General features: G+C 49.2%; 2 protein-coding genes and 1 long non-coding RNA gene across 6 annotated transcripts; 1 reads left to right on the top strand and 2 right to left on the bottom strand.

Moving 5' to 3' along the window:
* Positions 1–14,060: 14,060 nt before the first annotated feature.
* Positions 14,061–31,770, bottom strand: RAE1 (ribonucleic acid export 1). The gene is made up of 12 exons (XM_079129444.1): positions 31,593–31,770; positions 28,701–28,797; positions 28,083–28,187; positions 26,020–26,112; positions 23,565–23,651; positions 22,535–22,621; positions 22,364–22,435; positions 21,384–21,491; positions 17,738–17,844; positions 17,580–17,655; positions 16,845–17,039; positions 14,061–14,486 (listed from the first exon to the last, which is right to left on the bottom strand). The coding sequence occupies exons 1-12, from the start codon at positions 31,754–31,756 to the stop codon at positions 14,400–14,402; spliced, it is 1,278 nt and encodes a 425-aa protein (XP_078985570.1). The 5' UTR covers positions 31,757–31,770; the 3' UTR covers positions 14,061–14,399.
* A 114-nt stretch (positions 31,771–31,884) lies between these two features.
* On the top strand, positions 31,885–33,545 carry LOC306655149. Its single transcript, XR_013762213.1, has 2 exons — positions 31,885–32,639; positions 32,861–33,545. It is a non-coding gene; the product is annotated as an uncharacterized lncRNA (long non-coding RNA).
* Positions 33,546–35,865: 2,320 nt separating this feature from the next.
* On the bottom strand, positions 35,866–50,441 carry SPO11 (SPO11 initiator of meiotic double strand breaks). 4 transcript variants are annotated; one of them, XM_079126984.1, is made up of 13 exons: positions 50,306–50,441; positions 48,401–48,514; positions 47,074–47,162; positions 46,597–46,663; positions 46,259–46,367; positions 45,717–45,803; positions 44,841–44,877; positions 44,438–44,547; positions 41,175–41,274; positions 40,852–40,889; positions 40,033–40,109; positions 37,647–37,758; positions 35,866–37,148 (listed from the first exon to the last, which is right to left on the bottom strand). In XM_079126984.1, the coding sequence occupies exons 1-13, from the start codon at positions 50,431–50,433 to the stop codon at positions 37,029–37,031; spliced, it is 1,188 nt and encodes a 395-aa protein (XP_078983110.1). In that variant the 5' UTR covers positions 50,434–50,441; the 3' UTR covers positions 35,866–37,028. The 4 variants fall into 4 exon arrangements, with proteins under 4 accessions (XP_078983110.1, XP_078983111.1, XP_078983112.1 ...); XM_079126985.1 differs by lacking the exon at positions 45,717–45,803; XM_079126986.1 differs by lacking the exon at positions 48,401–48,514.
* Positions 50,442–70,324: the final 19,883 nt, after the last annotated feature.

The following is a 70,324-nucleotide window of genomic DNA, read 5'->3' as shown; positions in this document are numbered from 1 at the left end:
AATTCAGGAGGGAATAACTGGGGACCAGCCTGGAGCCCCTCCAGGTTCTTTGAAAACTGATTAAAGTATAATCTTGACTTGTCTCCTAGAGGCCCAGGAAGACAGTGGCTGCCCTGCTGTGTGCTCCTGGGCCCGCCGGGTCCCTTTACCAGGCTCCATTTCTTCCCTTGGTCTGACCAATGCCCCCGCAAGTCCCAGCACAGCCACCCCTCCCCCGCGCAGCAGCTGCAGCCTGGAGGGAGGAGCTTGGGTAGGGAGGAGCCTGCAGCCTGAAAGAACAGCTGCCCCAGGACAGCTCCTCCCTCCTCCACTCTGGGCCCCTTTGGGTTCCTGCATCCCCAGCCTCTCCACCTGTCGGGTGGCCCCACCTCCAGTCGCCAACACTCAGCCGTTCCCCCTAACGTGTGCTTGTTAGTGGACAGAGCTGTAGGCCCCAAGGATGCAGAAAGCGGGAAGCAGACACTCCCGTGTTTTAAAGGGGCCAAGAGCCAGTGACTGATCGCTGAGTGAATGGATGAATGGAAGGACCTTGTGCAGTGTTTGTATTCAGGTAAGTCTCCCCAGGCAGGTCCTGAGTAGGGTGCAAAAACCAGGGCAGCAGGGGAGAAGGCGAGGAGTGAGTGGTGGCCTTCACAGCCAGGGGCAGCATCTGGAATTGATGGTCACGAGAGTGAGTCTGTGCCTTGACATATTAGAAACAGTGAGGGAACAGAGAATGCAAAGGCTCAGAGGTGAGAGATGCAGCCACTGCCATTTACTGAGTGCTCTTGTGCCGGGCACCTTTGTGTGGCCGATCCCTCACGTGACACTAGTGATGACAATGAGTCAGCTGCCTTTGAGTGCCGGTTTAGGGGCAGGTGACTTAACCTTTGTCATAAGTAGGCACTGTGAGCCAGTGTTGAGAGAGTGGACCTGGGCTCAGTTCCTTCAGCAAGGCTGCTGAGGTCGGTGTGTGGCAGGCCCAACAGCATTGGGAAGAGGACTGGATCTCCCTACTTGGGGGGCTGAGCAGGTGGAACCTCGGACGGGTTAAGTGAGCTGCCCTCACAGCTGGGTGGGACAGCACGGTTAGGGCAGAACTCCAGAGTGGCACGTGACTCTGTGGACCTCAGCATCTCCTGGGTGGGTGAGGTGCTGGCGGCTCTAGCCAGCTGACCTGATCCTGCAGCCATTAGCTGTGATTTCCACGGACGGGCACAGAGGACCTGGGAGAGATCCTTTCTTGACAAGCTGAGGACACACAGGCTCTGGATTCCACTAGTCCTGGTCCCTCAGAGTCCACAGGGCCTGCCCCAAGAGCATGGTGGCAAAGGCTGTTTGTCAGAAAGCCACCCTGATATGGCTCTTGACAGCGCAGCCACGAACAGGCTGACCAAGGGTAGACAGAGAGGGATGGGGCAGGGCGGAGCAGGGCCTGGCACCGTCAACAACCTCTGTGACAGGAGACAATTATAGCGCCTGTCACATGGTCAGCAGAGGACCTGGCTCTGCAGGGAGAGCCCTGGCACAGGCCAGGCCTGCTGCCCGTCTCACCCTGCTGCTGTGCGGCCTCCACGGCCGCTAACTTGGGAGCTCCTGTGTCCCTGTCTTGTCAGGGCTCCCCTGGCTTCTCAGTCTGAGGGAAATAGTGTCCCTGGAGCCCAGAAAAGTCTGGGAAGTGAGACGGAGAGAGGGGACTGGGCTGCTGGGCAAGGAGGAGGCAGGCCTGAGGGCCAACGTGGCACCTCGCTCCTCACCCGCCCGCACTCAGGAGGTGGGAGACTAGAGCTGCTTTCCAGCCACCCTTGCAGAAAGGGGTGACCATGTCATGCCACCCTGCCGTGGCCAGTGAGACCCGGGGGAGTCTGAATGGGCCTCGGAAGAGGCTCCCACTCTCCTGCTGAGAGAGAGGCAGTCAGCCTGTCGTTCTTCCTGCCGGAGCGGAGTGTGGATGGCCATCTGAAACTGACCAGCGTCCTGTGATGCCGCAGCAAAGTCCAGGAGACTCGGAGATGCTGGTCCTGAAAACACCAAAGCCAGAGGACATTTGGCGATGGCTGGAGAAGTTTTGGTGGCCATGGCTTGGAGAGGGAGTGCCCCTGCCGCCTGGGGTGGAGGTCGGGAAGCGGCTGAGCACCGCCAATCAGAGGAGCCCCCTCCCCACCCGCCCACAAAAATTATTTGGCTTCAAATTACAGTAATTCTGAGACTGAGAACCCTGTGCTGACCCAGCACCTACAACCAGACTCGTATGTGTTTGGACACTGTTAGGGACAAGGACAGTGTGCCCAGGCGGTGGAGCTGCAGCTTGGTGGCCGCTCCTGAAGGGCCAGCAGGGCCTGGACACAGGTCTCCTCTCCCGCCTCCCTGTCAGGCTCAGGGCGGCGTGCTGGGCTGGACGTCAGCCTGGACCCTGGCCTTAGCCCTACTCAGTCGTGACTGTGAGCTGGCTTTCTCTACAGCTTCAGCCCTCTTCACGCAGGGACATCACTGCCTTCTGGGCCAGGTCTGGGAGGTGGAAGGGGAGTCTGCAGGTGTGCTGAGCCCGGCTGGAACCTTCCGGGTGAGGCCTGCAGCGGTGGCTGCCTGGCTTCAGCTCTTGAGTAGTCTCTCCTCCCCTGAGGACAGATCCTTGGGCCATGGCGGATGGAAGAAGCAAGGCAAGTTCCCTCTTCACCTCAAAGCTGGAGCCAGGTTGCTGGGTGGGCGTGTGCAGGCCACCCGACCCACACGCAGTCCAGAAGAGTCTTGCAATGAAACACCAACCCAACAAAGATGGGTGCCCAGGAGCATGGAGGCTGCAAACCACAGCTGGCCTGGGTGGGGCCGAGGCCCAGCTCTTCAGACGGCTGATGACCTGGCAATGAGGCTGAGCCCTCCCTGTCCTCCGCAGGGCAGACCTGTGGCCTTGGCCCATGGTGGGCACTCACCACGCTGCAGGCAATGACCTCTCTGGGCCCCAGTTTCCTCTATTCTAAGATGGGCATAGTGATAGTGACCTCTCTGCAGGTCTTTGGGGGCTGCCTGCACCTAGCAGGCGTCCTGCTCACCAGCGTCTTCAGCCCTCCCTTCCCCCGACCCTGGGCTGAGGGGTAGAGGCACCTCTGCCCAGCAGCCCAGTCCAACCCCACCTGGCCGTGTCTCCTCCCAGGGATCCCTTGTGGGCCTGCTGAGACCAGAGGGCCCTTCTCAGAACCATGGCCCCAACACTTAAAAATGTCTAGCTTTACAGAGAAAATGGTCACTATCACTATTTGCCAATGACAGGATTCTATATTTAAAAGATCTGAAAAATTCCACCAGAAAACTTACAGAACTAATGAATCAATTCAGGAAAGTAGCAGGATATAAAATCAACACCTATAAATCAAATGTGTTCTTATACATCAGCAATGAATCCACTAAAAGAGAAATTAGGAAAAACCCCATTCACAATAGCCTCAAGAAAAAACAAAACATGGGAATCAATCTAACAAAAGAGGTGAAAGAGTGAAAACAGAACACTAAAGAGAGAAATTGAAGAAGACCTTAGAAGATGGGAAGACCTCCCATGTTCCTGGATAGCAGAATTAATATTGTCAAAATGGCCATACTACCAACAGTGTTATACAGATTTAATGCAATTCCTATTAAAATCCCAGTGATGTTCTTCATAGAACTAGAAAAACCAATCATGAAATTCATTTGGAAAAATAAGAGACCCATAATAGCCCAAGCAATTCTTAGCAAGAAAAGTGAAGCAGGAGGCAACACAATACCAGACCTCAAACTATACTACAGAGCTATAGTAATAAAAACAGCATGGTATTAGCACTAAAACAAACATGGAGACCAATGGTACAGAATAGAAGACACAGAGACAAATCCACATAAATACAGTTATCTCATACTAGACAAAGGTGCCAAAAACATTCACTGGAGAAAAGATAGCCTATTCAACAAATGATGCTGGGAAAAATGGAAAGCCATATGTAATAAAACGAAATTAAACCTCTATCTCTCACCCTGCACAAAACTCAACTCAAAGTGGATCAAAGACTTGGGCACCAAAACAGAGACCTGTGACTACTAGAAGAAAAAGTAGGTCCAAATCTTCACCATGTCAGACTAGGATCTGACTTCTTTAAGAAGACCCCTGAAACACAAGAAGTAAAATCAAGAATCAATAAATGGGATGGATTCAAACTAAAGAGCTTCTTCTCAGCAAAAGAAACAGTCAATAACATGAAGAGAGAGCCTATAGATTGGGAGAGAATCTTTACCACAGGCATATCAGATAAAGCATAAATCTCTAGGATATATAAAGAACTCAAAAAAAACAACAAAAGCCAAAATAACCCAATCAATAAATGGGCTAAGGAACTGAACACAGACACTTCACAGCAGAAGAAATAAAATCAATCAACAAATATATGAAAAAATGTTCAAAATCTCTAGCAATTGGAGAAATGCAAATCAAAACTACTCTAAGATTTCATCTCACTCCAGTCAGAATGGCAATCATGAAGAATACAGGCACCTGGGCTGTATTCAACTGTGGCTCAGTGGTACAGCGCTTGCTTAGCATGTGTGAGGCTCTGGGTTTGATCCCAAAAACGGATAAACAAAATAAAGGTATTGTGTCCATCTACAACTAAAAATATTTTTAAAAAAGAACACAGGCAACAAATTTTTGCCAGGATGTGGAGAAAAGGTTCACTTATACATTTCCGGTAGGACTACAAATTGAGAATATCATGCTAAGCGAAATAAGCCAACCCCAAAAGCCCAGAGGTTGAATGCTTTCTCTGATATGTGGATGCGAATTCACAAAGACGGGGCAGTAGGGAAGAAGAGAGTTACTTTAGGCAGGGGCAGTGAAGGGAGGGGAGGGGATATGAGGGTAGGAAGGACAGTAGAGTGAAAGAGACATCACTATCTGTGTACATATATGACTGCATGACCGACGTGATTCTAGAACACGTACAATCAGAAAAATGAGAAATTATGCCCCATTTATGTATGATTTATCAAGGTGCATAATATGCATTCTACTGTCATGTATAACTAATTAAAACAAATTTTAAAAAATGTCTGAAAAGCCGGAAAGCAGGCGTGTGATGCAGCAGAGCCCCGTTCCATCTGCATATCAGGCACAAGAGGAGCGGTGCTGGGGTGGCCGCAGAGTGGAAGCCGCAGGGCAGACACTGTGTCAAGGTGTCAGCGACAGCTCTCTGTGGCACGGAACCTCTGTGGCTTGTCGCCTCCGAGGCCCAGGGCTGTTGCCCGTGCGTCCCGTGTCCGGGGTTCTCTCAGGCTCTGGCGGGTGAAGACAGGATCTGCGTTGAGTTCGCAGGCCCCCTGGGTCCAGGTGGGAGCGCCTTTGCATTAGCTGCCGGTGGCGGCTGTAACAAGCGCACCCTCTTCCCCTGCAGGAGGTCGGGAGGACTGGGTCTCAGTGGGTGCTGGCAGGCCTGGGATCCTTTCGGGGGCTCCTGGCAGCGTCCCGATGCCCCCGCAGCTCCTGGCCAGGTGTCCGTCCGTGATGCCGGCCACAGAGAGGGCGTTCCCTGGCGCTGGGCCACTCCAGGACCGCATACTCTGCCTCCTCCTCCACTGTCAGTCCCCAGGGCCCCTGGGTAAGCCAGGACACTCTGGTCTCCATCTCCAGGCCCAGAACACGGTGCCATCTGCCAGGTTCCTTTTGTCCGGTGAGGGGATCTCTGTGGCGGGACTGCTCTTCACCCTCCCTTTTTTCTCACTTGTCCTTTTATGCATTTTGGGGGAGCTCTTCACTCCCTGAGCCTACGGGGTACCCAAGTCACACGGGCTGACGTTTCTATTTACAGGCAGACCAAAGGAGCAGAGACCCACTGTTTCATAGAATTGGACCCACTGGGGTCATTCCTCTGGCCACTCAGTGAACCCCTTGCCAAAGAAGGGCAAAGGGCCTCTCTCCAGAGTGTGCCTGTCTCTGACCATCACTTCCCAGGGGTCCCAGCTCTCCAGGGGTTTCAGCCCACCCCCATTCACCACCAAATGACCACGAGAAAACCCTCCACAGTGACGGTCACCTGTATCACTGCCTTGCCAGTGCCCAGGGGTGGGGTGCTTTCGGGCACCCCAGCACCTGTGGTTCTGTCTGCTCTGCCCAGAAACCTTGGGCCTGCTCTGGTTCCAGCAGGAGATGCTTCCCTGGAGACACTTGCAAGTCAGGGTAAGGGGGAAAGCTCCAGAGCTGCTGGCTCACCCAGGCCCCGGGCTCTTGCAGCCTCCAGGCCCACCCTGGTGGCCCTGGATGCTGGGGCCAAGAGCCCCAGGGAAATAGCAGATCCCAAAGAAACAATTTCAGATGGGACTCAGTGATCCTTCAACCACTCTGCTGGCCAAGACCTGTCCCCAGAGTGGACACCAGAAAGGCAGGGGCCTTTCTAGGAGAGCGCCTCCCTAATCATGGCTGAGCAAAGTGTCCCTGGCATCTACACACCCTGTTGAGTACTGAGGCCAAAATCCACAGTGGGCCACACTTGCTGGTGGGGTGAAGCCTTGCCTCCTCTCCAAGCTGTCCTTTAGGCCACACCCATGCTGCCAAATACTGCTGGCACCCTAAGGCCACAGATCAGCCCTGACTGCAAATAAAGACACCGACTCAAGTGGGAGGCTGAAGCCTGGCCTCCAAGGAGGGCCTCACCTTTGGAACTGTGAATACGTCACCTCATGTGGCAACAGAGCCTTTGCAGAGGTGGTTAAGTGGAGGATCTGGAGATGTACCCCAGATTACCCAGTAGGCCCACTGTTTCCCACGAGGAAGCAAGGGATGTGACCGCAGAGGCAGGAGGCTGGAGCAGCGTGGCCTCCCCCTCAGCATGTCCAGCATCCACAAGGAGTGGCAAGAAGCAGGAAACAGACTCTCCTGCCAGGACCTTGCGTCTTGCCCTGAGACTCTGGGGGACATCTGGCTCCCAGAATACAGGAGAATACGTTGCTGCTCTTCAGGCCACTGAGCATGTGGCAGTTTGTTTCAGCAGCCACAGGAAACGCATCCTGAGCTTCCATCCTCCAGGGCCAGGCATGAGTCCAGGGCAGAGTCTGCAGTGGCACAAGGGAGTGGGAAAAGCTGCCGTCCCTTCATCAGTCCCCGGTCACAAAGCTGATCCATCCCCCAGGATCTCTCCCATGAAGGAAGGACAGTGGGCATGGGGACAGTGGGCATGCAATGACAGGGCTGTGTCAGGCAGAGAGTGACCCCAGAGGCCCTGAGGCTGCTTCTGTGCACTAGGGGTGCACCTGAACGCTTTGGTTTCTGTGCGGTGACATTTCTTCCTGAGAAAATGAAGTGCTACAAAGAACCAGGATCTCTCCAGCTGAAACCAGTTACCAGGAGGTCAGGTGAGTGGTCACCCTGAGAAGATCAGCCCCTACTGGGCTGTGCATAGAGAGAAGGAGCAGGGGTCTCACCTGGAGGCCACATGCTCAGGTCTCAGCGCCTCACAGACTGCAGGTGGCGGGCAGTGGGAGCCCATCCAGCAGGTGCCAGTCATTGCCACGGTGTGGCCATAGCTGACCGAGTCCTGGGTGACAGCTGAGGCAGAGCTTGTCCTCAGGTGTGATGAGGGCCCAGTGGTGGTTCGGAATTGCCTGCTGTAATTGGTCCCTCAGAGACGCAGGGACAGGGGTCTGCTCAGGTGGGGACACCGTGACACACAGCTGCAAGGTAAATAGCCCCCTGGGAGACCAGGCCTCAGTGGAACGCTTTGACAAGCAACGTGGACCGGTGGCATTGGAGCAGTTTGCTTCTTTACGATTCTGGAAGCTGCAGTCCTAGCCCAGAGGGTGGCAGGGCCAGGTCCTCCAGCCTCTTCTGGGCATGTGGATGGCAGCCTTCTCCCGGTGCCTTCGTATGACTGATTCCTCCTGTGTCCTCCTCCAAATTCCCTCTTCTTAGAAGGACTCTGGACCTGTTGGATTAGGGCCCATGCATGACCCATTTAATTTAGTTACCTGTTGAAAGGCTCTTTCTCCAATATAACTGAAATCTGGGGTGCTCTAGGTTAGGACTTCCACCTGCGGATTAGGGGCGGGGCACAGCCCAGCCCATCACCTAGAATGTGGCTCGTTGGCAAGTGTCAGTTGTTTGACAACCATGCTAGGGGCCTTCTACCCTGGTCAAGGTGGCCCTACAGCAGGGGCCCAGGGACCAGTCTACACGAAGTTCCAAGACCTGAGGGGCTGGAGGACACACTCTGCAGGAGGTGCCACACGTCAGGGACACCGTCTCTGCACGTGTCTTCAAGGTCAGCCCTGGAGCCAGAAAGATCCCAGGGGGATGGAGATGACGGAGGTGCCCGAGGCTAGGAGGCCTGTGCTACCTGCGCATTCATCTACTCCGCAAGCTGGTCTGGAGAGCTGTGGCCGGCCCCAGGTGGCCCCGTTCACCAGGGAAGTCGAAGTGAGGACCAGCACGCAGGCCACCGGAGGCCACCGGTCTGCACGTACGGTGGGACTCACAGGCAGGGGGACTGTGGTTCTAACTGGGCAGGAGATGGACGTGCAGAGAGAGTGTGGCACAGCATCCATGGAGGCCGCTGGGGACCGCTTCCCCATGCCAGGAGGGAAATGAGGGGCGAGAGCAAGCGCCCCGCTCCGCGGCTCCGAAGGATGCTCTTCAGGTACCGAGGCAACATTCGCACTCGCGGCCGTGGCGTCCCGGGGCATGGTCGCCTCCCAATGTGGCCAACAGTGCGCTCTAAACACGTACAGCCCTTGTGTGCCAGTCTTCCCCCAATCGCATGCTGTCAGACTATCCACACAGACTCCGAGCACAGGCCCCGGGGACCCCACCTCACAGGAGCTGTAGCCGGGGTCCCTGCCTCCCCCATCTCCACAGGCATGAGGCTGGAGACTGCTGACACAGCCGGCAGGGGTCCCAGGGTGAAGCGCCACTCTCTGGGTGTGAGCCGGGGCCTCACAGGAGACAGGTGGCAGCTTGTGCCCAGTCGGCTGTCCCCGTGCCCCGGAGCCGGGGCTGACGAGGACGTGATGGCACACACACAGACTCAGCTTCCACCCCAAGTCCCTCAGTACTGCAGCCATGACGCCGGAGCGCACACGCCGGCTGGAGCCCGACATCGGCATGTCTGAAGACGCCTGCGGCTTTGAGGACACACTCTGCTTGCGAGAAGTCCCCGTCGGTGATGGTTAAGGAGTCGCACAGGAGCAAGTTCACTGCTCTGCCAAAGTTTCAGAAGTAAAATGTGAACTGTTCTCTTCAGAATTTTGCTTTTAAAAGAATGTGCACTGTGTGCTAACATCTGGGGTGATGAGTGGTGAACCTCCCCTTGCCAGAGGGCCGGTGAGGTGACGTCCTAGGTGACATGCTGTGGGCCACGGCTGTGTACAGCTCCCCAGGAGCCACAGCAGAAACAGGCACTGTGTGGCTCACGTGTGCTTTGTCCCCTGAGGCCGGGTACTGGGAGCACAGCTCCAGCGTGGGATGTTGGGGTGCTGGGTCTTTAGGAGGCTGGTGGGCCAAGGGCACTGGTCTGGGAAGGGACACGTGCCCTTCAGGAGGGTGGCCTCGGGGGCTGCACCCCACACTGCCAAGCAAGTCCCACTTTCTGGGTTCTGGCACTTCCTCTCTGACCACGAACCCTTCCTCCTGCCATGAGATCTTGCCATGGGATGCCACCCCCAGCGTGTGCCACAGCTAGGGTCCTCATGGTGCTGTGTGGACTTCAGTCACCAGAACTGAGCCGGATGAACCTCTTTTCTTTGTAAAGTGCCCAGTCTTAGGGGTTGTTATAGTGACACAAAACAGGTTAAATAAGGGAAATTCTCATTTTATTTTCCAAAACATCATTGTTTCAACATGTAACCAACTGGTATAAAAACTGAGATATTTGCATTCTTTTTTTGTACTAGGACTTGAACCTGCTGTGCATTTTATTACTGATACCTTAGTGCCTACCAGTCCTTCAAAGTCACTAAATCTCGTCTTGAATGAACCTCTGCCCCGAACGACACTATCATTGGGAAGAGATCTGCATTTCCTACTGTTCCTCCCAAACCAGGACGTGGAGAGTGCCAGGGAAGTGAGTGCCCAGAGCCCCCACGGGCACTGGGCTCCAGTGTCCCTGAGGAGACCCATGAGGACCTGAAGTCTGAAACAGAAATCAGAAAACTGACCTCTGACGAACTGTCATCCTCAGCTTTCTAAGGATGCTGCCAAACTGAAAAGCATCGCGAATATTCTCTCAACAGGAAAAACCACCTTTGAACTGCGTCTCAAATATCTTGCCAGCTTGGTGACAACTGCAAGGCGGGCGGGTGAACGCCGCTCTCCCTGCCTAACAGGCCCAGTCCTGAACACGAGCACCAGACGGGCTCCGGTCCCAGCACTAGGCTCACTGGCGCCACCTGCTGGCCTGACCCGAACGGCCTTCCACTGAGGGAACCCTTAAGGACAACCAAGGTGGCACCACTCCACCTGCAGTTACGGTGGCTTCGGCAGATACGGGCCAGCCATGGAGCCACCCTCTGTGCCTCCACGCTGACTGCTGACACCAAGGTTTTGTGACTGCTGCTTTTCACACCTGTCTTACAGGCGAGGCCATTGAGGCTGAGGTTCCAATCACACTGGAGGTTGCACACTGGAGAGCAGGGACTTGAAGCCAGGCGACCAGCTCCAGGAGCATGCTCCAGTCTGGGTCACACAGGGTCCCCAACATCACATCGTCGGTGTCGATCACCCCCAGCCGCCCCCACTTTGGGGGGAATGCAAGGAGACAGTTCTATAACACTTGTAAAAAAGCACTACTGGAGGTCCGCGGACCTCGAGTGCACACTGAACCACCCACGCGGCAGGCAGAGGAAAACCCACCCACAGGCCTCAGAAGAACGTTGCGGGAGCGGCGGCGTCACAGAGCGCCTCTCGCACTGCCTCTAGTGGCGCTCCTCCACAGGTTCTGTGCTCTCTGTGGCTCTATTTTTTGGTTAAATGCCAGTTGCAACAACTATATGCATTTGGAACCCACAGTGGGCTGATTCCACCTGGACAGGGCTAGCTGGATGTCCCAGTGTTTGGGGGCACACATTAGCTCACTGCTGACAGAGCCCCTCCTTCAAAGGAGACTCAAGATTTTGGTTGAATGAGGAAAAAGAATTATTTCCTGAATCACCCCCAGAACTGCAGATGGGCCCCATCGAGGACCCCGAGAGCAGGAGGGCAGCCGATAGCCCTCCAGGGAGGCGCAGCCTGTGGAAACCGTCGGCCGGCCCGCCTTCTCCTAGTTCCACGTCCATTTCTGTTGCTTTCTTTCCGTCGTATCAGTTCTTATGGTCATGCCTAACTCTGGGCAAAGATCTGTTTTCCATGATTTTTTTCCTATAAAATGATGACATTAATTTTACATTTTAAAAAGTGAATTGCCTTAGTTTGTGTTGTGTAACTTACATGGAAATTCATTTCTCAGTTTGAAGGCAAGGTAGAAAATTTCAAGGTGCTGGGTAGCACTTGGCCAGGGCTTTCTTGTGGCTTTATTCCAAGACAGAGGGCCGGAGAGCACACTGCAGATAGGGGACAAGCTTATCTTCCATCAGGAGATGCTCCGGTGACGCCTGCTCCTGGGACACCAGCACTGATTCCCTCGGCAGCCTGAGGGACTAAAATTTTCAACACTTGTTCTTCGAGTAAGTTTACAGAGTGAGTGGACAGGGAGGTGTCGAACAAGTGCACCCGGGAAAGCAGTCACCAGCTGCTCCACACAGGGGTGCCTTGGTGGGGCTCCAGGCCGTGGTGGCATCCCCACTTCCCAGTGGAGGGGACTGGTGCCGTCAGCAGCTGGGCACCCGCGCTGCTCCCCTAGCCTCCTCTGGCCTGGGAAGACCAGTGGGGCTGGGAAGCAGGGGTAAGCAGGCTTTGTTCGCAGGGTCTTCCAAGGCAGGCAACCAGATGCACGTGCCCATAGACACAACCTGTGGGCTGGCAGGCTTCCCAAGGCCACGTCCACACCACTGTCCTGAGGCACCAACAGGCTAGGAAGGGAGTGACCCCCGCCCACGCCTCCAGATCTGTAGCTACACCTTGCCCAGCATCCTCTCATCTGTGGCTCTTGGCACCAGCCCATGCCAACTGGCTGCCAAGGCAGTGGGGTGGCAAACCAGGGGTGGGAGGAAAGCCTGGCAGCGCAGATGGGCAAAGCAAGTGCTGTCCACGTTCACTGAGCCCAGGGTACCTGGGTCAAGGCTCTCTCCACCTTCTTCTATGCTGTGAATTTTCCTAATGAAAATGTTGGAAGAAACATTAAATGAAAGAATGCAAGTCTTCTGCTCGAGGCTCAAGCCTCGAGCCTCAACAGGCGCAGTGTTCTCCACGGGATCCCAGTGGATCACTGAAGGTTCAGTGGTGAAACACCACCTGGCCTTTATTCCAGCAGCCGAGGTCGCCTGGCCCCTTCTGAACCTGAGCATTGAGGATCGATACTTACTGGGCAGCTACCATAAGCAAGGCACAGTACAGGTGCCCACAGGGACATGAAGCCCCTCAAAGGCTCTGGGTACATTTCAGAAGTGTGAGAACACTTTAAGAAGCGTCGTGATTTCAACCCTGGTTCGTCACACCTTATGCTCCAGGGTCTGGGTGGCCAAGACCTAAGTCCTGGCCTGCATACTAGCATTCACAGCCTGGTGGGTGCAGAGCTCCCTTACTCCTGGCAGCCCAAGTCCAACCTTGGGTTTAAGCAAAAGTTTCAAACTTGCCAATTAGAACAACTATCATTTTGATGATGTGCATGGCCCAATCCTGGAAAAGAACACGTAACAGATCCATGACTTGGACTTATTTTCAACCACAGCCAGTCACTGGTTGCTCAAAAGAATGACAAAACTTGTGCCAAGTTAAAGCTGACAAGTCCGTCCCCACCTCAAGTGAAAGCTGCCATGTATGATCCAGCTTGACTCTCTCTCTCTACACAATCTCCAATTCTGCTCCACCTTCCCATTTGTGCAAGACCGTAAAGCCACAGGGCTGATTCATGAAGGGAAGGGGAGATTAGAGGTGAACCATTAATGTGAAAATACAGGTTTCTTTTTCTAGTACACCTGCTTTTTTTTTTTTTTTTTTTGTCCTTTTTGGTACCCGGGGGGGCACTTAGCCACTGAGCCACATCCCACAGCCCTTTTTTATATTTTATTTAGAGTCAGGGTCTCACCTAGTTGCTTAGGGTCTCACTCGGTTGCTAAGGCTGGTTTTGAACCTCCTGCCTCAGCCTCCTGAGCCGCTGGGATGACAGGCGTGCACCACTGCAGCTAGTACACCTGCTTTTAAAATCTCTAAAAAATCATTTTTCAGGCTGAAAAAGAGGGGCCAAGAGTTAACGGGTCTGAATTTATTCATGATCTACAAAGAATTTAAACCATGGAGTACAGGCAAACTCTTTCAGCAGAAAACTTTATTTTCACTGCTGCTTCTGAATAGGCAAGACCCCCCACTCAGCAAGCAAGTTTCCCCACACAGCAGCCCCAGGCAATATGGCATCTGAAGTGCTGACCACATCTGAAGCACTGACCACAGGGTACAAATACAACAGCCTCAAACATCCAACACTCAGTTTCACTTTGGACACTTAACCAGCCAGGATACTTAGATGGAGAGAAGAAGCAACACTTAACACTCAACACGATCACCACTGGGGGCACAAGTTCAGAGTGCCCCATGCAGGGGACCTAGTTCTAACCTGAAGGTCACACAGTGTCACCCACTTGGGCCTTGCAAGGCAGCCCACCAAAGGCCTGTCACTCGGGAAAAGGATAGTTCCCAATTCAGAATGGCCAGGAGACTACCCAGTGGAGCCAGAAAGCACTGGGAACACTTGAGAAGGAAGCAAAAAAAACACATTCCAACCCTGCCTGCCAACACATGGAGGGACCGAGACAGGCCACAGGGCAGAGATGACCACTCAGGAGTCCTTTTCTAAGCTGTGAGATTTTTGGATTTCCCAAGATGTGTGGAATCACGATCTAAAGTCCAGGACTGATGCTGGCAGGATGGTCACTGCTGAGGATCTGGGGCAGTCGGGATGGGGGAGGACAAGAGAGCTAGTGGCAATCTTCAAAATACTTTATTACAAAATACAATGTGGGGTTCACAGTTGGCTTCCAGAATTCTCTAACACATATGCTGCTGAATGAAGCACAGTAAAATACCCAGCACTGCCCACAAGACCCTAACTTCTATGATGATTTTGATCCCCTTATAGTTACAGGAAAGCTCTGCAGCAGGTAGTGGAACGGAGGGGTGAGTCACCATGGACGGCCCGGCTGCCTGCTCAGCGGTGACCTTTTTTCCTCCAGGGGTTGGAATCCATGTCCATGGCCGAGGTGCCCATAGCTGGAGCCCTCAGAGTGGAGAGAAAACAATTCTGGACACCAGAAGACTCAGGTTGCTACTTCTTATTCCTGGGCTTTAGCTCTTCGGCTGCATTACGCAGGAAAATGTAATTTTTCTTTTGGGGATTATAAAACTCATGTCCCTAAAGAGAAAAAACCCAAGGATCTTCTTATTAACAGGCAACAGTTAACATTTGTGGCCCTTTTTACAAGCTGGCTCCTGTGCTAAGTGCTGGAAGTAGACCATTCTGGAACAGAACAAACCAAAGTGGAGAACAAGAAGTCAAATGTTAAACGCTTCCGTCCTCGGAGACAAGGTTAAGGGCCTAGTGCAGGTCTTTCCACAGTGTCCTGCTGGGGGTGGGGGTAGTCCTTTATGCCCCTCACAATGACTGGCAAGACCACCACACTGGGACCCTCAAGTCAAGATCAACCCTGACCTGAGGAAGGGCGCAGCTGGCCTGTGGCCTGGCCGGTGGCCTGGGCATCTCAGATGGGAAAAGCAGGGATCCCAGTGCTGCTGTGCCCGCTAGGGTGGAGGCGGCGTGGGGCTGGGGATGCCAAGCAAGCCCTCTGAACCTCACCCCCAGGTAGGAATGGCAGCTGCCCAGACTATCAGATATCAGAGGTCAGGGACACCAGCAGATCCGAACTTTAGGAAGTGCCAAGAGGGTGGGCAAGGCAGGTGACTACAAAGAAAGCAAGTGAGCACAGGCCTGGGAGAGAAGGTGAGTCCCAAATCACGCACTCTGCCACCTGTGCTACAATGACACACCAACAGGTATGCTTAGAAAGTTCTGGAAGTTTACACAAAACACAAAGTGCAGCTTTCTGAACAGGTTACATTCAAGCAGCAAGCTGATACTAAGAGTGCTTGAGCTAAGAACAATAAGAAACTCCTGAGGTGATGTTTTTACAACTGGACTGTGACCTGCACAATCCCACTGTCAGCGGACATTAACTGCCTGGACCAATTACATTACTACGATTTTTAAGCAGCACTCAAAGCAAATGAGCATTCTCACTTTACTACTTTTTTTAATGCTTGCACCGCACAGAGCCCCAAGTGTGGCTTAGGGAAAGGGGCGGCTCTGATGCAGACGCTGGGCTGGGCATGGGTGATTCAGAGCCTAGCCCAGGGCAGCGGCTAGGGGTCGCCAGGTCCTGACCTCAGCCAGGTGGAGTAGCAAGTCCGCACTCCGGCAAAGCCGCTGCTGTGGTTACAGCCATGGTGGTGGTCCACATCAGGGAACACTACTTGGCATGAAAAAGGAAAGGATCAGAGATGTGACATGTGCCAAGGGAATAGTGCATTTCAAAACCACCCGGCTGGGTGAAGGAAGCTGGGGGAGGAAGAGCATGTGGAGTGTGGCTTTTATTGTTAAGTAATTTTGGAATGCGCACATGGGCTACGGTGACAGGGAGTAGACCCGGGGCTTAGTGTGTGCAGAGGGGGAAGCGTCAGCAACACCGTGGAGACCCCGAGGGAGATGCATGCTCATTATCTTGACAGTTGGTTTCAGAGGCATTCAGAGATCGAAACTGATTACACTGTGCACACACTGTGCACTTTCAATGTGTGCCACGTGCTACATGTCAATCAACCTCAATAAGGATACTTTAAAAAAAAAAAGACAAAAAGGCAAGGCCCCCAAGAGAGGGGGGACACACAGGACAGAACAGGTATGACAGCCACGTGAAGGGGCAGAACCTGTCACTGCTCAGCTCTTCCGAGGAGGCAGAACTAAGGTGACCTCAGGAGCAGCAGAGCCTGGAGGGTAGGAGAGGGGCTGGGAGAATCAGCAGGTGCAGCTGGCCAGGCTGAGATGAGGAAACACTCAAGAGCAGCAGGGAGAGGGGCCACCAGCCACGTGGGAACCAAGGAGCCAGGGGTGCTCCTGGTCAGAGGTGGAGCCCCAGGCATGCAGGAGCTCCTCGAGTCCTGGCCGAGAGGGGGAGAAGCCAGCACAGACAAGCAGCCAGCCAGTGAAGGACCCGAGCAGCAGTGGGAAGAGGGACAGAGCCGAGAGAAGCAGTAAGAGCACTGAGAGAGGAGCGTGTGCATCACAGTGCCGGACGCAGAGAGCAGCTTCTGGACTGCATGAGGGGGGCTGGGACGGCAGGCAGAACCCTGCCAGCTCCTGACTCCTGCCCAAGCCATGACAGCTCCATGCCCTGGCCAAAGCCCCTTCCAGAAATTCAGGGCATCACCCAAGCTCCCCAGACGCCAGCTTCCTGTGTGCCCAGGCCTCTGTGACCAAGCAGAGAACAGCTGGCGCTGGCCCACACTGCCGGAGCACCTCCGGGGCCAGGTCGGATGAAGACTGCACTGAACCACCACAGCCCAAGAGGCAGGCCTACTAGTCACTGACAGTGAGGTGATGATTACCTTCCCAGGAGACACAGTGAGTCTGGAGGAAAAGCACAGTCCCAGCCTAAGCCTGGGTCCAGACCCTGCCTCTGTCGCCTCAGAGTGCCGGGAGCGGGCTGGGGACTCTCACCTTGGACCAGTCGTAGCTGGAAGCGTAGGCAAATATGTTTCCATTGTGATTGAAACAGCAAGCTGATATCGGCTGATCTAACTGCTCTGAAGTCTTTAGCTTTGTTCTGGCGTCTTTGTCCCAGAAGCTGAACCTACCATCAGATCCCACAGTTGCAAGGGTACCGTGAACAGGGTGGAATGCGATTCCATTTACCTGGAAGGGGTGACAAGCAGAGGCAGGTGTGGAGGAGAGGCAGGTCTGTGCCAGCACCTGCTTCCTGCAGGAATTAGGAGGTGAAAGACAAAGTCGCATCTCACTACCCACTCCTGAATCGACTGCCAGCACAGAACGAAACCCCGCCCCGCGAGGCACACAAGGCACAGAAGCTAACGTGTGCACTGCCAGGGGTGCACACGGGGGTGCGCCTCAGGAGAAGGCCTTTTTCTTTTTCAGTGAACAGTGATTTCTGTCCTGGCTACGTGTGAAAACTGTCTACCTGCACTCGTGAAGGTACCATGCGCTCCCAAACCACCTCAAGCCTGCGTTTCAAAACACTGAGAAGGAATTGGATGACATGTTCATAAAAACAGAAAATTGAAACCCAAACTTAAGCCCTTTACCTCCAGAGAACACACACAGGCTCCCTGGTGCTCTCCGGGTGTCTTTTCTGCCCCTCTAATCACCTGGAGAACCAACTCCGGGTCTGATTCTGTGTCTACTTTTCAGGTCAGAGTTACGATTCTACAGACGTACCGCATAGATGTCTTGTGGAGCTGAAGTATTGGTTCCGTTGGATCGATGACATTTAAAGGTGAAGTTATCTTTGGCACTGAAAAACAAAGGCACTTCTAAGTCTTCCCTTTAAAAAACAAATCTTGAGTATGATTTCTAGTTGGCCGAGTTCCACTTACGGATTTGGAGGGTTGATGTAGTGAATAGCAACTCTCCCCTCGATACTCCCCAGGGCAAAGCCAGTTGGCTTGTTCTGTTTGTCTTTAAATATAGCCACACAACGATGCTATGGTTAAAAAAAAAAAAAAGTACATTACCACGATTAAATATGTATGAATCAATGTGAAAGTGGGATTGTCACTCCATTCAGGTCTCAGGGAACCAGGGGCACTGTTCCAATGTGACGAAGGCACTCTTGCTCCCCAGTTAGCATTGCTTTCTAACTGTTTGACAGCCGTATGATTTTTGTGACCAAACTGTATGACTGCAACTGTCCCTTCTCCCTCTGCCACCCTGGAAGGCCCTGTCCACCCCAGCAAAACACACGCTGAGACCAGGGTGCCGACTGATGCAGGCTCTGGCCCTGCTGGGCTGGGAGGTGCTCCCTTCCATCAGCAGCCACCACCAGATAGTCAGTGGCCATTAGGATGTCACCTGCGTTGGTGTGGCTCCTCTTCTCCAGCTGGCAGACAACGTCTGCCAGGCCCACCTTGTGGGGCGACAGTGTGGAGACGGTGGACCAGGCAGCACTTGATATATTAACTGTGAACATGCTACACATAAGGAACACCAGCATTCTGCTCTTTATTTCAATGAACTTGACCATTTTAGGCTATTATCAAAGAATACTAAATGCTGGTGGGGATGTGAAGTGAAATGTTGGTGGGATGTACACTAGTACAGCCACTATGGAGAGGAATTGCTTAAAAAACTAAGAATGTAACTGCCACACACTCCAGCTGTACCACTCCTGGATTTATCCAAAGGAAATGAAGTCAGCACACTAGAGAGACCCCTGGACCACATGAGAACTCAGCACCACTCTTAGCAGCCAAGATAAGAAACCAGCCTCAGTGCCTGACCCCCGAGGAACGGAGAAAACACGGCACAGAACAGTATTCAACCATGAAGAATGAGACCCTGTCGTGCAGGAAGACGGAGGACTGGGGTCAGCACGGTAAATGGAATGAGCCAGACATGCTTTAAGAACCTAAAAGCAGAAGGGGACTATAAGGCCGGGAGGAGGGGAGGAGTGTGCAGGGGGACATGATCAAAGCTCAGCACCTACGCTTGTGGAAACACCCTGGTGAAACTAATAGTTTGAACGATATGTTAATAACTATGGTTTTTAAAAAGCAGATCCCACAGAAGCTGCCAGGAGAGTGGTGGTTCCCAGAGGCCAAGGGAAGGAGGGAATCCTGATCTGTACGCACTACTGTTAGCGTTAGACAGAAGGCAGAGGCTTGGTGACCACAGAGGCCAATGTGCTGCGTCTCAGGAAGCCAGGGGAGGACGTTGAGGACCTCGCAGTAAAGGGGCAACGTCCTCCAGGCTCATCACGCTGCCACAACCGCAGGCTCTCCTTCTCCTCTCAAGGCCGAGGAGCACCCTGGGCACTCACACCTGTGCTTTCTCCAACCACCCACCGGGCTAGTGCCTGACGGCAGTGAGCACGGAGCTCGAGTGCCGCCCTTCCCGTCCTTCTCTAGACGAGCATCCGGGAGGAGGACTGCGGTTCTGCAGTGCTGCTTCTGATGTTGTCAGAGGCTCCCGCTGTCTCCACGCTGGCTTCGTCACCCTGCAGCCTTGCAAGAGTGCACAGGGCTCCACTTCTCCTGATCTTGGTACTTGTCTTGTCACATCCTGGTAGCAGTGGTCCCAAAGGTGTGAGGGGATGTCTCACGGTCTCCCGTTTGCATTTCCCTGGTGAGTAGTAACACTGGCCACCTCCGTATCTTCTTTCGAGCAATGTCCATTTAAGTCTTCAGCCCATGTTTCCACCAGGTCTGTCTTTGCTTTCAAGTTGCAGGAGTCCTCACGTACGCTGGAAGGTCTCTCTTGATCGGACGTGTAGTTTGCAAACGTTTCCTCCCTCTCACAGGCTGCCTTCTCACCGGTTCCTTATGCCGCACAGAAGCCTTGCATTGGACGTCTTCATTCGATCATTTTTGCCTTTGTTCCCTATGCTTCTGGTGTGACACCCAAGAAATCACTGCCAAGCCAGTGTTATAAAATTCTCACCTAAGTGCAAGACCTGGATTGAACTGGTGGCAGAGGGAGGAAGGAGAGATTCCAGAGCAGTTCCAGGTGGAAGCGAAGGAGCATAGTGACAGATGATAGGAGAGGAGGAGGGAGGGGGACTCAAGAGTGACGCTAACTCCACCCCAGACCACCAAGCAAGCGGAGGTGCCATCTAGTGAGACTGGAGCACCAGCATCAGGCACAGGGAAGGAGGAAGGAGTGGTAGGAAGGGGCAGGTCCTGACCCACTGGTGTTTATATGTGCAAATACACACACTTGTATGTGTGCACGTGTGTGCACATGGGCACACACAGCATGGCACTGGGGCAAGAAGGGAGAATTGGCACACACAGCATGGCACTAGGGAGAATTCCAAGGAGAGGAAATATTGGAAAAAGAGCCACAGAAAGGGGTCCTGGGTTTGGAGAGGGGTGCTACTAGGTGGGGACCTCTGGGAGAAACAAAGGAGCTGCCAGTTTGTGGGTGTCCTTGTTGGGAGCACAGAGCAGGGTCTGCTGGGGGTCCACGTCTCTAGACAAGCATGACTGCGGCAGTGATGAACAGGAGATGAGCCCGGGACAGAAGACGGCCGCCCGGGAAGGTGAGTGGGGAATCTCGACATCCAGCAAAGAGCCACAAGGGGGAGGCAGCAGCAGCCAGACCGCAGAAGAGGCTGGCAGCACCGAGCCAAGGGCTGGCAGCTCGGGAGCAGACTCCAGCAGTGGTGACCTCGAGCAACTTGTCAGGCTTCAATGAATTACTGGTGAGGAACCAGTGGCCATCACGTCAGAGTTTCAGTAAGTTTGGAAGGGAACAAACACAGGTCATGACAGACACCTGACCATGAAGGGAAAAAGAATACAGGTGGAGCTGAAGGAGGAGGCGTGATGAACCAGACCTGGGCACCTGTGGGGGAAGAACCAAGAGCTTGGGCTATAGGAGAGTGAAACTGGACTGTGTCAGGTTCCTGCTACTCTGCAGGGCAGGGAGTCCCAACATAAAACTGGCCTCAGACTCCCACTCCACCTGACGGGAGACAGGGAAAAGCACAGGTGCACGCAGACTTGCAAATCCAGCAGGAGGAAGATGAGGAGGGTCCTTTATTCGCTGAAGAGAAGCTGAGACAAAGGCTAAAGGGGCAGTCTGGGTCTGAGGAGGAGAGTGAAGCAGGTCCAGCAGTCCTGTGGCCAGCAGGAAGATGAAGCCGCTGCCCAGCTGGCTGCACCTGCTTTGAAGAGCCTGCAAGTTACTCTGAGGGCATGAATTCAAGGAGGCACAGATGTCTGGTGAGTCAAAAGCTAGAGAACCTGTGACCGCGTGAGAGCTGACGCTGGGGGCGACAAGCTCACGAGGGACCAACCCAGCAGGGGGCGTTTTACTCAGCAGCACTCGGCCCCCGGGGGATGTCTGTGGAGACAGGTGAGGCGGGCTCCCCACAGACGGGCATTTACTCACCAAACTGTCTCCTTCAATCCACCCCCTAAAACAACCTCCAGCCTTTTCAAGCAGGTGCACTGCAGTCTACACAGACGCGCCTGACAGGCAGGTGCTCAACCCAGCTTCCCTGGGTGAGGCGTGGCTCACCTGGTGCTTCAGTGGAGACTCTATCCTCCTGAATTCAGAGGGCTGGTTCTCGAGCTGGTAGACGATCAGGCCCCTCTCTGCGGTCGCCACCACGGCCATTGGGTAGATCTAGGGAACAGGGAAATGGAGACTCTTAACAAGGAGGAGTGGGTTTTTTATTCTAGTCACAAAAATTCAAACTTCTTAAAAGTGAACAATCCAATGGCATCAACGTTTTTTTTAGTTGTCGATGGATCTTTATTCATTTATTTATATGTGGTGCTGAGAATCAAACCCAGTGCCTCACACATGCTATGAAAGCGCTCACCACTGAGCCACAACCCCCGCCCCATCGTTTTTTAAAACCATAAAATTTGAACATTTAGAAAATATTCTGAGGAACTGAGCAGAACTGAAAATCACCCACACCAGCCCTTCAAATGGGCACACCTGACGGTGGCACACCCGACGGTGGCACACCCAGTTTCAGTCTTCTGAGCCTTGTGCAACTAGTCCTTACGAGCACCAGCACAGAGCTCACGTTGTTCTGAGAACATCGCAGTGGCTGCCTGGTGTTCCCTCAAACCAACGCCCCACAGGTCAGTGGGTCTGTTTAACTGTGCCACCATGCAGCCCCACTAGGTCACTTCCAGGGTTTCATGACATCATGTCGGGGAAGACCATGGTTTCCATCTCAGAGACAGGCCTCTGAAGACTGGAATCACCCCACGAAATCACTACGAGCTTTCCTGCCATCACACAATGAATCCACACAAGGAATGGCATGCAGCTAGCTGCATATGTTCAAAAAGTGACCAAAACCCAGTATTCAGGAGTCCTGGACAAATGTAGCCCCAAACCAACCACAGTGACTAGGGTAATTTGAATTACACTCCCATACCTGCGAATAAAGGAGGGATTTTTCGGTCACCCACTAATTGCAGAATGCCAGGAGGTAACAAATGCTATATTGCTATTTTCAAGGAAATGAAACTCCTTACCACATCAGCACAGTAACACCTCTCAGGGAGCTGCAAGACCATCATGGGGTTTGACGACCGGGTATCCCAAAACTAAAAGCCAAAAGGAGCTGTGAGTGTATGTTCAAACTGCAGTCTACCCAGGAAGAGCAGGTCCGCCGTTTCAGCGCGCGCCCTCCCCGCACACCGCACCTTCAGAGTCCTATCCCAGCTCCCTGTCATCACACAGCTGTAGTTCGGAGCCTTGATCCAATGTATGGTTTTAACAGGTGCGTCATGCTTTCAACAAGACAGAAACCAAACAGGTCAATGTGACATAACAAGGTGCTCAATACCTTCACTTCTAGAAAGTCAAAGAAAAGGAACTAATTAAAAACAGGTCATATCACACAAAAATCAAAGGACATTTCAGTGCTTCCCCAGGACCAAATGTAGTCAATCTGACACAAGAGCATATACTCACCTTCCATTTTACAAACTTCAATTTGACTTTTACTCATAACTAAAAGTGACAGTAAGGCCCTCCCTGTGGAGATATGCAGAACTAGCTAACAGAGAACTCCACCAGTTTCACATACAAACTAAGGTGAGATGAGGACAGGCTCCAGTGGGTGACACTGTGATCCCAGTACGTGACACTGTCCTGGAAACACGCGGCTGCCAAGAGGCTCTTGTGGAAGCCCACTAGGCTGGGCTGCAGCTGCAGGCTCACTGCCTTCACTACTCTGGCCCCTGCTCAGCACCCTTTGTGGGAGAACCTGCCTGCTGTCCCCAAGCACACCACAGAAGCTCTGTGGGAATGTGGAAGTGCCCCGCTGGCTTGAGGCGGAACTGCTAGACCCTGAAGACAGTGCCTGGCACAGGGTCGTTCAGTGAACACCCGAGGACGACCAGGCAAGCCACACACAGGTGTGGGGATGCCACACGGCCATGCCAAGGAACACTAGCAGCCCTTGTCTTTATAGGTTCTAACGCCACTGACTCCTGATGGCACCACCCACATGTACCGGGAACACACATGCCAAAGGCTCCACGAAAATACTAGAAACAACAAAAATGGACATAAAACATGTTATTTTTGTGCTAAAGAGCTCTCTAACACACTGAGTTTAACTGACTTGGTACACTCACAGTGTTCTTTTTCTGTAACAGGGAACTATTATATGTTCATCACAACCCTGGGCAGCAGTCTTGTCCCGCTGATTTGCAGAGGGCTTGTTACCTGTGCAATCTGTATTGCCTGGTTACTATTGAGGTCCCACATTTTGGCAGTTTTATCACAGGATGCTGTAAATACTTTGCTCCCATCCTAAAACAAAATGGAGAAAATTTGTCATTCTTAGAAAAATTAAATCTATATAAATTCAGATACTAGGTTGAACATATTTGTTTTACAATTTTTATTTTTCCAATTATTTGGGGACCACCATACTGCAGGTCACCATAAACAAAACACACTTTTGGCTCTATATTTTATTGACTTAAGAGGTTAAATATAAATAGAATATTTAAAAAATTCATCAAATACCACTTAAAGTTATATAGTGAAAACTAAGTCTCATCTCTTTTCCCAGCTTTCTTCCCAAAGGCAACTTTGGGCTACTTTTAAAATCTTTTTGCATTTAAGAAATTTAAGTCTTCAGAAAAGCTGCAATAATAACACAATGCAGGCCAGACATAGCGGTGCACACCTGGAATCCCAGCAACTCAGGAAGCTGGGGAAGGAGGATTGCAAGTTTGAGGCCAGCCTGGGCAACTTAGTGAGACCCTGTCGCAAAATTAAAAAAAAAAAAAAAAAAAAAAAACGACAGGGGAGGGGATGAAGCTCAGTGGTAGAGCACTATTGGGTTCAATCCCCAGTACCAGAAAAATACACAAATGTAAACACCCATAAACATTTCACCCAGATTCACCAACTGTAAACATTTGCCACACTTACTCTCTCTATACACACACACACGTACATATAATCTTTATTACTTTGTTCAGTTCCATGTCTAATGGCAATCCAACGTACGTGTGATAAAACTATATCACTTTACCATAGTTGCTGGTCTATGCTAGCAGTCACTGAGTAAAGGTGTTTAAACACTCACAAGCAGAAACCACGAGCAGGCCTGTCCTGGCACTGCCACATGCATCCGGGGTGAAGGTGTGTGGCTACACCCCAAGTAAACTGCACCTGCAGAAGCAGGCAAGGCCGATTTGGCTCACAGTCAGAGGCCCCTAGCCCCTGGCCTAGACCATTTCACTTCTGGTTTCAGAGCTCAGAGATCTTCCATCCTTCCTCGCAACAATCTCTCCCCCTAGAAGCCACCAATTCTCCATCTGAAAAAGAGGCGAAACCTGCTCCTCTTTCCATCAGTGAATTTACGGGGTGATGCTATAAACCTTGGATGCAGAGCAATCCGACCAGCTGGACAGACAGTAACACTGCACACATGGAGCACCGCTCAGCAACGAGGAGGAAGGAGTGACACTCCACACCTGGCTGAGCCCGACGCAGGACACTGAGGGAGAAGCTAGACTTAAAGTTTATATCCTGTACGATCCATTTATGTGATATTCTTGGAAAGCAAAACTTTCAGGACAGAAAATAGATCAATGGTTTCCAGGGGCTGAGTTGGGAAGGCCCAGACGACAAAAGGGTAGGAGGGTGTCTGGGGCTGATGGATCTGGTCTGCTTCTCAAACACAACTGTGCTCCTCAAAACAAAGCTACACACCGGAAGCTTCAGTTTCACTGTATGCCTAATAAATAAATGTCTAAAAATAACCTGATAAATCTGATCAGAAAAGTCAGGGACAAAGCCTGGAGGCTTGGCTTCCTTAGCATCACATAGAAGCGGTGAGACTGGGTGTCAACACCTCCCTGGCCTGCTGCTGAGGGGCCAGCCCTCCACGGTGGCTCCTTCAGAACACAACTGTCCACCCCACTGCCATGGCACAGGCGCCTCACCCTCCCGTCCCATTTCCTTGCAAATGGTCACTTCATCATTAAACTCTCCTCAATATGAAAAAGGAAGAAAAAATAAATAACAAAAAGAAAAAAAAAAGCTCAGAACAAACTTGTATATATATGTGCATGTGCTTACATTCAGGATCTGAAGAAGAAAGAGAAGTTGAAAAGCCTGAAACAATTCAAATCTTTAATAATATGAAGTATTCTTTTGTTCCCCCTCTAGGTATTTCTGGAATACTAAAATTTCCGACTTTAAAACATAAGCTCATGTATTTAGAGATAGGAAAGACTTCAAGAAATGACATAATTTCTTGCTCCAGATAACATATCAATAAAACAAATGGTTTTAATGAAAGCAAAGCTTTCAGAGTACCTAACTTAAGCTAACATTGCGAGTGACAATTAATTTTTACATTCACACTCAGAAACTTGGAGTTTCTACAACGTGGACATATACACACTATGGGTTGAGCATCCTTAATCCAAGGAACCAAAATGCTCCCAAATTCAGTGTCATTTATTGCTCAAATGGTCAGGGAAGCTAACCGTAGAGTCCAGGTGAATATTCCCAAATCTAGTCCTGAAATCTGAAACACTTCTGGTCCCAAGCATATCAGATGGGGGACACCTGACCTGTGCTTGGGTTCCTGTGTGAACTTTGTGAATCACACAGCACTTTAAGTAGAAGAGAATGTGGAAGATGGACTGGAACATACATCACTCCAGCAGACGTCCAACACGGGTCCAGTATGCATCTGCTGGGCTTTTGGAATGGTCTGCCCACTGTCCTGAACTTCCCAGCAGCGAACCTGTAAGAAAGACCAACTCAAGCAAGTGAGGCAATTCATGGTGCACTACAAGCATGTACCCAGGAACGAAGTGTAGAATTCACACACAAACTCTTCTATCAACCTAATCATCTAATTTTAAGAACAAAGTCATCAAAATGTATATAGAAGGAGCTATTTTTCTATTTCTGAGCTATTAAAACATACAATCCTATTGCTTAACTTAAAACTGCAAGTAATTTCCTCATCACATCTATGAGATATCTGTCTTTTAAAGTAGAAGTAGAGGCACACACCTGTAATCTCAGCTACTTGGAAGGCTGACACAGAAGAGAAGAGGGCTCAAGGCCAGCCCTGGGTAATTTAATGAGACCCTGTCTCAAAATAAAAAGGGCTGGAATGTAGCTCAGCAGTACAGAGGCTGTGGGTTCAACACCCAGTATTGCAAAACTAAGTAAATAATAAGTAAGAATAGACTATTATACATAACTATTTAGAGAATCAAGACTGAAGTAGAAATTTACTTTTCTACTCTGAATGCTTTCATTTTTAATCTCACTTTTCCTGTTTGTAAAAGTAATGCAATTTAGAGATTTCGTAAATATGACAAAATAAAAATAGCTCTAAATCAGGCTTGGGGGGTAGCTCAGGGGTGTAGAGTGCTTACCTAGCACGTATGAGGTCCTGGGTTCAATCCCCAAGCACCACAAAAAAACAAACCAACCTAAAAACACCACCACCCTAACTCTATGATCATGGTTAACAATTAATGTACTTTCAGTCTTCCTTTAATGTCTACAGATTTTCTTGAAAATCCTAGATTACACAGTATTGTTACTTTTGTAACTGCAACTTTTCTCACTAGCCCATGAGTCTATTCATCTTGAAATGTTCTAAAAAAAAATTTTAGCAGTAAGTCAAATAAAATCTTTATAAAAACTACATATAAAAAGTAAACTTGTCTAACTTTGACTTTCCTCCTCCCTAGTCTTTCCCTCTTTCCCCTACTGCCCGTCTCCCTGTTGCAGGTCAGTTTGCTTTTCCAGAAACCCTGAAAATGGTATTCTACCATTTAAATACCTAATTGTCATCACCACTGGTATAAAGTCAATTTCTAAGGAGGTGCCCTCAGGCAGTATCAAGGAGTACAGCCCTGAGCTCCCTGTGTACCCCAGCTGGCACTTGTGGAACTTGGGTCAACTGATCTACTTCTAAGCCTTGGCATCCTGACTTGTAACATGGAGACAATAAGCACACAGCACTTGAGCTGTGTAATGACTAATTCGTTATCATATTTCCTCCTCAAGCCCCAGGACAACCAGTGGGACAGGGGTCACACTTAAGGATTTCTGAGAACACTGCCAATTTACGAGAATGTTCCAATTTGCATACTACCAGCAGTACATGGAAGGCTGAAGCTTATCCTTACTGGCACTATTAGTTTTTTAAGCTTTTTGTTAGTTTGATAGAAAAAGAGAGTCTACTATGTAAATTTGTCTCTTTCTGAGGTAAATGTGGCTGAATGGTTTTTACTCCATTGTGAAGACCCCTTTTGTATCCAGTGCTTAGTACTCTACCAATTTTTATCATTCTCTTTTGTACATTATGATTAGTCTTTCTGTACACAATTGATAATTAGGTCTAGGCAGACTTAGTGCTATTATCTAAAGCTGAACACAGGCTAGAAGCACATTTTCAGGATGCTAAGAAAGGAATTGTGTATATCAACAGGGGTAACATTCCTCAGTGAATGGTACTCGGTTTGGGAATATGTCTTAACACACTGGACTACAGCAGGAAATTTGGAGCGATGCATGATTGTGATGTCTCCACTCAGAAGGGGTCACAGTCTCTGTGTTGGTTTCTTGGAAAAGACCATGTATGTAACCTTAGCTCAGATCCACTCACTTGGATCAGAATGGAGCTAAGGAACGTCAACTGTGCTCACACAGAGACAGGCTTTAGAGAAGATGCACTTAGGGAGCACTCACGTCATTAGCCCACGATCCTGCAATAAGGAAGTTCCCAGGTAAGGTCGGAGGGCTGAAAGACAGACACCCGATGCTATCATCAGGAGAAGATGTCACTTCAATATCCTGGGGAGGGAAATCAATGTTGAAATGTACACATCATCACAGTGTTCTCACTGAACAAACCGTGGCGGACTTTTCTTGCCTCAGGAACTGACTTAGACCTTCCCTTACTTTGATCCAACAAGCCAGGGAAAGTACTAGCCTTCTGGGACTAGAAACAGCACACTAAATGAAAGGCCCAAAGCCACCTTTTCCACATGGTGGCCCAATTCACTCTTGCTCCAAGTGACTGATCACAGCTACTACCCCACCCCACCACCACCAGCACAGAAATGCCGATTTGACAGTCCTCAGCTTGGCCCTGGGAATCTACACTTCTCACAGTCACCTGGGTGATTCTAGAGACCTGGCAAGTTAAGAGGAACCAGACACTAGTCCAGGACACAGGTATTTCTGTGCTCCAGCGTTCTGGGAAATCGGGCTAGACAAAATGTCAGAGCTTTCATTCCAAAGGAGGGTCCCCAGCCGTCTGTTTCTCCTGATGCTGCGGATGTAGAGAACGCCATGAGGCAGTACCTTCATAGGGTTATGATTATCTGTGGTTGTGCTGCCAAACATGCTGGTCCCACCAGTTCCAAAACCCGAAGTTGTTCCAAACAGACTCATTTTGGCTCTAAAAAAATAAAATGGAAGATGTTAGGGACAGGTTCTTTCTTAAGTAATAAAATGCACTGAGGTGCTGTGGTTGTGGCTCAGTGGTAGAGCGCTCGCCTGGCATGTGTGAGGCACAAGGTTCAATTCTCAGCACCACATATAAATAAATAAATAATAAATAAATAAATAAATATCAACATCTAAAAAATATTTTTAAAAAAATGCACTGAGAGGCAATAAAAGATTTTAAGTCAGAGAAAGAAAATACTCGAAGTGGCTCAGTGCCAGACTTCTTTCTTCAGAAGAGATCTAAGTATACAATAAGCAGACTGATTTTTAAAAATATGTTTTCTGCTGGGTGTGGTGGCACTCGCCTAAAATCCCAGCAGCTCAAGAGGCTGAGGCAGGAGGATTGCAAGTTTAAAGACAGCCTCATCAACTTAGCAAGGCTCTAAGAAACTCAGTGAAACGCTGTCTAAATAAACTACAAAAAGGGCTGGGGATGTGGCTCACAGTTAAGTGCTCCTGTACCACCCCCTCTAAAGAAAGCTTTCTATTTTAGAACAGTTTCAGATTTAGAGAAAATCAAAAAGACAGGAGCGTTCCCATATACTTCACATCAGTTTCCCCAATTCCTGATATCTGATAGAGCATGACACATTTGTCAACTAATGAACCAATACTGATACAGTACACCAGGGTGGTTTCCAGTTACCAGCTAGGAAACACATTTGCGCGTTTCAACAGAAAAGACAGAAGAACCCATTTCCAGCTCTCCCCTGGCAGGAGTTCATTTTCTTCCCACAGCGCTGGTCAGTTCAACATCTACATGAAGTCACCTAGAAAAACAAGTCCTAGAAGGGACTCAGCGACTTGTATTTAGTAGTTTTTTAAAAAAAAGTAATCCACTGTGGTCCATCTGAGTTCCCAAAGTTTTGGTGTTAGGTCACAGACATTTATCCAAAAAGAACTGTCACCAAGTTTTTTTCAAGGCATAACTAGCAGGCCCACCAGGGTCTGAACGGGACCTCTGCCACTCACCAGAGCAGGAACCTTAAAGTAACCAGGCCTCATTTTCCTGCTCTGCAAACAGAGAATACTGTATGTTCTTCAGGTCTGCACAGAGGGTCAAATCAGATATGCAGAAAGTGCAGTGTCTAGCACATACTAGGTACAATAAGCAACTTTTCCTTCTTTTTTCCCCCTTCTAAGGAGAAAGTCTATGCATAATTTCCTAAAGATTCACAAGCTTTGATACTATGTTTTCAATTTGTTAGCAAATTTTTACATTCAGAAGTCTACCACATCAGTCACCTCTCCAAAAGAAGCCTAATGGCTCAGTGACATACTAGTTAATGAGGGTAACATCATTAAACAGGACAACAGAGAATGGAGAAACAGCAAGGAATTTGGGGAAGGCATCTGGCTTCATGAAAAATGAAGTGTAGACATAAAAGGTCAGAGCAACAGCTATGAGCACATGCATAGTTCAGAAAGCAAACTTGTGAGAGGTTGTGGCACCTGCCAACCTCATCTCTGTCCTGAGCTGTAAAATGAACCTGAAGGATCAGTTAGCTGCCTGAGAAAACGAATGCAGGAATGCCAGGGCTTCTGTAACCAGGGTCCAGAAACCAGTTATGTGGCTCTGGGCAAGTGCCTTAGTCTTGACTTTTTCATCTGTAAAATAAAGACACCGATATCTACTTCACAGAGTTGTAAGAACCAAATGAAGGTTGTGCACACTGCACTTAAAGCACAATTGGCTCTTAACAAATGTTTCTGTTCCACCTCTGCCCAACATTCAAGTTGCCATCAGGGATGGACTCATAGGACTCCAGGCAAGAGTCAGTCAGCCACTTATCACATGCTGTGCTGGACACTGGGAAGCCCCAAGAAGTTCAGAAGGGAGGGTACCCAAGGATCTGGCGATCTCCTCCCTCCCTCCCTCCCTGCTGCACCTCAGCACGCTCTGCTGGCCGCTTCTGGTGCATCTTACCAGATGGTCCTTCAGACCCTCATGATTGGCCCACCCGTCCCCCCAACTCCCCAGCTGCCTCCCTTTGAATCTTCATATCTCAGTCCAAAAGCTTCTCAGATCGTTCTGGGGTGATGGAAACGTTCTAAAACTGTCTGGTGATGTTTATGCAACTATACACAATTTCCCAAATTCGTCAAAATATACCCCTTAGCAGGGAAATTCACGTTCTGCAAGCTGGACTTTCATGAAGCTGTCAGCCCAGTTCTTTAAATATCACCCTCTCGGAAGCTTCCCTAATTTGACGAATCCATCCTTCCTGTCGCGCCCCTTGTTTTCTTGGAGGCACTGGGAACCGACCTGCATTCTCTTGTTTACAATCCACGCCATGCTCCAAGAGGGCCGGCGCCTGCCTGGTCCCTCCCCTAGGCACACCGGGTCCCGCAGCACGCATGCTGGCCCGGGGAAGTGTGCAACGCACACGTCAGGAGCGGCGCTCGGTTCCCGCGACTGGCAAGGGCAACGAAGCCATCTGCGAAGGATGCCTTTCCGCAGAGACTTCTGCGAGGAGGCGACGTGTGCCTCCTGGACAGCCGGACGTCTAGGGGGACGGGCAAGGCGACAACCCTGCCTTAACCCAGGGAGACCCTCCCCGGGCCTCAGTTTCCCTACAAGCGCAACGACGAGACCCCACCCTAGGCGCCCCCCGGGGCCCCCTCCGACCCCGGCCGAGCTTCGCGGAGCCTCTGCCCAAGCGCCGCCTTACAACCAGGCGCACCCCGCAGGGGACTCCGGCCTCCGCCGGCGGCGTGGCGCGGCAACGGCCGGCCGGGGCCTACCTGAGGGTCGCGCCGCGGCGGGCAGCGAGAGGGCCCGAGGAGCCTGCAGACCGGCTCTGGCGCGGAGGAACCGGGCGAGGTAGCGCGAGTAGGAACGCCGGGAGCCCGAGCCTCCTCGAGCTGGTGGTAGCAACAGCCCCAATTACCGCGGAAACACGGCGCATGCGTCCCAGAGCCACTTCCGGTGTCGTCCGGAAAGCGCCGAAGAAACCGGCTCCTCCTTCCGGGGCGGGAGCACATGCGCAAAAGCGTCATTGACGTCGAAAGGAAGTACTCACGCCAGCAGTTTGCGAATTGGCTACAAGTTGGCGGAGCGCGGCAGGTTGCCAAGCAACCGCTTTTGTAGATCCTCAGGCCGGGCTAGTGGAATAGTTACCTCTTCGCTTGTGAGTTAATCCTCCATTTGTCGTGTTTAGACGCCTAAGTAAAGCAAAGTTCTGATTACTGCCAAGTAACGTCCAAGGCCTGGCCCGGGGAGGTGCCTTCGCCGATGCCCGCCTCTCCGGGCCCTGGATGGGATAACGATGCGGGCGTCCAGCTTCTGGGTGAGGTTGAAGTGCGACGGCTCCTGCCTCGGGTCACACTCCGGGGGAGTGTTAAGGGCGTCAGAAGACAAGACTACTGCGGATTTAGGAGAGGGACGAGCCCCGAGGAGTAAGTGGCCTTAGGCAGCGAGCCTGATCCAGAAGCAGCTGGAGCGACCGAAGGCGGCAGCCGCGACGCCGAGCCGCGAGGGGCTGAGCGCTGACCTCAGGGATTAAAGCAGAGGGAACTTCATTGTCTGCCTCCGACACGGCGCGTTTGGGAAACTCGGCTATTATCTTAATCCGCTTGCTTTTTTGAAAGGTCAGACGACAAGTTTCAGTTTGTTGATTCCGTTTTTGAGTTTCAGTCCCAGTGCAGAAGTTCAGTCCGAGTGGCCGCCTTTAGCGGAGGAGTAAGGAGGAGCCTACTGCGAACCTGATACCTGAAAGGGAGAGAAGGGCCGCGGGACCCTCTGTTAAGTTCTTGCATGGAGTGGTCTGCACGCCCTGGTCTCCTCCCTGAGTTCCCTGCTTGGAGTGGTCTGCACGCCCTGGTCTCCTCCCTGAGTTCCCTGCTTGGAGTGGTCTGCACGCCCTGGTCTCCTCCCTGAGTTCCCTGCTTGGAGTGGTCTGCACGCCCTGGTCTCCTCCCTGAGTTCCCTGCTTGGAGTGGTCTGCACGCCCTGGTCTCCTCCCTGAGTTCCCTGCTTGGAGTGGTCTGCACGCCCTGGTCTCCTCCCTGAGTTCCCTGCTTGGAGTGGTCTGCACGCCCTGGTCTCCTCCCTGAGTCCCTGCTTGGAGTGGTCTGCACGCCCTGGTCTCCTCCAGCATCTCTGGGAGCTGCGGGATCTTGCTGTAGGTGCAGATTCAGTCAGGGTAGGGTGGGCTGAGAGCCCACGTTTGCACCAGCGAGAAGCAGATGAGACTGCAGTGTGTCCCACCACAGCAGCAGTGAGTGAAGTGGAATCGCAAAGTGGGCGGCCTGCCCCCGAACCTGATACTTACAGATGACAAAATGCTGGCAGTTCACCTTTGTCCTGTAGAAATAAGGGAGATCTATAAAATTTGTATCCATGGGTATGATTATTGACCCATGCGCTACCCAGGTGAAAATATTTTAAAATGATTAAAATTAAACTTTGATTGTGGCCACTATTCACACTGGCAAACTTTTCGGCCATTTTTACATGGGTGGATATTTATGAATGATTACAGTTATTTTGTTTCTAGAATAGAAACTGCATGTTTATAATTTTAAATCATTTATATTTTAAATTACATATAATTTTGAAATTTTAATTAAGAAGTTCTAATATTTTGGCTTAAGATTTCTAAACAGCTTGTTTGCAAAGTGTGCATCCTGAGTGTAGCTGTACCAGGAATTGGGACATTCAAAGTGAATTCCTGTCAAGAAGTACTCACATGTAAATCCTTATGGTTTTTTGTTTCACTCTTCTACCTCATTCCTTTAAAATATGACTTGAAAATATTTTAAAGGAATTTGTATCCAAAATAGTGGAAGGATTTGAGAGAACAATGGGCTTCTGCCAGCAGAGGGCAACCTTGGCTTGTTTTGGGGTTGTGTCCTTGGGATACCAAGGAATGGTGATCAAGTCCACCCAGCAAACAGAAGTGAGAGTTGCTCAGTATTTTACGTGCACATGTGGCTTAGTATTGAGTGCATCTTTTCTTTTCCGTAGCACTGAACGGATACCTACATCAAACAGTTCAACTGAGAGACACTGATGAAGTCAAATGGAAATCCTAGTGTTTTGCCTAATTTTGTGCAAAGTGCTCTATTTTGTTTTTATTGTGAAATCATGACTTCTGAAATCACTTAGCATCACCAATGATGACATTTAAATTTCTCAGAAAATGGGATATTACAAGCAACATCTGTTTTATGAGGATCATTATGAATCCTTAAGTAAAAAAAAAAAAACAGGACAAGCCTTTTTTTTTGCTGTATTACTTACTATTCACTTTACAAACAGATTCCAATTCAGTGTTCTTCCTAGATTAAAATTATGGAAATATTCAAAATAGATAAGGGAGATGATGATAAGGGATGTTGATTGTTGCCATTTTAAATAGCTATTTCACAGTAATCTTTTCTGGGAACAAATCTTGTGAATTAGAATGCTAGATGGTTCCCAAATAGCTGCTAGCACTAATCTTTCATCTGCATCCAGTACAGATTGCAGAAGACATGTTTGGGTAATGCTAAGATGGCGGTTGGCATTGAGCTAAGAGGTGGCGCATAATTAACGTTAACACGGTGTGATCTACTTTTGCCAGATTAGTTAATGTCTCCTTTGTGCTAGTGGTCAACAGATATTCCTCATTCTTTCTTGATTGGTACCGAGGGTCGTGCTTCAATTGTGCTAATCCTAAGCTGATTCATTGGCTGCCTTAGGTATATAAGACACACCTATAGGAAGCACTGGGGAATAGCCGGATAAGCAGCTAGCAAAGAGGATAAGCAACAGTTAAGCAGCACCTCTGAATGATGGCAGAACGCAGGTTGCAGATTGCAGAACAGAGAAGTAAAGCCACACCTCTAGATAGCAGAGTGAAGGATGCAGGATGTAGGATGCACCTTTAAGAAGAAGCAGCAGAACTAAGAATATAAAGATCTCTGAAAGTGTAGTCTCTCTCTCTTTCTTTAGGCAAAGCCTCTCTCTCTCTCCCTCCCTCTCCCCCCCCCCAAAGCAAGTAAGCCTCATTTCCTTTGTCCTCTATAAACAAGCAAACAAGCAAGAAAGCAGCCCTCTAAAGAGAAAGATAGAAGTAGCTCAGTTTCCAGTCCACCTCTGATAAATATCCGCGCAATTGTTGCTGCAAGCGGTAACAAATTGCCACGGGTGGCGACAACAGATAAGTATTAAAGCCAAACTGTAGCGTGATTTGTTCCTTTTTTCACTTCCCAAGTAATCAAAAACTGTTTCAAGTAAGTATCCAGCTGAAAGCTTGAGTTGATTTCTTATCTGAACTGAAATGTATCTGAAAACTATTTTCAAATTTATTTCCAAATTTTAATAACTATTGTATATTTGTCACTCCCATTTTTGACAGTGATAGATGTCTTGTGGGTTAAATATATTTCTAACTTAGAAATTTCCTCCTTCACAAAACTTATCAAAGTTCAGTGACATTGTTACATGTTAAGGGATTAAGTATGGTATAAATTAAAACTTTGAAATTTATAAAATTTCATAAAAATTTTTCTTAAAATTTTTAATAGTCTCACAAGCAAATCAAAATAACAGCACACCAGAAATGTTCTCAAAATAAAACCATATCAGTGCTGATATTCAAGTGTTCAGGGAATATAACATATTCATTAATGTTATACACATGGCATCAGGGAGACCTTGGTGTGGCATACAACAGTAAGCACAGACCTTCCCCTAGAGTACATGCCAGGACACATGTGAGGCACTTTACATGCACCAGTATAGTGTACCCAGACTCTCAGGCTTAAGTCTTGATGCTATCATTTATTAATTATATGACCCTAGGAAAGTTAAACTCTCTATACCTTTATTTTCTCATCTGTAAATGGAGATGATAATTAAAGTACCTTGCTCCTAGGGGTGTGAGTATGAAATGAGTCATTGTTTCTAAAGCACATAGAAAAATACCTGGCACAGAGTAAGTGCTATCTAAGTACCTTTTAAATTGTACTTGTTTAATCCTTACTCCAGCCTAAGCAGGACCCTCTCACAGCCTGTGCAATCACACAGGACCCCAGGCTAAGAAGGATCCTGTGTTGGGTTTAATTCCATGCTGGTGTTTTCTCGAGATTCTTAACTCTAGGACACGGGCTCCCATTTACGTTTTGCTCTTGGCCTGCATATTCTGTACCTGGCCCTGCTCTTGAGGCAGATGGGTTTTGTCCCCTTTTGTTACTGTAGCTTTGGACAAGTAACATCTTCAGTGCTGTCACCTGTAAACCACAGTTGTAACTGCCGAGTAATCACAGGGTTCTTTGGAAAATGAAATGAGATCATATATATGAGCAGTGACTGGCACATTTAAGACTTTAGAAATGGTATCTTTATTACCATTTAAGACCAACCCAACATTTATGTACTGATATAAACACATATTCTTGCTTAAAATCACTAGCAATGTTTGCTACTGCTGTCTACTGAAAGTACAGAATAAAATCATAAAACTCATGTATATCAAAATTAAGGTAAGTGTATAAGGGGAAAAGAACATATTGTTACTGTTGGAGAAGCACCTACTAAAATTTGAGACTTTTGTGAATCTTAAAACTGAAGAAGTTCATTGTTCTATAGACCGAGACTAAAGAATTCTGGGCTTGAATTTGGGCAATAATGCATAACACCTGGAGAAAAATTTTCTAATACAGTCGATAAAAAAGTATGCTCAAAACAAAATAAAGCAAAGCACTGAAGACTACATCAATCCAAGTATTTATTCATGGTAAATTTTACTAGTTTTAGAAGTAAATTAATGCATGAGGATACCTATACTATGAAGGCAAAGAGAATGTGAAAAGAAATTACCAGATGCTATAATTCCTTTGCAATATTACAGATTGACTGTTGTTGATACTAGTAAAATACCTCATATCTTACATTAGTTATATTGTAGAAGGTAAATAAAATATTTCATAAGATTTTTATGCATACAAAACACTTTCAAATAAAATTTCAAAGTCAAAATCATATTCTTTTACAATTTAGAAGATAGAATAAAAATCAGTATGCAGATAATCTTCTAAATAAAATTAGAATATAGCATTTGTTTTGACAAAACATAATGGAAATTATTTCACTTTACAGAACTACAAATATATATTCTTTCCACAACAGTGTTTGCCAATTAAATTAATGAAAAGCCTCTGGCAAACAGGTTCTTCCATTCTCCAAATGTACTTTTATATCCATCCTCCAAATTTTAATTTGTTGGGTAAGTACACTCTGGAAAGGTAATCTGAGGACAGGGAGGTCAAAGCTTGGATTTCTGCCTTCATTTTAGAGTTTGCCATTATTTCCATCTGTCAATAAGAGGTAAAATATCACAAAATCAAAGTTCTTTGCTGCAGGTCTGTCAATTCAACAAAGGAATCAGTCTAGACTTGTTTTATTATCCACAACCACAGGCAACAGTCCTCAGGGTCAGCCACAATATCCTGCTATAGGTAAAATTATCAGACATAAGAATACCCAATACAGATGCCTTCAGTAATTAGGCATGCTCTGGGAGTATTATGATTTCTTTTTCATTTTTTAATCACATAAACTATGAGAGGGTATCAACAATGGGTAAATAATTGATAAGGGTAAAAATAGACCAGCTGCGTCTGGCTGATCTCATCTATTAGCATTCACATGATTCTGTTTCAACAACTATTTACTACTAAACCACAACATTAGTTGTTGATTATATAAAATTACAAGGCTATTTTCAAAATATTATGTGAACAGCCACCATTTAAGTAAACGGCAGTTAAACTTTACACAACACTTGAATTTTAAAAAGAAACATCATATACTTCTCTCCTCCAAACTGGCTGGCAAGTAACATAAGGCCTCTTCAGGATGCTATCAAGTTTCACTTGGTCCTGTTTTGTCAGTGGAATCAAACTATCTCTGGGTATATTCAACCTGGTAAAAAATAAATGGAAAAAAAAAGTAAAAATGTGTTCCTATCACACGTATATTTGCCTGTATTTACTGCACTATTTCAAGAAACTCAGAAACCACTCATGAGAAAGTCAGTACAGACTTTAAGTTCAGGAGTGGGAGCTCTGTCAAGTTCTAGACCAGCAAGTCTTGAAGCAGGTAGTGGAAGTTTGTTTCTGCAGTAAACAATTCTAAGCCTTTTACTTTCTTCTCAGCAACCACAGGGGTGTGACAGGAAGACACACTGGTTATTAAACCTGTGCTCCCAGCACTGGCGCCGTGTGTGACACCAAGGCAACTGAACAAGGTGTGTGCTCAAGCTTCCCAGAGCTTCGAGTCCCACCTGCATGGCCAGAGGCTGAGCTTCACTGAAGGACATTAGGTTCCAACAGGTGCTTAGCTCTTTGTAATTCATTCAGGACATGATGAGTCCACTGCTTTCTACTTGCATGTGTGTGCACGTACACACTCACCTGCCTAGTTTTAAATTTGAAAAAAGCAGATGTAATTTTATCTTGGTATGTGTTTAAAAATAGGAGATGAGAGGTCTGGGATTTAGGGCATAATCTTTTTGAAGTCACAAATTCTAGATTTCTCAGGAGAGCTCCGGTTTCAGCCTTTTTCTATGTCCCCATAATTATGAGCATTTGCCAGTGGCAGTCCCTGGGCAGGGGTGACAGTCTGACTGAGAGAGAGGCCTAGATCTCTTCCCTCGCAGCATGTTTGCATAGTACCAAACTAATTTTCCTCTTCATATGCATTTGGGGTGGTTCTGAGGGCACTCGTGGAATTTACAAGATGCAGCTAGAGTTTCTCCAAGCCCTCTAACTTAAAAATTAGCAGATCATGTGTCCTGAATTTATGTTGCAAATGGCCTTCATACAAATAGATCACCTCCAAGGCATTTTGATCATGACACATAACACAAAATTGTACAAAACTTTAATTCACTGGATGTAAATGTCAAAAATAAGTTTCCTCTCATTCTTCAATTTTGTAATAAGTATCTACCCAAAAACTGTTCATGGTCCATATTTAGAAAACAAGCACCTGTAACCAAGGGTTGTTTACTGCTTAAAGAAATCCAATAAGCACGCTAAGTTCATTTTCACTGGCAAATTAAAACAACAAGAAACATTTCAAAATATCACATAAGCAAAAAGGAAAAAAGTGTTATTATCTTATGCTGAGAGACATGATGTCTCTTATTCTCCAGACAGAATAAAACAACCTGTCTACAGTGGTGCATGCCTGTAATCCCAGTAGCTTTGGAGACTGAGGCAGGAGGATTGAGAGTTCAAAGCCAGCCTCAGGAACTTAGTGAGTCCCTAAGCAACTTAGCAAGACCATCTTTAAATAAAAAGGACTAGAAATGTTCAGTGATTAAGTGACCCTGGGTTCAATTTCGAGTATACAAAAATAAATGTTCTTAAAATGTGTACACTCTTTGACCACCAATTCTTCTGAGAATTCTGCCTCAGGGACTCTTTAAAGATGCAGGTGAAGGTTTAGTTTAGAGAACCCATCAACACACTATCAGATATTTGGAAACCACTTAAGTGTCTAGCTATGAGGGACTAGCCACACAAACACCAACATGTCCAGAATTGGAACTTGGTAGTAGGAGACATTAACATGAAGTCATACAAGACTTCATGATAGGGAAAAGTGATCACACTGTGCTATGTGAAAAACACATTACAAATAATAGTAGAGGATGATCACATTTTTGTGGAAAAGTACGGTTGTGCACAGAAAATCTAGAAAAGCAAGGCTGCTTAACTGTAGATGATTTTTATCTTGTTACTTTTTGATTTTTTTCTATAATGAACAATATATATTAAAGTTACCACACTTGAGGTTCCCAAACTATCCCAAAATGAGGTTTTTATGAAGTTAAAAATGTAAATGTATGATAAAATTGAGTCATATGGCAAATGATGTTGTCAGTGATTACCATTTAACTAGAGTCCATGCATTATACTTTAAGTACAAAAAAATTACAAAATGTTTTAACCATAAATATTTGTAGCTAGCTGAAAGTGTTATAATTAACTAAACTCATTCATTAAGTATTTTAGTAGTAGAGCAGAAGCACTGATGAATTAAATTCATAATTATGTAATCCTGAATCATAGTGGACAATGTAAGTTAAAAACAACATCAAGAGCTTTTCCTTGCAGCAACTTTTCAGGCTTGTTATGTATCACAATGAGTCATTGTTTTAAACGTCCTAATTCTGCTATACTGTCTAACCTTTTAATATCAGAAGGGAGTAGCCCAAGCCATCTCATAGCTGGAACTGTGAGGTTATGGGCTTCAAAAGACATAGACTGAAATGAAGAGCAAAAGTATATTAGGTGAGGCTAACTTGCAGAAAACTATCATACTGGTTTCTGTAGACAATTTCTAAGGACAAGGCACTGAAATGCTCTGTAGTATTTCTATAATAATTTTTTATGAAGCGAAACTACAAATGAATCTCTCTGATCTGCATTCATTACTGTGAGTCCATCTCTCCACCCTGCTCTGCCATGCTTTTTATCTGTTATAAATTTGACCAGGCATCAGGATCATGTGGAGGTGCAGGTTCGGTAGTTTGGATGTGGACTGAGAGTTGCAAGTTGCCAGGGGATGCGGAGCTGCTAGCTAGAGACCACCTTTGGAGAAGCCCTGATGTATGGCTGCAGACTATAGTGGTGAAATTTGGTGGTGGTTTCCTTCCTCCTCGTGGTGGGAGAAAAAGGATCCCAAATGTCGAAATTCAAGACTGTAAGATTCAGTGTACGTTTGGCAATGAGACACTATTGTTACCCTGGGACCCTGCAGGAACTTTAGTAGGCTGGAACATGCAGGATGACAGTGCCTCTTGCCCATAGCTCATCTGTTCCCTGTGTGTACTGGTCATGCTGGGAGCTGAACTCCCAGCCACTAAAGAGCAGAAGATCCCAAAATAGGACACTTGGCTCCCTGAGTGCACTCTGGAGGTCCTTAGCTACTAGGGGAATAAGTGAACACATCACCCAATAAATATAAATGTCTAAACAGTGGAGAAAGCAAAAATACTTTACTCACCATAGACCCATACTTATAGATGCACATTATTTCTATGCCTGTTACAAGAAAGTTAACTTAAAATTAGTCTTATATATTACAGATTAAATAATTTACACTCAGATTTTATCTAACATCTGCCATTTTTAGTTTTGTGGACACTAGCAGTAAAAAATCCATTTCATATGGCAAAACAACTATAAATTGCCTTAAATGATTACAGTATTAAATTTTAACTTAAACATTTTTAAAATATTTTATGAAAGTATTCTAAGAGCAGAAAAACACAACTACAAATATGACTTAATTGTGACTTTGTTCCAAATAGTCCAAGGATAAGTTACCATGCGGATCAGCATCTACTAGTGTGAAAACAGGAATGTGAAACGAGTCCCACAGCTTTTTGACTAAAAGTCTCGTGTTCAGATCAGGTACGCCCTTTCCCTAAAAGCAAGGTAGATATTAGTTATTTCAATTCCAGTAAGATGAGTCGGTACAACTACACCTTTATTTGGTTAATAATTTAAAAGGAGATCCCCCACCTTGAATTTTAGATGGGAGAAGCCTGGTGTTGAAAGTGAACCAATGTCCAATATGTGCAGGGTAAAGGAGCCCATGTACATTCATACCTGTGCCTCAGTTATGCCTCAGTTAGTCCTAGGAAATATTTCAGCAGAAACAGAAGTAATAAAAACCCTACACGTTTAATGATGCCCACATAGTATTATTTAAAATGGCAAAAACTACAAAAAAAAAAAAAAAAAAAAAAAAAACCTAACAGCAGGGATATGGACAGTGGCCATGGCAGAGCAGTGGCAGGAAACCAGCTCTGGAGTCAGAAAAACTGGGTTGGCATGTGTGGCTCTGTGCTTCCTAGTGGCACAAAGATGACTGAGTATAGAAACCTCCCTGCAGTTTAACCTCTTAAAGGTTATTATAGGAATGAAATTATTTTACAATTATAAAATCTTTAGACGAGTGCCTGGTTTAATTTTAGGGTTTAATAAACCCTACATGCTGGAATAATATGAAGCCATTAAAACAATACTACAGAAAAGTACTTTAAAGAGCATTACAATAATGCAAGAGAAAAGCAGAAATCCAAACAAAACATGGGGCAGAGGAGGAAGCAGAGAATATGTTGCTATGATGAATGGACTTTGCAGCAGATAGCTCCAAGTTTGAATTTGCTCTCTGCCCATCATTACTGATGCCCTAGCTGTATCTGTAAAGTCACTATAGACCTGCCTGCCATGGACTTCTGGCATTATTGCAACACACAGCTGAATTATTTGACTCAAGTCCTAGTTCTGAGCAGCCACAGGTCTGTGTAGGACACCTCCCTGCACTGTAGCTCCTGCTATTAAAGCAGAGGTAATGACTACAGATCTCACAGAGCAGTTGAAAGTCTTTACAAGTTGATACGTGAGGAATGGCAACACGGGAGAACTCTTATTAGGTAAAGTGTTCCTGGTGGGTCAGAACGCTTAGGGAATGGTAATGCATTTTAATTTTTTCCTTTGGGAAAAGGTAACATATGGACATGGTAGAGGAGTCAAATAATATCAAAGGACATCTGGTGAAAGTGGCTCTTCCTAGCCTGGCCCTCTATCCCAGCTCCACTGGCCAGCTAGGTGTGGGCGTTTCATGGTGGTAGTAATGGCAGTCATCAGGGGACACCCAGAGGCACCAGTGTGGGGCTACGTGCCCGTGCATTCAGCAGGACTGGAGGGCAACATGCAAAGAAAGCAGAAACAGTGGATTCTATGTGAGGCTCCCCTCCCTACATGCACGTTCTTTATAAGCACTCTTACACCTCTCCTCAACCTAGTGGGACAAGAGCTGTGCTCCATGTGCATCTCCAACACCAGGGCTGAACAGAGTTACTGCAGCTTTCTGTCTGTAGTGGCTTGTCTACAACTGGACAAGCATGGCCTCTCAGCACTGAGATGTAAGAAGAGGACAGGGCCAAAGAATGAGCTGAAGGACAACCCATGAGAGACTGTTCCCCTCAGGGGCTCAGTAACATGGCCTCTCTTGCTTATGAGTTCTCAGTCTGCACTTTCCATCTTGACTCTTGTTCCTTGACTTCAAACTAGGCAGATGCCACCAAGATTTTCATCTGTGACCCCAAGTTTCTATTTCTAAAACCACATCAAGATCGCTCATAAAAAGCTGAGTGTTCTGCCTCTTGTCCTGTAGCTATCCTTGTGATACCGCAGGGAGGTCCACACACCAGAGCCATTGTGACTCACTCCTCACATGCCCTGGTCACCAAGTCCTCTTGAAACATCCTCTAATCCAGTCCTTCCCTGGTTGTCCTGCTCCTTTCATCCTCCTGATAGCCCCGACTCCTGTCACCTCTATCTAACAGATGCGTTATCACAGTAATCCTGTCATTTCCCTCCTGGCCAGTTCAAAAACTTTCTGAGGGCCTGGTATTTCTGCACTACGTCAGGATGCTCCTTGGGACTGTCCAGGCCTTCAGGACTCTGCCCAGCTGCCCCAAGTCCTGCTTCCTCTCTGGGCAGCTCTGCTCACTGCTCCACAAACATACCTCACAAACACCATACTTACTGTTAATCCAATAAGCCAGGAGAATTTTAAGTAGAAGAGCTTTCTTTCCTTCTTCAAAGAACTAGGATTTTACACAGATCTATAAAAGCAGAAGCTGGGAAAAGAGCTTATAAGGGAGCAGAACACGATCCCGTCTCTCCTTCAGTCGCTCCACCTGCGCACAGCCCAGCCCCACTTCCTCCTCTGTCCTTCCCACCGCAGAAGCTTTTATCGCCTCACTGCAGTACTGTGGGTTCCACTCACGTCACCTATAGCAGGAGGCTCACTACCTGCAATGAGCTGAAGGTTTCGTCCCCACTACCTTCAATGTGATGGTTCTAGGAGGTGGGGCCTCTGGTAGGTGACTAGGTAATGAGAATGGAGCCCCCCTGAATGGAAATTTTGCCCTTATGAAAGGAAGCTTGGAAAGGTCCTCTTATTTACTCCATGAGGACTTGTTAAGAAGAAGCTCCCCAGCTTCCAGAACTGGGAAAAGCAAAGGCTATTACTTCAGCCCTGCAGTTTGTGGTATTCTCTTAGGGCAGCATGGACTAGCTAAGACACCACCTTTTGTTTAACAATGCCACAGTTCCCGGCGTATTATCTCACCCACAGGAATCCTAACGTATGCTTCTGTGTTCTTTGCACATTGATGTCTAAAAACAGCAAGCTCCTTTTGACTAAATTAATGAAATTAATGGTATACAAACCTGTGTGAGGGAAAAAAGAACATCCCTTCTCCAGGCCCTGGGACTGACATGAGACAGACAAACAGCAGCTGTGAGAAGGGGGCAAGGGAGGCTGAAGGCCCGTGAAGGCTCACCCTGGTGTTGCAAACTCATGGGTATCAATGGATCAGGACCATCACTTCCAGGGTAGGTTTGAGGATGCTAAATAAACACTCTGAACATTCCTGTTCTACGGCATCAAACAATGCACTATACTGAAAACAGAATGTGACCCAAATTGCACAGATAGTGTTAGGAATCCCTCTCCAGTCATCACAGTAGCATCTGTGAGTCCTGGAAGTGAAGTGAAGTAGGTACTGTACCGTAACCAGGATACATGGAGACATCTTGTTGCAAAAGTCATCATCTAGGAGACGCTGAAATGTTGCATCTTTTTCTACAATTAACAGAAATTTTGCATCTGTAATTATATCTGTGAAGTTAAGGCTGATAAATAAAGGCAAGGGTATTTCAGTTTAATCAACAACTATCTGCCATACAGATCAATTAAAAAACAGCTATAGAAAGAATAGTTTGATTTTAACCTTTAAATATATAAACATTATCTACCCATATATTTAGATACGTGTCTCTCTCACTTCATGCTGAGCTCCTAAGAAAGTCCACAGGGTCTAACTTTGTTGGTAAACATTATGAAGGCTTGGTTTATCAAAGGAATGAATGAACATTCCAGAAGTTTAAGTAGTTTTCCCACTTAAAGGATACTCCGAATTCCTTGAATATTAGATGGCACAGCAACAGCCTAAGTTAAAATAAAAGACAGTTTTTATTTTAAACGGAAAACAAATAATGACATAATTTATCACAAAAATCCTATGCTTTCATGTTCTCTGACTACCAGTTTTAAGAGTCCTATTGCTCAGTGAGGGAACAGTAAGAAACAGATGGAACCCTCGATAAGAAAACAGACGCACAATCTACACACTTCCCTGCAGGAAGAACTCCTGGGAAGCACCTCAGAGACATGACTTTCTACTGCCCTAACTTTTGGGCCACCCATCCAAACTGCTGTGCTGGTCCAGGGCTGCATGTTCCCTATGTACCAGAGCCCAGCAGGAGGCTTAGTGTTAAAACAGACATTTTTATGGAGATTATGTAAATAACATTGCTAAAACGAGTAAGCCACACTCTACCTGAAATACAATAGTATATTCTTTTCTTTGTACTGGGGATTGGACCAGAGGTGTTTAACCACTGAGCTTTACAAAAAACTTTTTTTTTTTTTTATTTTGAGACAGGGTCATGCTAAATTGCTTAGGGCCTTGCTAAATTGCTGTGGCTGGCTTTGAATTTTCCATCCTCCTGCTTCAGCCTGAGCCTATGGGATTACAGGTGTGTGCCACCATGTCCAGCTTAACAGTACATTTTTAAAGAGAATATATATGGATGTGTATTTCAGTATGACAATTAACATATAACTATGTGATATACAACTCCATAAAGCATGTACCTAATGCATCCTTCCATTTTATTTAAAAATCTTAAGCTCTAAATTATACAATAAAGCTAGAAATAAAATGCATTCCAAAACTGAGCAAACTGGAAGGCAGTTACAGCATGTGACACCTCAAGGATGCTTACTGTCGCGCCACAGGGACAATGCACTTTGGTGCCATCTTCTTCAATGTATCTTAAATTGCCAGCTATTAGCCCTTTGGATGTTGATAACTGAAAAATAACAGACATATCTGAAACCTTTCCACTGATATATTTTATGCCAAATCACTCTTCATGTTATTTGCTAAAATTATTTGTATTTCAGCTCAGATGGAATTTAGAAATGGAGAAAATGTATAAAGGTATTTAGGAATTAAACCTATTTGATAATTTACCTGTTTTAGTCCATTCATCTAAAATAATGATTATTAAAATTCATGAGAAAAATATAGTATCAAATGATATCAAAAGAAGGCAAAGATTACTTTTATTGCAATTTCTATACAAACATCATGCTTTAAAATGGAAAGTTTTGTTTGCAAAACTGTGAAAGTGTCATTCTTCTCACTAACTTGTAAAATACTGTTTTTCTTTAAAATGCTATGTTTGTCATATAATGGGTTTACTATTTTAAATAGATACATAAAACCAATAAAATGAAAAGTTTTGCATTACATACTACTTACTATATGCAGACTCCTCCTGGGCACTCTGAGCATACAAGAAATGTCATTGATAATGTTGTCCACAACAGTCTGGTTACCGAAGAGTTGGCTGTCAGTGTAATATATGTCTCTATGAAAGTTTAAAACACACATTTCTAATTAATCATGTCCTTTTTGAATATGACAAATATTAGAGTGCTTCTTTGAAAACTTTAACTGAATAAAACACAACACATAATAAAAGTAATTTATTACCCAGAGTGTAGTCTTACGTGACTTCTCAAAACAGATAATAAAAATTGATCCAACTAAATCTCACACTGCATTCAAAAAATACTTTACCAGAACAATATACTTACCTTTTAGTTGCATAAGTGTTGCTCTGTACTAATTTATAAATCATGGACAATATTTTAAGAATTAGAGCTGGAAAATAAAATGCAATAAACAATTTACTTGCCATTTATCTTAGTGATTCTAAACACACTGCTATCAAGAGTCTTTACTGTCCACAATTACCATTCCTAACATTTTAAAAATTGTCTTTCTGAAATAGAAGACTTAATAGTTGCCTGGAAAATTAGATAAAATTAATTGCTCTATGGACAGAAGAACAGAGAATAAAGTTATATTGAACCATAAACCTTGAAAAATACATGTATTTAGAAATGAGTCTACTTCCACAGTGTTGACAGTGCAAAATTCTAGAAAATTATTCTAAGTACAACTCACCTATTAAAGAACAAATAAATTCACTTAACTAAGACAAGAAAAATCTAGAAAATAATCAAATTTATTTATTCTTCAATACTCAAAGCTAAGAAAGATCACTTTACCAAAATTTTTAACTGATTTTGGAGAATCACTTTTGATTTTTCTTGTGGTACAATGAGCCACCATCTGAAGGCCAACAGAATCTTCAAACCTGTAATTTTGTTTAAAGTGAAGGAATAAAACGAAAATTACTTAGCTTCTTAACACTGAGCAATACATTTTTAAACTTTACTTTTTTTTTTTAAGGATGGAACCTAGTGCCTCACATGTGGCTAGGCAAGCACTCTACCACTGAGCCACAATCCCAGCCCCGCAAGCAATACACATTTAATGTTTCTTCTGCACATCTTGTAAACCCCACATTTCTTCTTGACACAAGCACTAAAACTTTAGGAGACCTGGCTTGTGAGCTTATATCAGTCCAGGTGGTAATTATGTAATTAGCTTTGCGACATACAGCAGCAATAAGATAAAGGTATTTTGGATAAATACCTGTTATTATGGAGTGTGTACACTTCTTTCTTGAAAAGATATTTAGTATATGTAAAATGTTTTCAAATATCTCACAATTTATTAGCATTTTACTCATTTTAATAATTTATTTATTGAATAGTTTGACTCAATAATACATAATACATAAAATAACAATCTACCTTAGCTTGTTAAATGGAACCAAGCCTCTCCCAAAGGTAGCAGAAGGCACCAAGCAAAGACATCGGATGTCATCTGCTTTGATGCTAGATAAGATCCATCTTTCAAAATATTATGCAAACTATGATTCAAAAGAACACAGTTCACATCAATTATATTGGCCATAGTAAGTAAAGAGTTTCAAAATTCCTTTTGTTCTGTTATAACTCTTAGAGATGTGAGAACTATTTGGTACTACTTTTCCTTATTTAGCAGAGAAGATTTTACATGCTGGGGAAAAGGAAAACACTGTATCACTTGGCGCTGACTCAGATGAAGTTGTTGGACTAAGGTGCTCTCCTGGTCAACTGGCTCCGCGTTTGTACTTCAGTCAGTGTCAACTGGTGGCTGCTCTGAGCTTCTGCAGTGCAGATGAGAACCACACCCACAGTATCGCCTCCCAGCTTGCAGGGGAGAGTAGATTCAAGCCTGTTTTCAGAAAGGTCACAGCATTTGAAACGCTAACCTCTTTTGGTGCTCCTTTTTTTTTTGCTAGCTTATTTTCCCTTATTTTTTACACCTACTTTTTAGCTTACATGACTACCTGTATGATGTTTATTCCCATATGTATATACATATATATATATAGGGGGGGCACGGAAAAGGCAATAAAAATAATGAAAATTGACTAGAATTCTAAATAAAATATACCAAATAATGACACAGATACATTTAAAAATAAAACTGAGAAATGCCCACTTTATATTTTCCCAGCTGGATCTGTTGCCTATTGTGAAGGCAGGTGCTTCCTTTCTTGCCAAGCTTGTGATTATGTCTTGCATAATGTTTTCAATAGATGCAAGAATCTCAGCACTGAAACAAGAAACAATGATCCAATTATAATCGTAAGGTATGCCTTTACAATATGTAACATTTTCGTACATTAATACTAAAGTAACTTTTTGTTTCATTGCCTTTGAACTTGAGATCCTCTTGCCTCAGCCTCCTGAGCTGCTGGGAATACAGGCGTGTGCTGCTGTGCCTAGTTTACTGGTTGTTCTTTGACTTGGAAATCCATGTCAGTAAAGATTTCTTCCACTAAATTTCATATCAGTACTGCATTAAAACAACTGTATTCACAGTGGTTACTTATGATTTCATTTGCTTGTAATTTCATTTCTCAAATTACCAACTGAAGTAACCTCTTCCTTTTACGTGAATGACACGATAACAAAACTACAAGTATATTTTTATCTACTCATATTAGCTTACTTAAACCTGAATTTCAATATAAACTTGATGGCCTGAAATACTGATGGATGTTTTAATTAAAAATGATGTAACACTGGTCCAGAATTTCCCAAAAATGTAATGCAAAAATATTTCAAAAGAAACATTTATTGTAGCACATTGCCTAATTGGTCTCATGCCTTAAAATCAGCCCTTTTGAGTTTTAGTGAGTAAAAAAGAAAAAGTTTAATTACTACCATGAAAAGAACACGTCTTGAGTTCTGCACTAAATGGTTGATTTGGCAACTACGATGCCACTGTACAGCAAAATGTTAAGACACAACCCCGCATCCTGTCAGCTGGCTTTTAATTTCACAAGCCATCAGCTTCGAAAAATGTTGTTCTGTTACAAATAACATTGGCATATTGTCTAGGAAGAGGAATCAAATTACTGCTAGAAAATGGGCAGAATGCTGAAAATTTTTATTTCCACAGAAACTTTGCAGTTTTTATTAAAAATCAGTAAAACAAGTCAGATCAGAAAGTAAAATTTAAAACATTTCATGCTTTTTAAATCCGAGAGGTAAAAATGAGCCCAAATATCTTATTTATTTTTCATAGTCTGAAAGGAAAAAATGTTGGGCAATACCATCAGCAACTTTATGACGGATCATAAACAACAGGGCAAACAAGGGACCTGCCACTCCCTCCTCTCCACTCCTGGGTCCTTCCTCAAAGTAAGGCCTTCTGCAAAAAAGTGTTTGCTTGTGGGGTTTTTGATAGTTGGTTTGGGCTTAAAAGTAACTGCTGAGGGTGAAACACTTTACTTATAAACCAGAAGGAACAGTTCGGGGAAGCACAGGAGGGCGACTGAAAGGAGGCCCGTCACGTGCACATCCTGTTAAGCGCGCCCGGGTCCCGTCTCCGAGGCTGGGATGTCTACACTGGCGCTGAACCCAGGGCGCTGGACACGGAGCCAGCCCCGCCCTGTGAGGTTCTATTTGCGACCGGGTCTTGCTACGCTGCTCGGGCTGGCCTCGCGCCTGCGGGCCTCCGGCCTCGGCCTCCCAGGCGCTGTGCTGGCAGGCGCGCACCAGGTGCGCCCGGCTCCGCAGCCGATTCTAAACCAATCATTTAACACGTGCTCACGGGGGGCACCCGACCACGCCCGGGGCGTCCAACCACAGATCCCGAGCGCGGGGCTCTTTCTCGCGTCCCCGAGGGCCCGGCTCGGCGGCCCAGCACCCGCCCGAGCTGGCCGCAGCCGCCGCCCTGGATGTTCTGAGGGGGACGCGCTGCCGCGGGCGGGTCCACACCCCGGCGGGGGTCCACACCGGGGCTCAGGGTCCACAGTGGACGGAGAACTCGGTCCCTCCCCGGGGTTCAGACTCGGTCCACAGTGCCAGGTTCAGGGGGCCGGGCGGGACCCCGTACCTGGAGGCCAGGCGGGTCCCCTGCGTGCCGGCCTCCGCGCCGCCTCTCCTCAGGGCGGCCACCAGTGAAGCCCGGTGCCGGTCCAGGACCTCGAAGAACGCGGCCTCTGCCCCGGGCGCCACGGCCATGCGGGCCTCACAGGGCCGTTCCCGCGCTCTCTGCTGCGCATGCGCGCTGCGGAGCGGGGAGGGGGCACGCTTACGCACGCGCACTCCGGGGCGAGGGCCACGCATGCGCACGCCCGGGCAGCGCAGCGCAGCGCCACGCGGGGCTTGCAGCGCCCTCTTGGGCAGCTGCGGCTTTGGGCAGGTGGCAGGTGTCTGGAAGCAGCTGGGCCCAACCCGGTTTCCTTGAGCTGATATTATTTGCGGGGACGAGGACTTAGGGACTTAGGGAAAGTGTTACCCGCATTTTTTTCACTAAGCCGGTTATGAGGCTGGAAATGCAGCTCCGGGGTAGAGTGTCCTTTTCGTGTGTGCAAGGGCCAGGGTTCCTGCCCCAGCTCCCAACAAGAACAAATGGTCACGAAGTTCCACCTTCGTGCGGGGCAACGGTTCTGAGCCTGGGTTTAGCTGTGGTGAGTTTCTACTAAAGTGTATGGAGTAGTCGAAGGCTTACCAAGCCCTGTTCACTCAGCCTCGCCTCTAATTCCGTTAACAGCCCCAGGAAGTTCCTCATGTGACCATCCTAATCTTGCAGGAACGCAGAAGAGCCCACACTGGCCAGGTAGGCCTGGGTTAAAATCACACCTCCACCATGTTGTAGGCTGTCAGACCTAGCACATTAAATACAAGTGACCCAGTTAAATTTGAATTTCAGGTAAAAAGGAATGTTTTTTAAAGGGTAACTGCTTCCCTCATAGTCTTCAAGATGGAATTTTACTAAATGATTATGTTGTTGTTTGTGGGAGATTCATATTTACCCAGGCATGGTGCATTTTGTGTAGCAACTCCACATCCCCTTTTGCAGGCGTGGTGAATCACTCCTCACCCTCTTCTTCAAGCCTTCCAGAGCTAAAAGTGGGAATTCTGAAACTCCAGGAAAGGAGTCCTGGTGCTGGGGACGGACGATATGGTGGGGTGAGGCCTCCGTCCTGTGTGGATGAGTGCTGGGGCTTGGCCACAGAAGAGCCACCAGACCACAGACCCACTCCAGACTGTTCTGTCTTTCACTCCCTGGTTATTTGATAGTTTTGAACCTAAAATTGATTTCTGATCATAAATACTGGGCTCCCTGTGTTGGTACTGCTGTCTGTGCATGTGTCACCCCACGTACACAGGCATCTCCATGTACACACATGTCCCCATGTACAAGCATGTCTCCATGTACATGTGTGTCTCCACGTACATGTGCATCCCCACGTATACACGCATCTCCATGTACAAGTGTGTCTCTGTACACACGTCTCCATGTACATGTGTGTCTCCACGTACACATGCATCCCCACGTATACACACATCTCCATGTACAAGCGTGTCTCTGTACACACATGTCTCCATGTACATGTGTGTCTCCATGCACACACACTGTGTTGAGGCCTGGCAATAGTACCATCACGCTACTGCCACTGCCAGGCATGTGAGCAGCATGTCAGCCACTGGGGGCAAGGAGCCTGTAAGGTCCTTGCACTTGGGGACCTTACAGTCTAAGGGCAGGCAGAAACTGAGGATAAAAGGTGAACTCTGGGCCGTGTTGGCAGCATGAAAGTGCACTTGAGATAAATCAACAACCTTAGAGGTAAAAATTATTATTCCTATTGCCGGGTGCAGGGGCACACACCTGTAATCCCAGCTACTCAGGAGGCTGAGGCAGGAAGACCACAAATTCCAGGCCCTGTCTCAAAATAAAAAATAAAAAAGGACTGTGTCTGAGTCATAGATTCAATACCCAGTATCCTCACAAGTGCGAATTATCCCCGTCTCACAGATGGAGAAACTGAGGCTTGGAGAGACTGAAAACTTTGTGCAGGATTGTACCTCCAGGAAGTGACTGCTGAGAAGGATACCTTGCCTCTATCTCATGCTCTTTAACATTAGGAGGCAAGGCACTTCCAGGGGTCAGGCTAAAAGTGTGTGGTCATTTTGTGGGGTTTCTTTGAAGGCAGAATTACCCTTCTGGCCTCAGTTTCCTCATCTTTCAGCTGAGGGCATTGTGGCAGGGGTCTTTCATTGATCACCCCAAAAAGAAACAGGCACAAGGCCCTGGGAGGACAGGGGGAGGGAAGGACACACAGGCTTGTCACCTGGCAGCCTGTCCACCTCTCCCTGCACGAGCATCTCTCAGCCCCTGTTCTCTGACAGAGCCGTCTGTGTCATTAGCTCTAGACTCACCCGGAAGCTGCAGCCTCCCAGTCTGACGTGGGGCGAGTGGGGGCACGGGGAGGAGGCCCCAGAGAAGTGAGCTAACCCAGGCTGACACCTGCCATTCCTGCGGGAAGGAACCGGGGTGCCTCTTGAAAGGGCTTTGCTGGGGCTCCTTCTGCAACAGACAGAATGGGTTGGCAAGTTCCTCCAGCATCGGCAGCGGGGCTCTGCCCACCAGGCGTCCTCCACTCCAGAGCCCCGCTGCAGCCCCAGCAGCTGCTTGTACCACCTCTACGTCAAAGTCCACTCCCAGGTCCCGGACCCTGAGGTGGAACCAGAAAAACACATCACACCCCTAGCAACCCACTACAAAGACCCTGGCGAACACCAGCCTGCCTGCCCTGCCCATGGTGAGCTCTTTCATCCTGCAAACCAGCTGAGCTTCTCCCCAGTCTCACCAGGGGGCCATCCTCCAACATCTGCCCAACTCCCTGAATCCTGTCCGAGGGCCAGAACCTCCACTCGGGGTTGGAAACGTTTAAATTAGGCACGATTATCCACCTGTCATCTGTACCTCTAACACGTAAAAAGGGAAAGGAGGTCAGCGAGGATGAGGCCCTTGGAACGAGCCAGCCAGGGGAGGCCCAGGAGCCTGTCACAGTTACATCCAGTGGTTTCTTTATCAGTTGTACATGGAATTTAAAATATCAAGGATTATTGAAAGAAAAGTAGAGAAAACATATAATACACTCTCTACTTTTAGAGTGTTTAGAGTCATCTTCCTTTTGTGGCTTTTTTTCACTTTTAGCTATTAAGAAACTGTAAGAATGATACGTGCCTCTCATAGAAGACTCACCTCGTCCAGCAGTGCCTGACGCAGACGTGGAAGAAAGCCCTGCCCACTGTGGCCCTCTCGCTCCACCTGCAGGTGCCCGGGTCTTGGTGTGGCAGTCACCAAATCCTGGTGTCCTTCCTTCTCCAGGGGCCTCTTGCGTGGCCTTCCGCAGAGCGTGGGACCCTTTGGCCTTTTTTCCTCCTCCTCTTCTCCTCCTCCTCCGTCCACCCTGGCTAATTCTGCTGCTCCTCGAAGACGGCCCTCGGGACATGGCCCTGGACTGCCCCCTTAGTCTTGCCTCCTGGCTTCCCCCCGCCTCACCTGCCTGTGTTTCCTGTGCCCTCAGGTCCAGGAGGGCAGCGGGCAGGTGGATCGCAGTGGACTGCGTGACCAACTGACTGGCTGAGTGACCAACCGACTGGCTGGCTCAGGTGGGTCATCTCTGCTACCTGGTCACTGTATTGCTTCCCAGTCTGGTAATAATTGTCAATAGTTCACTGATGGTCAGAACCACTTACTCTGTGCACAAAATTCTGTTCACTTCCTCCCTTTCTACAGGGGAGAAGGTTGAGGCTCCAAGAAGTAGTATAAATGAAATTGCTGGGCTTCAGAGAGAAGCAAGTGACAAAGTACTGGGAGGATTGTTTTCTCTGCCTCAAAGACAGGGTGACTTACATTGACAGATCCATCTGCCCACTCTGTAGCCAGCGATCCAATAATAGGATGTGGGAGGTCAAGCACATCCATAAAGGAAATTTAAATCTAATTGTAGTAAGATCACCAACATATTTGGAAACTTGGGTCATTTCATGAACAGTGGATGGGGTTCGTTTGGGGAGAGAGCAATTTGCCAGCCCATGATCCCAACAGGACCTGTGTGACTGTGCACTCACAGTCAATCGTTCCATCCACAACCACCTGCTTGCTTCCCTCCCACCAGGCCATCTTGAAGCCTGCTGGGCACGGGATCATTTCACCCTAAAGTTTTCAACATGTATCTCTAAAAACCCAGGAATCCTCAAAACACAGCCCCTGTGTCAGGGTTCTGAGTCGCTCTTTAACATTGCCAGATTTTCTACCCGGGGAAGTTTCCCCAGTTCATGCATCCTTCTCTATTTTTAAAATGTTATTTTTAGTAGGCAGATAAATATTTTCTCTTTATTGTGCACAATATATTATCTTGAAAACTGTCCCACAGAAGAGCTGAGCCGAACTACTGCACGCTGGCACCGCCTCGTGTATGCACCTACTTTCATAGTGCGACCACCTTTGCAGGCCTCTGTAAGAGTCCAGCAGCCCCACCAGGAGGGCCAGTCTTTCAGACCCCACGCAAGTGAAACCAAGCACACTCGTCTCCGAGCTCGGCCTGCTTCACTTGACGTCCTCCGGGTTCACCCACATCAGGAATGACAGGGTTTCCTCCTCCTGCAGGCGAGCCAGTATCCCGTCATGCATGTGTGCCACAGATTGTTTATCCCTCCACCGGCCCGCGGACGCTTGCTCGGTTCCGTATCTCGCCTTTCCACAGTGAGGTCTCACCTCCCACCTGTCAGGGTGGCTATCGTCAAAAAGACTAAAGGTAAGTCACTGGTGCCAGCATGCGTGAGCATACCCTCAGGTCTCCAGGCGAAGCCACGGGTGCTGGCAGATGTGACAGTCAAGTCCAGCGCTGTCCCCCTGGCAGGATGCAGAAGCCTGCAGCTTTGCCTCGCTAGAGGCTGCCCAGGGGACCTCTGAAGTGACGGGACCAGGGCACTCCCAGCACAAGAGTCCCACTGCCACTGGCAGTGTCCCATGCGTCCCTTTCTGTCCAGCAGATGGCCGTCAAGCAGTGTCACTTTGTGACTTTCACCAGGATGCCCCGCATGGCACCAGGGCTGCTTTCATTAGCACCTGCAGCCTGTCGGGGGTCAGCACTCATGGGACCCCGTTTTGCGGATGAGGCACAGGCTCTGGGAGGTAGAGAGCCAGGATGTGAAGCCAGGCAGTCTGCTCCAGCACTGGCCTCTGGCCTTCTGCTGCTCTCTGCCTCCCAGGAGCCTCCCAGGGCCAGCAAGTCGGCATGAGGAAGACCCAGGGTCCAAGACGTAATTGTACTTAAGACTACGAAGAACTCTGAGAACCATGCTCACTCTCGTTCAACAAGGAGTTCTTGAGCACCTACTGTGTGCACTCTGTGAGCCAGAGCCCCTGTTTCCAGCGCTCACATCCATTGTGGGGAGAGTCGCGAAGAAGCCTGGGGCGTCTTACACGCTCCAGGAGAGCACAGCGCAGCCTGGGCCTGGAGAGTCGTGTCCACATGGGGAGCTCTGGGAGCCTGCTCAGGGCGAATGGAGGGATGGAGGGAGGCGCAGGGCTACCTGCGGGAAGAGCTTCCTCTGCAGAGGGAACAGCATGTTCCAGACCTAGCAGGAGAGCCTGCTGTGTGTGACTGAGGAACCACGAGGAAGCTGTGGGAGATGGAGCTCCAGGGCTGCCCCAAGATTCCCATTCTCTGGCTCTTCGATCAGATGGGGATGTTGGCACTGCTGTTTGATGACATCGCAGGTCAAATGGCCTCAAGATATGGAGGCGATCTTGGTGGGCCTGATCTAATCAGGAGAACCCTGCGAGCAGAGCCCTGTCTCTGGCTGGCGGCAGATGTCAGAGAGATGAGAAGGATTGGAAGAATGAGAATTCAGTGCCCCTCTGCTGGGGAGAGAGTGAACCATGAGACTAGGGGCACAGGTGGCCTCTCTCAGACCTGGGAGATGTCCCCAGCTGGCAGCCTTGAAGGACCTGGTGCTACAGTCCTGCAACTACAAGCAACTGAATCCTGCCAAGTTCGAGAATGAATTTGGGAACAGAACTCAAGTTCCAGGTGGGAATGTGGCCAGGCAGGTGCGTTGGCGCTGACCTGGAACAGAGGTGGCGGCCTCGGCTCCAGACCTGGAGCATCGCCGGCAACTGGAAGGAGTGGCTTTAAGCGGCTCTACGGGGAAACCGACTGCTCAGCATAGAGAATAGACATAGAGGCTGTGAGGGCACAAGGGGGAGACAGAGGAGATGGGACCAAGAGGCGGTGGCCAGGTCACACAGGGCTGTGCTGCCCTAGGGGGCTGGGGCTCTCATGCTAAGGGAGCACAGCTGGCAGACCTCCCCCACTCTGCTCACACGTTTCCTCCTGCCCAGTTTCTGTGCCACCGTCGCACCCCAGTTTCTTCTGTCTGTCCTTCCATCCTTGTGTGTATGTGAGTCAGTCAGGTTCCTATGGAGCGTGAGTGACAGGAAACCAGCACAAACTACATAACCTCCAAAGCCGAGGACTGCAGGCTGAGCTGGATCCAGGAGCTCAATCTTACTTTCAGGTCATGTGTTTCCACGTCTGCTCTGCTTTCTTCGTGTGTCTTTATTTTCAGACAGACTCCCCTACATGGTGACTGCTACGGTCGCCGCAGCTGAGTCTACATTTTGCTGTCTTAGCAATCTAAGCAGAGTCTCCACCTCTCCCTCAGTGGTTCCCCTGGAAGTCTTGGGGTTGATGTGCATTGGCCAGCTGGGGCACGTGACCTCTGCAGAACCCACCCCCACACTGAGAAGAGAATAAATTCAGTGGCCTGGCCTGGTCGTGTACCTGTTTGTGGGGTGGGGCAGAGGCTTCAGACCCTACTTGAAACCCCTTGGACTAAGGGAACAGCTGTCCTTTGAGGGGGAGGGTAACTGGAATGCCGTGAGCAGCAGAAGAAGGAACAGACGCTGGCGGCCACATCTGCAGACGTCCCACAGAGTGGCCGACAGGACCAGGTCTCTGGAGCACACAGCAGAGACAGGGCTGCCTCCTCCGCTCTGCCCGGATCGCCCCTCGTTATTGCTGGGAGGTCTGGGCACTTGCGGCGGGAGCTGTGGAATAGGACAGGACCTGCTTCGCCCTGATTGTTCATTGGAGAAATAAATAGAGGAAATCAGCTGACAGATGCTTGGAAAGCGGAGCAGGCCTGGGAGGCGCACCCAGCTGAGGCTGCGTAAACAGACACTGCTCAGAAAGCAAGTCCAAGCCCCCAACGAGTGAGGACCTGCTGCCAAATGGGAAGCTTGCTGGAGGTTCCCCAGCCCGTGAGGAGGAGGACCCCAGGTTGGAGGGCCACTGGGGCTAGGAGGGCGGCCGGGGGTGCTCGGCCTGTGTGGGGCTGGGGGCAGGTGCCGACTAAGGTGCCTTCTCGTGGTGTTTCCTAAGGGCAGTGTTGGAGATGGTGCTGGTTGGCTTCGAGAGCCCCTTCCCCAAATACCAGTGACCTCTGTATTACCACGAAGACCTAGCCGGTCCCCTGCGTCCCGACGCATACCTCTGACGCCACCTATCCTACCTTCCTCCGTCGCATGGTCTTCTCACTGATCCTGAAGCACACCAGGTGTTCTGTCGCAGGGCCTTTGCACATCTCTTCCCTCCGCCTGCAGCATCAGCAACGCACTCTGTCTTGGGCTCGCTTCCTCATTCTCTGCTCATTGCAGCAAGAAAGGAATAGCCAGCTTCTTGGCTTCTGAGATGCTTTCTGACCCAGCCAGTTATGACCAGTAGGGCAGAGTCACAATATCCAAGCACATGTGAGGGTCCCCTGGGAACGGGGGCAGGAAACAGTAAGAGAGTCACCAACTATGGAGTGCCTGACCCTGTGCTAAGGGAGGCACGCGCGCCCTCTTTGTTCTCGCTCCGGTAAATGCTGGAGCGAGTTCGTGTCGATCCCTCGAACAGAGGAGGCACCTGGAGGGCTGGTGGCTGTCCAGGGAGCAGCTCGTCTTTCAGGGAAGCTGGGTGCTTGCCTTCCAGATGTGGAGCTGGAGAACTGACCACACAGCTGCCTGCTGCCCTGCTGACCGTCTGGGGCATCGTCCCTGCGGCCCTTGGCGAGTCAGCGGGATCTGCTTCCCTTCCCTGACCTGAAGCAAAGTGCTGCGTGGTGCTGGGCAGCCGTGTCACCTACGGGGGCAGTTCTGTTTCTCCGGCCCAGAGAGACAGTTCTCGTGTTTTCTTCTGTGCGTGCTTACACAGGGTCCAGTTGTGTCCCTGACCTCTCCCCCTCCACCATCCTGGCCTCTCTGTGAGTACAGATCCGGTACAGGCCTCCCTCTTCACGTGCTCCCTTCAGGTTCCAGCCCCACCCCTTACTAGCCTGTGACTCTGAGCTTGTCAGCCTCCCTGGGGACTAAATGCATTCCTCACCTGTGAAATGGGGACTAAATGCATTGGTAACATAGATTTGCAGTAGGTGCTCAGTCAGCAAGAGCACACTTGTTTCTGAGGCTGTAGTGGCTCCAGATGTCTCTTCTAAAGCTTTGGGTGTCCATAAAAATGGGCACAGTACTATCATTGCCTCGCTATCTGGAAAAGCCAAGACAAACAGACAAAACATAGCCAACACGCGATGCTCTGTGATATAAGATCGATTTGGGGTTTTGCATACAAACAAGTGCTACAGCAAAAACAGGAACGAAATGGTGCCTGGGTAGGATTTGGAAGAAAACCGCAGTTAAATTCCATTTGGGGCCAGGCGGGGGAACTTCACAGTCTATATTGTGCATTTCTGAAGTGTGTAAACTTTTCTCCGTGATCACCAAAAAGCGAAAGGGGACATCAGTTTTGTGTGATGGAATTCAACGAGGAGCTTTGTATTTCTGTGACTCTGTTTCCCCACCTCCCGGGCTCAGCTGCAGAGAGTTCTGGAATCCTGAAAACAGAAAACCTCATTACTGGTGTTTGGGGAATTCCGAGTTTGCTGATGAATAAGGTGGAGCTGAACAGATCTCTTCGGCCTGATCACGGTTTGCCACCGGGCGCGGTGGGTTTCATTGGCTTGCCCTGTGCAGATGCCCCACCCATCTGTGCTGCCTCCTGTGGTGGCGCAGAGGCCAGCTTGCCCGCAGCCCCCATTGGGGGCTGTGTCTCTCCTGGGGCGGTGTCTCTCCTCCCCTCGCTCTGCTTCCCTCCCGCCACCTGAAAGCCACTTCCGCGCCTGTAGCTCCCCACGCGATGTTCCCATCAGTGTGATGCCTGCCCTCCACCCCTGCAGGGCTCTGTCCCTGGGTGCCAAGCCGGGTTGGTGAAGAAACATGCTCTGCGGTTCCGACTTCTGGGTGAACTCATTAGCATGGAGACCAGACAGGTCGCTTCTGGGGGAGAAAACAGCAGGCAGGGGGCGGCTGCACCTCCCGCTGGTGAGCTTCTTGGCGACTGCCCCGGGGTCACAGGGCTCCTCTCTACTGAGTTTAGTGGGCGTTGGTTTGGCATCTCTTTCAACGACTGGCTTGAGGCTCGTTGTTGGCAAGAGGAACATGGACAGGAAGTGGCTCGTTCCTTTTGCTAGCGAGCGAGTGAGCCGGGGGCCAAGTTCGGGTGCAGTCCTGGCACGCGGGCCTCAGAGGCCACAGTGCCACGGCCTTGGTAGGCCTCTCTACACGCCAGGCAGCTCGCCACCACACAGGACGGCTGGTTCGCACAGATGGGAGCAAGAGGCAGGGCGAGCCTGGGGCCTGAAGGCTGACCGCTGAGACACGTTCTGGGAGAAGATACTCTGTCCCTTCCTCCAGTCCCCTGTGCTCTGCCATGAGATGGATTCTGACAGAGGCCATAGCCACAGTCCTGTGGCATCCATGGTGGCTGCGAGAAGTCAACCAGTAGCCACGTTTAGGAAGCGCATAGCTCAGCACCTCTGCCTGTGCGCTCAGCAAGGCTGGCCACATGCTGCTGGAGCACAGGAGCCTCCGACTGGGTGACGGCAGCGAGGCCAGCGCTCGGTTCTGGGCGCCCCCGCTTGCGGGCTCTGGCCGTCATTCAGTGCGCGTAGCTCACTGTGGCCTTGCAGAGGGCATTGGAGGTGGGTATCATTCTCATCCTCATTCCACGTGCCAGGAAACTGAGGCTCAGCGACATGAAGGAACTGGTCTCGGGGTCTGCAGCAGCACAGTGGGAACCGGGATTTGAGTGCAGGCCCATCTCCAGAGCTCCAGCGTGTATCTATCCATGTGTTCTCCTGGGGAGGGAGCCCGCCCCCGCCCCTGCAGGTGGAAGCACTGGCATGTGAGCCCCGTGCCTCTGGGGCCGTGGCCCTCACTCCTGCAGAGCTCGGCTCCCGCCTCTTTGTTCCACCCAGAGGCGGGAAGAGCCCAAACCCTGGCTCAGAGGTCTCGCCGGAAGAGCTAGAATGCTCTTGACAGGAAGGGCTTCTTCCAGATGGCCAAGCAGGCCACGAGCTCCACTGCTGGAAGCAAGGGACAGAGGGATGTGTCACTCAACTCAGCTCTGGTGGCTGGCACCACAGCCTCCGGGAGGGGCACAGAGAGGGCTGCACACCAAACCCAGCTTCACCAGGGAGCCTTTGTAGCTTTGCTTCGCTGGGCTTCCTTCCTGTTTCTGACTGTCCCCTTCTTCTGAGGCCACTCAGTGTCAGCCTGCAGGACCTCCATCGCTGGGGCAGCAAATGGTGTGAAACCTTTTCTGGGGGTCTTGTCACCTGCTCAGCCCACAAAGAGGAGTCAGGTGTCTGGGGCGGGAGATCCTCTCAACGTCCTTCACTTCACCCCGTTAGCAGAATTCTGGACCAGGGGAAACCCAGGGACAGAAAATGCCATTTCTGTTTGCTTTCAAATCCTACCCAGCTCTGCTTGCAGATTTCCTTGGCCAGTTTCATCTGGACACTGCACAGTCAATTCCCTCTGGAGCACTGGAGCTGGATGCCAATGAAGTCACCACGGAACTCCCAGAGTCTTCAAAGAAGGGAGAGAAACCAGGAGGCAGCAGCGGAGGCCGGCAGCTGAGGCCAGCGGCCTGCAGATCACGGCCACCCTGGGCTCACGTGCCTCGTGACTCAGGATGGGGAGATAATTGCACCCAGATCTGTTTTCCTTCTCTTTGTCCATTTATCTGCAGCTCCATGATCCCCACCCTCTTTTGCGTCACATGCCACAGGGAAAGCTGTCCTCCCCGCCCTGTGCTGGCGGATGCCCCTCCGGGTCAGCCCGCGCTCTGTGCAGCTGCTGGGGCGGCACCTGCGCTCACACCCTGTGGACCTCGCTGAGGGTTGTGTGTTCTTATGTGCTGGTCACAGCTAGTGAAGTCACATTTGAGGTTGTGGTGGTCTTCTTGCCAGCGGCTGGGCTTAGGCAAAATGCAGGTGCAAGAGGCCCCTTCCCAAGACATCCAGCTGCTGCGGAAGGGCACATGGCCTGTCCTTGCTGGGGGCTGGTCGCTGCCTCACCCTGTGCTGCTCTGAAAGCCAGGCCAGCTTGGTAAGGATTCAACACCTTGGCGGCCTCCACAGTCATCACTTGCTACTGGAATCCAAAACCCCTCTTGTCATCTTCCCTGCTATATAATGGCATTTAATTTGACCTAAGGGTGACAAAGTCACTAATAGATTCCCTTGGGACTTTTCTCACTGCCCTTCCTCCCATGTTTAATATTAGCACCTTTCAAACTGTAAACCACCCTCTTTTAGCTCCCGCCTGTCTTTCCCTCTGAGCTGCTTCAGTTTTCTTCCTTTCACCGTCCGACATGGTACGTGCTGACCCAGTTTGTTGCCCGTAATGAAGTTCAAGAGGATGGGCCTGGGTCTGTTTGCTGTGTCCTTCCCAGGGTCTGGACTGGAGCATCCTGAGCACTTGAAGAACAACTGCTCTCCTCCTTCTACTACATACGAGTGACCATGACCCTGGAAGGCCAGAGGAGTGATGGAAGGTGAAACTTGGGGACGGCAGGGTGCAGCCTCAGAGCTGCACCGTCCATGACCCTTGTCGAGCTGAGCCGGGGAGCAGTGTTTGGAAAGCTGGGCTCAGCTGGCCTGCCCTGGGCTAGGGTCTGGCCCAGCACTTGGGCTCCTCTGTATCCATTTCCACTTGTGTAAAATGGGCCACGTAGGTGCCCCACCTCGCTGGGAAGTTGCTCAGGTTAAAGGAGGTGATGCATGTCAAGGAACTCAGGAAGGTTCCTCGCCTGGGACACAGGCTAGGCAGAGGCAGCTGTTCCTAACCCTTCTTCAAGCTCTACGAGCAGGGACTGACAGGATCCCCACACAGCAACTGGGGCATCAAGGGAGCCGGTGGATCACTCACAACTGGGAGGTTGACTGAGCCCATCCTGCCCGGCCTGCCCGGATGGCCTGCAGTCCTCTGTGCCAGAGTAGGCCAGCGCGGGAGCAACTGAGCCAAGCATTGCACTTTAAAAAGATCAAGTGGAACTGGGCATGGCAGCACCTGTAGTTCCAGCACTTGGAAGGTTGAGGCAAGGGAAGCTCAAGTTCAAGGCCAGACTCGGTGATTCAGAAGAGCCTGCCTCAACATTAAAAAAAAAAAGAGTCTGGCCGTGTAGCCTAGAGGTAGAATGCCCCTGGATTCACTCCCCAGTACCACTTCCCCCTACTCCACACAAAGATCAAGTGCAGACATTGTGCTTCACTGGGACCCCTCCCCAGCCTATGCCCAAACCTGTATTCCACAACCTGAATGCCTCGGACTGACTCACCTGAGTCCATGCAAGGACCCGGGCTGGGTGGTACCGGGTGTCACATGCTATGAAGCTTTTTACACAAACATTAGGCTGTTTGGAGAGCTCTCTGTGAATAAGGACAGCTCCAACCGTGCAGATCCCCACCCAGGAGCATGCAGGTGAGGGTGTCAGACGGCAAGCTGCTCTAACTCACCTGCAGACTAAGTGCCTCTTCAGGGCTTAGGAACTTGCCCTCCAGCAGAGCTCCTGCTGACTGCTCTTCCCTTCTTGCTTTACAAATGCTGAGGCTGGAGATGCTGAAGCCAGATGGCAGGGCTCCTTTGTGCTGCTTGTGCGGAGGGCGGAGCTGGACTGCTCCTTGCAGGTGAGACCTGGCTGCATCTTTGCCAGAAACGCTCCCTTGCCTGTGCAGCAAGCCCAGACCTGCTTAGAGAAGGGCCCACAGGTAGTCATTACCTGGCCCTTGTCTTTGAACCTTGCAGATGGTGGTGTTTAGAGTCTTAGGACATGGCTGAGCAGGCCAGTGTTCCATGGGGGTGGGTCTCATTTGAGGGGTGAAGCCGTCAATGAACAGGCTGCAGATGACTTCACAGAGACGTCCAAGGACATGGCCAAGGGCTGGCGTCCTCCTCAGTCCTCAAGGTCACTGATGGCTATGGTCATTAGTGGTAGACTCGGGCTACGTTCTGGGAAGAGAAGGTCAAGTTTATAGGAGTGGTCGATGAGTGCTTCCTATGGGCCAGGCACTGTGCATGACTTACGTAAAACTCTTATGAGTAGGAATTATCATCTCCACGTCAGAGGAGAGGAAAGTGAATCTTAGGGAGGTTAAGAAATCTGCCTGAATCACACAGCTGGGATGTTGGTGTTTGGGGTCCACACTGGCTGGGATGTATGACTCCAGATTCCATACTCTGAACCCTAACTGGTCCATAGTCCTCCTTCTTAGGAAAACAGGAAACAAGACAACCTCGGAAGGAGAGAAGGGAGAAGCTAGAGAGAGACAAAGGATAGCAGGTGACAGGGAGTGACCTTGTGACCTTGATGGTTTGCCCCAGACCTCCCAGAGGAGCCAGACCTGTTGGGCAGGAGGGTCAGCTTATAGCCATCTGCAGAACTGCAAGGGCAGATCTTGGAGGTGTGGCCACCTAACCAGCTTCAAAAGCAGCTGGTCATGAGCTGCATAATGACCCTACTGTGCAAACGGCACTTGGTCCCTGCGGCCGAGGTGTGTGGTAGGATATGCCAGGTGTGAGCAAGAGCACCGTGATGTCCACCCAACAGGATCTGATAAGGCATTCTAGTGAGTCAAGTATGGTCATGCGTGTGTTCTGCCTTTGGGTATCAGCATGTCAGCAGGACTCTCGGTTGTGAGTGACAGAAAACCTAATCACACAGCCCAAGAGAACAAATACTGGCTCATGTAACTGAAATTTGCTGAGTAGATGGCTTCAGGCAAGGCTGTTTCCAGGTGCTCCAACCGTGCTTTTCTCTGCTGTCTCCTCTCTCAGGTAGGCACTCTCCCAGAAAGATGGTGGTCAGGACCGCAGTCTCATGCCCAATGTTCTCAGCAACTCTGCAGAAAAGAAATGCCTCTGCCAAGCTTTTGGAAGGAAAGCCCAGGACTGAGTAGCAGTGACTCCGACTCACTTGGCCTGTCCAGGTGTCCACTGCTGAGTCAGACTCCATGGCTAGGGTGGGGATGCCACCCTCTGATCGGCTCCTCCACACACCCAGCTCGAGCCTCACCTGAACCCCATGCTGGCCTGGAGGGTGGTCTCTGTGCTGGTCTACCTGGGCTGTGCTTTCGCCATAGGCTGGGCTTAGGCCACAGAGGGGCACCTCTGGTTCTGGAGGCTGGAGTTTTGGAACCAGGGTGCCAGCAGGGCTGGGGTGCAGGGAGGACTTTGCCGAGCAGGTGCACACAGCTGCCTCCTGATGTGGCTTGTTGTGCGGAGGTGGGCAGTGGGCAGCAGCTTGGCAGGGTCGCTGTTCCCACCAGTTCTCACCTCAACCCGCCCTCACCCCTTCCCGGAAGCCTCCTCTCCAAACACCACCACCTGGGGTCAGAGCTTCAGAACCTGGGTGACAAAACGTTCAGTCCACGTCAATCTCCAAAGGAGTCCATGGAAGAGGACATGGAGCAGGCTGGGAGAAGACAAAGACTCGCGTCCCCTACAGACTTTTAACAAACAAGATCTCACATCCGTACTGCTGCATTTCCAGCGTCCCCACGGATGCCAGAGAAACTGGCTGTCACTACCAACTTACCACCTCCCGGTCCTCCGGACCCTGAGGCTCTTCCTAAGGGCTGCTCAGGGATGATTCCCCGTCTTAGCTGATTATGTGATCATGCCAGAAACAGAAAGAAAACGGCCCATGATCTTGCCCCCGAAGAAGGCGCGTTTCCTTCTACCCGCCTCTACGCCCTGCAGGTCCCTGCTCTATGGCTGAGGCTGTGGTGTGTATTGTCACGCGTGATGCATGTGCTACCTGCTTAGTAGTGCAACCATTTCCCTGCATCGTGAAAATCTTGTCCTAAAGGTCGTGTGGTGCAAGGTTTTTTGGGTGGTGAGTCTTGGGCCCACGCCAGGGCCCTGAGATCTGGGCACAGAGACCTCGAGCCCCACCAGGGGATGAGTTGGAGAAGGTCGCTCCCGGGTGAAGGGACGGGATCTCCATGACGCAGACACGTGGGCTCCTGTGGATTGGACTTTACTCCCTCAGACCCCCTACGGCCTCACTTCCAGCTGGGTCAGGAGACACACTGTGGGCAGGGCCTCCCTAGTGCATGGCCCTGCTGCCCTGTCCCTGTCCTCTCCAAGGCTGGCACTCCTGCCCGCTGTGTGTCCCAGCTGGGGACCACCTCAGCTCCTCCCATCACTCCAGAATCATGTCCCAGAGTTTTCCAGGCACACTTCCTGTCGCCTCTGCGGCGGTCACTCAGTGAGCATCCCAGGGGTCGCGTGCCTGTGCCAGGGAGACCGTGGCCAGCAAACAGACATGGCCCTGCTCCCCCTAAGAGTCTAGTCTGGCCTGGTGCACAGATGACCATCTCACACTCACACCAGGTCCAGGCGCGTGCTCTGGACCTTGGGCACTGCCCTCGAGGGACTTCCTCTGGGGAGGTGAGGCCCGAGCTGCCATCTGACTGAGAAGTTACCCAGGAGGCGGAGACGAGCACTGCAGGCTGGAGGAACTGCGTGTCAAATGCAGGGCGCTGGACTCCCACCAGAGGCGGCGGCACACGTGGAAGGCACGTCTGTGAGGAACAGCCCTCCCAGCCCCACGGCGCCGGCCCCTCCGTCTGGGCGTGCTCAGCTTCCAGAACTGCCAGCCACACACTTCTGTGGTTTATAAAGCATCCGGCCTAAGGTATTTTGTTGCGGCAGCTCAAACAGACCGAAAATCAGAAGATGAACTCGCCCCAGGCATGAGTCGCGCTTTCCTGCAGAGCAAATGACCTCAAATCCAACAACTCAGAGCCACACACGTGTGATTTCAGCCTGGGCGTGAGTCCACAGCCTGGCCACTCTCTGCTGCCTAGTTTCTTTCAAGGCTGCTGTTGGCTGGGGCCGAGGTCTCATCTGAAAGCACAGAGGGCGTTCCCAGCGCTCCGAGGTTGTTGGCAGGATCCGGTCCCTCCCAGGCTGTGCAATCCAGGGCCTCAGGTCCTTGACATGTGACCTTTCCAAGCGCAGAACCCCAGGAAGCTCCGTCAACAAGGAGCAGCTGCTGGCAGGGAGAGTCATGGTCTCCTGTGGCCCGACCAGCGTGAGACATCCCTATATCACTGCCACTTGCTGTTGGTTAAAAGCAAGTCACCAGCCAGCATGTCCTTGGGGAAGGGCCACTCAGGGCTTGGACACCAGGAGGTGGGGATGGGAGCAGAGTACGGGAGTCAGTCATCTGTGCCCGGTGACAAAGATGTAGGGCAAGGGGCTGAGGCTGGGGCTCAGTGGCAGAGCGCTCACTTACCTAGCGTGTGTGAGGCCCTGGGTTCAGTCCTCAGCACCACATAAACATAAACAAATAAAATAAAGGTATTGTGTCCATCTACCACTAAAAAAAAAAAAAAAATTAAAGAAAAAAAAAAGAGATACAGGGCAATAGGGCAAGGGAAAAGATGGGCTTCTCGGCTGAAGATTTCTAATCTTGGGAAGCGCGTGGCGAGAGAGCTTTAAAAACAGAGAAGGTGTCCAGGAGTCCTGCTGCGGGGGGTGGCTGGCCCTGCGGCGCGGGACTGGCCCACGACTGGCCTCTCGGGGTCCCCAGCTTCCCTGGGCTGGGAACTCCAGGACAAGGTCCCCGCCCTTGAGCTGGCCCTCCCTCCCACCACAACAGGGTGCCAAGTTTATCATCTGCCCGGAGAAGAACAATGGATTTGTTCACATCAAAGTTTGAATCTGGCTTTATCCTGCTGGATGGATTTTCTTTATTTTTCTTTCATGTGCTCTTTGGAGTCACAAGATGAAACACAGATTTTATGGTCAGTTAGCTCATTAACAGATAGACATCAGCATGAGTAATTCCATGGCCACACCTTAAGATCTGCTCCATAAGGAAGCCCACATTTTTTTCTTTTGATCATGAAAATTGTCAAAGACATAAAAAAAGTGGAAAAAATCGTTCTGTCGACACCCCCAGCCCATATCCATGGTTCTGCAGGGAACATTTTACTGAACTTGAACTTGCTAGCTCTCATAGCTGACTACCCCTCCCGCCCCACCCGCCATTCCATCTTATTTTCTGGAATTGTTTCAAAATAAGTTCTAGACATGAGTATAAGGAAATACAACTTTAAATGATATTGTAAAAGGTTTCGGATAAACCTGAAGTTCAGTAGACTCGGGTTTTATAGGCTCAGGGTGGGGAATTATGTTGTTCACTCATTTACATTTTTGAAAATGTGTAGTTGTGTTTAGGACAAGCGAGTTCTCTTTCCCAACTCATTCAACTGCATCTGCTAGGTTTTCAACCTAGGAAATTTAAACTTACTTTCAGTATTGAAAGTTCATGTAGTACACGGCTGTCATCCCAGCAGCTCCGGAGGCTGAAGCAGGAGAATCGAGCGTTCAAAGCCAGCCTCAGCAAAAGGGAGGCGCTAAGCAACTCAGTGAGACCCTGTCTCTAAATAAAACACAAAACAGGGCTGGGGGGGTGGCTCAGGGATTGAGAGCCTCTGAGTTCAATCCCTGATACCCGTCCCCCAACAAAACATATAAAAAATCCTCATTCACAGACATTCATTCTTTCATTTACGTCAAAATACTAATTGAAGCTGGGTGCAGTGGCTCACTCCTATCATCCCAGCTACTTGAAAGGCTGAGGCAGGAGGACTACAAGTTGGAGGCCAGCCTCAGCAACTTAGTGAGAAATCTCACAATAAAAAAGGGCCAGCAATGTAACTCAGAGACAGAGCACTCCTGGATTCAATTCCCAGAACCACACAAAATAATAAAATGAAACATAAATAAAGAACAACACTAGCTGAAGTCCCACGTGGTATCAGAGCTATCTGAAGTACTTGCAGCCTTTCAGACCTAGAGCAGGTGGACAGGTCACTGTGTGGAAAAGACTCACGATAAAAGTATCCGGCAACCACACGGGTCTCTAAAGAGCTTCTGCAGCAAGGACCTTCTTATTCTCTGGTTGGCTCACTTCTTGTTTTGTTTTGTGATGATTTCAATGTATGATGAATTGAAATTCCAGCTTTTGCAATTTGCGAAAATTGTACTAAGAACCAAAAAATATTCAAGTTTGTGAATTTCACCATTTCTGATTGGTGTGGCTTGAGGTAAGTGATGTTGGCCTCTGCAGGTTCTGGACCGCCACCCGCAGGCTGGTTCCTGCGTCATTGCAGGAGCTCAGCATGGCTGAGAAAGCTGTGTGGGGGACGGGGAAGGACCGGAGGGGAGTGGCACCCAGGATGGAGGAACGTGTCACCACTGGTCCCACAAAGCATCCAGTGATCTCTGTAGGTGGCCCAGCTGGGCTGACTGCACTGTGGCCCCATCCTGATCAGCAGACTGTCTCCTAGCCAGGTCCTCAGGTCACCCACGTGAAGTGCGCCCCGCACCCTGAGATTCCTTCGGGAACGGTATGTGACAGCCCCTTCCAGGTCACTGCAGTGGAATCTGACCTGTGTCCAGCTTTCCCGGCCAGGCCTCCTTCCGAAGCAGCACAGGGGAAGCGGTCCTCCTGTTGGGCTGTCTTGACTCGGTCATTTTTACACAGTCCTGTGTCCTCATGATAAAAATATGGAAATGTGAATGTAGGAAGTAAATCCTTTTCTCCCAAAATGAGCTGTTTGGGAGTTTTCCTGTCTATCCAGACAAAGGTTTTAAAACAAGGGAACAACACCCTGCACGTTGCCTTGCTTCCCCCTGCTTTGTTTTAAACTCAGGCACATCTCGAATCTCACTCCAAAAGGAGACATTCCTTCTCAACAGCTGCAAAGGATCCTAGGGGGAGGAGGACCTGCGGGCACGGCCCTGGGGTAGGCATTCAGGTGGTGCGGGCTTTGCTCCTCCAGGCACGGCCCTAGGAGTAGGTATTCAGGTGGTGCCGACTTTGCTTCTCCAGGCACGGCCCTAGGAGTAGGTATTCAGGTGGTGCCGACTTTGCTTCTCCATCGGCCAGCCTATGAAGGTACGTAGGATATTTGAGGAATCAAAAAATTAGCATTGGAAGTAGAATTGGAAAAATAGAACTTGCTGGGTCAAGTGGGAGTGATCGGATGAATTCAGAGCTCACTCAGTGGGGGGGGCACAGCTGTGCAGGCAGGAGGCACAGTCGGCCCTATTTACAGTGAGGAAGCTGAGGCATGGAGAGGGAGGTTAATTGGAATCACACAGCTGGTGAGTTGTGTTTCGGCTCTGGGCTCGTATTCCAATCTGGACTTCCAGGAAGATCACGTCCAGTTGCTCTGCCCACAGGGCCTGTCCCCACCCCCAACAAAAGCAGGAGAGCAGGCTGCAGGAGCGGGAGCCGCAGCTCAGCCACTGTGAACTCACAGCCAGTCCCCTAGGTGGGGGCTATCATGAGCCCACTCTTTGAGGGGAAACCCAGGCACAGAGGTTACGAGCTCAAGGACACCCAGCAGACACGCGGGGATTTGGGGGCATGGGATCTGTTTAGTTTTCAAATTAGAAACACTTTACATGACGGAGGTTTTAAGAGGTCCAGGGCCACCTATTTGGGCACACCTTCCCCCATTCACTCCCTGATTACCATTAGGAATGGGGGTCATCCTGGAGGACAGTGATGGTGTCCTGGAAGGTGGCCCAGGGTCCAGATGTCAGAGTTGGCAGCAGAAGGCCTCAGGGTGAGGCCCTGATTTCCTGGGGCTGCAAGAGGAAGGCTGGAGGAGACTCTGCCAGGTGAAGAAGCGGGTGGGGGGCTCC

This window comes from Sciurus vulgaris (genome assembly GCF_902686455.1).
Source record: "Sciurus vulgaris genome assembly, chromosome: 2".
Lineage (NCBI taxonomy): Eukaryota > Metazoa > Chordata > Mammalia > Rodentia > Sciuridae > Sciurus > Sciurus vulgaris.
The sequence above is the reverse complement of the archived record's forward strand: the minus strand, read 5'-3'. Positions and strand labels throughout refer to the sequence as shown.

What these genes read in the sequence shown, in the direction of transcription:
- RAE1 (XM_079129444.1), bottom strand. Translation starts at nt 31,756, where the DNA reads ATGCGCCGTGTTTCCGCGGTAATTGGGGCTGTTGCTACCACCAGCTCG. An exon ending in TACATCAACCCTCCAAATCC is followed by an intron (nt 17,656 to 17,737) that starts GTAAGTGGAACT and finishes TTTGTTTTTCAG; the next exon opens with TGCCAAAGATAACTTCACCT. An exon ending in CCAGCTACGACTGGTCCAAG is followed by an intron (nt 14,487 to 16,844) that starts GTGAGAGTCCCC and finishes TTTTCTCTTTAG; the next exon opens with GGACATGAGTTTTATAATCC.
- SPO11 (XM_079126984.1), bottom strand. Translation starts at nt 50,433, where the DNA reads ATGGCCGTGGCGCCCGGGGCAGAGGCCGCGTTCTTCGAGGTCCTGGAC. An exon ending in TCCAGCTGGGAAAATATAAA is followed by an intron (nt 47,163 to 48,400) that starts GTGGGCATTTCT and finishes ACAAAATTACAG; the next exon opens with GTTTGAAGATTCTGTTGGCC. An exon ending in ATTGTCCCTGTGGCGCGACA is followed by an intron (nt 44,878 to 45,716) that starts GTAAGCATCCTT and finishes ATTTTAACTTAG; the next exon opens with GCTGTTGCTGTGCCATCTAA.